The 72,089-nt window shown below is 39.0% G+C and overlaps 2 long non-coding RNA genes across 7 annotated transcripts; one reads left to right on the top strand and one right to left on the bottom strand.

Annotated features, from left to right (window-relative positions):
* Positions 1-15,095: 15,095 nt before the first annotated feature.
* On the bottom strand, positions 15,096-20,775 carry LOC145504286 (uncharacterized). The gene is made up of 2 exons (XR_014052152.1): positions 20,665-20,775; positions 15,096-16,322 (listed from the first exon to the last, which is right to left on the bottom strand). It is a non-coding gene; the product is annotated as an uncharacterized LOC145504286 (long non-coding RNA).
* An 11,648-nt stretch (positions 20,776-32,423) lies between these two features.
* LOC145504083 (uncharacterized) lies at positions 32,424-65,090 on the top strand. 6 transcript variants are annotated; one of them, XR_014052095.1, is made up of 10 exons: positions 33,041-33,166; positions 33,260-33,383; positions 38,776-38,960; positions 40,499-40,572; positions 52,434-52,519; positions 58,712-58,843; positions 58,968-59,212; positions 60,715-60,942; positions 63,456-63,601; positions 64,392-65,090. It is a non-coding gene; the product is annotated as an uncharacterized LOC145504083 (long non-coding RNA). The 6 variants fall into 6 exon arrangements; XR_014052101.1 differs by lacking the exon at positions 40,499-40,572; XR_014052089.1 differs by lacking the exon at positions 58,712-58,843.
* Positions 65,091-72,089: the final 6,999 nt, after the last annotated feature.

Genomic DNA, 72,089 nt, shown 5'->3' with positions numbered 1-72,089 from the left:
TCAAGGTAGACTCTCATTAATACTGCTAAGTTACAAATAAGAAATGTCACTGTCATGAACAGACCTCAAGAAAGTGTCAAGATAAACTGTCAACAACAAAACTGTAACAAGGGAATTGCAGGATGATATAATCACAAATGGAAAAGGTGAAATGAAAAGAAGTCAGGGATTGACTTTAAAACACTATAGCCACAAAAATAAAGGAAAGGAGGAAAGAAAAAAATTGGGTTTAGATTAAGTAAGAGCAAAAATTAATAACTGTTGAGTCAGAGTGATGTTATAGAGAGGATTATTAAACTATTCTCTCTACTACTCTACAGGATTGAACATTTTCATAAAAAGAAGAGTAATTTTAAAAATCAGAAAAGCAAAAGAAGTACACAACTCTTAAAATGACAATATAATTACTATTATTTATTGTTGAACATACTGAGAGCTTAAAGGGTTTTCATCAACTCAGTTTTATATTTGTTGGCTTGCTCTTTGGTCCTACTGCCGTTAATAATCATGGCCTTTAAATCAAGTTCCTAAACAAATCAAAACTGAACTTCAGGGTCAAGGGAAGTCAAGTTTCTCCTATGCTTTCCTCATGTGCAATCTGTCCATACACTGGAATCTAAGGTTTTTAGAAGAATGATGTGTCTGTGTGACGTGGTGAGGAAGGTACCGTCACCTGGGATCGCGGCCTCCATCTATCAACAACCAGCTCTGTGGCTCACCTCTCGGAACCCAATCTCAGTTCAGTTCAGTTGCTCAGTCGTCTCCGACTCTTTGCGAACCCATGAATCGCAGCACGCCAGGCCTCCCTGTCCATCACCAACTCCCTGAGTTTACCCAAACTCCTGTCCATCGAGTTGGTGATGCCATCCAGCCATCTCATCCTCTGTCGTCCTTCTCCTCCTGCCCTCAATCCTTCCCAGCATCAGGGTCTTTTCCAATGAGTCAGCTCTTCTCATCAGGTGGCCAAAATATTGGAGTTTCAGCTTCAACATCAGTCCTTCCAATGAACACCCAGGACTGATCTCCTTTAGGATGGACTGGTTGGATCTCCTTGCCAATCTACTCACTTCTAAATGAGGGATCTGAACTCCATCTCTTAGGTTCCTCCCAGATATAAAATATTTTCACTTCTAATTGCAAGAAGAGTGGCTTCCTTTTAAAAACTACATGCAGAGGGGAACAAAACAGAAAAGCATCTATCAACATGTCAATGATGACCATTTTCAGGTGAAAAATCAGGGATTTTTAGTTTTGTCTTTTTGCTTATATGCTTTCTTATTTTTACTTTTCTACATCTATAAGATATCACTAAAACTATTCTAATTACTACATTCAAATATTTTAAGATTCAAAGTATCCTTCCCCTCAACTAACATAATTTCCTATCCTCAAAGAGAACAAATAATATTACTGTTTTGAAAATTCTACAAAGCATAGTCTCTATTTACAATACTTGGACATTGCTTTGTAATATGGAAAAAGAGTGTTTTAAAGCAATAAATATATAAACCACCAATGCTTGCTGTCTATTCTAGCCCCTTTTTGCACTGACCTAACTGGGCCAAGGTTTTTTTGGCTATACTTCTTGGCTTTGGGGATCTTACTTCCCAGACCAGGGATCAGACCCATTCCTCCTGCAGTGAAACACACAGCCCTAACCACTGGACGGCCAGGGAATTCCCCGGATCCTATTTTTCACTTGCTGAAGGCTCTAGTATCCAGAAGTCAATCTTGCATTCCTGCTGCCCTCCCAGCAAGCAAGTGAAAGTGAAAGACGCTCAGTCATGTCCGACTCTTTGAGACCGCATGGACTGTACAGCCCATGGAATTCTCCAGGCCAGAATACTGGAGTGGGTAGCCTTTCCCTTCTCCAGGGGATCTTCCCAACCCAGAGATTGAACCCAGGTCTCCTGCATTGTAGGCAGATTCTTTACCAGCTTAGCCAAAAGGGAAGCCCAAGAATACTGGAGTGGGTAGCCTGTCCCTTCTCCAGGGGATCTTCCCGACCCAAGAATCAAACCGGGGTCTCCCGCATTGCAGGCGGATTCTTTACCAACTGAGCTATCAGGGAAGCACCCCCAGCAAGGAAGACCCTTTGTTAAAGGAACTGAGGAGTCTTTCTAGTCAAAAAACATTTTCCACGCACAGTTATTAAGGAATACAGGCTATTTTCTTCCCTTTTCAAAAACTATTCAGAAACTTAGTGACTTACTTTAATAATAATTTCTAATATTGAAGACTTCTTACATAGATAAATAATGTAGAAAACTTATGACCACTAGTTAGAAAATAATAATAAAATCATTACCCTATTTAAAAGGATTAGCAAGATTAGCCAAGATTGCAAAGCAAATTAGGGGGGAAAACAATGATAATTAAGTGCCTTCTGAGTAATTATCATTTCACTTGGTATGCTCCCAGTCTTTTTGAATAGCAACACCACCACCTGTTTTTTTTTGTTTTTTTTTTTCCGGCTGCACCACAGGGGAACTAAACCTAAGCCCTGGGCAGAAAAAGCTCAGAGATCTTCAGGGAGTTCACTGCAATATCTTTACTTCTGTCTTCATTGTCTTGATTTACTATGGCCAGCCCCTCTCCCTGTCACACTGCCTCTTCCCTACCTCCCCAGTCTGTCAGCAGTTAGGGGTAAGAGGCTCCTTACACATCTGTTGCCTTCTCATCCACAGTAAGAACTGAATGTCATTAATTAAGCTATATCAAATAACGTCTAAGATATATCAGAGAGAACCTTTTAGAGTCTCAGATTGTTTTCCTATAAACTGTACAAATTTCTCTATCTGATAGGGACAGGAAATCTATCAGTTTCATATTCTCTCTTAGCAATCTGATTTTATGAAGGCTAGCGCTATATTAAGCTTTTTCCAACAAAACTCAATACAAAGGCAACAGTGTACTTTAGTTCAAAATTAAAAGAGATATTTGTCTAAAAATTAGAAAAGGCAGATCAGCAGATCTACATTTTCCTGACAAAAATCTTAAATGGTGCATTTGATTTGCATATTTTTTGATCTGAGATTTAAGAGTGGATGTTTTAAGTTTTAAACAAGGTTGGGAACTATAGACAGACCTGAACAGAGCTTGCAGGTTTAGATTATTTAATTTCTTGAACCAGAAGTATAGTTATTTTAAAGATAAGGCTCTGGTTTCCTCCACTCTTTTCTGTAGCAGTTACATCTCTAAATAATAGTGTGGTTAAGCTAACAATGGAAGGACCACAGTCTTCTACTGAACAAGTATTTATGAAGGACTTTCCACCTGGCCTTAAAGAATCTAGTCTTGACTTTTTAAACTGTAGAAACCAAGCCCACGTTGTTTACAGGGCAGAATCGAAGTCAGATGACATACTGACATGTTGGAACCCATGGACCCAGCCTGGGATCAAATGAGTAAACATCTGCCAGTGAATAGTCAGACTAGATGCTGACAGATTCATGGTCAGATACACTGGAACCATTATCCGAACAGGTTCAAATCACATCTATAAATCTCAGCTAGCCAAAGAATAGCCCAAAGGATTTCAGGAATCAACTTTGAGAAATACTGAAATATATTTAATAATCTTAAGATTATTAGTTCTCTTATTTCAACTCAATAAATATTTATTCTGCACCCATATCACTCTGTAGTGCTTACTGAGTAGTTAAAAGAATGAACAGGAATTGTTCCTGCCACAAGGTCTATACATCTGGTCTACTATCAGACTTAAAATCTCGACAGAGTAAATATCAGCTACTTTTAAGTTGCTGATGTGCCTTAAAGTTTTCATCTTGGATTTTTCCCACTTGTAGATTGTTAGGACACAGAATTTAAGCTAGAAAGTAAAAGTCTTCTCTCCATCCCTCCTCCTCTGTCTCAATTTATAGGGGTGACCACTGTTACGTTAGAATTATTCATTCAGTATTTCATCCCCCTCAATCTCCACTCCCAGTTTTTCTTTACAGGACTCCCCTCTCTCTCACTTCTACCACCTTCCTTTCTAGCAAGTTGTCCTCAGCAGCTTTAGGGAAGGGACTCAGATACAGTACATAGAATGGTTAGCAAATGACAACAACAACAAAAAGGTAAAATAGGCTTGTAGACCTGAGGAATGGTAAACTTTATCAAGTCCACAGATAGTCACCATAAGAAAGTGACTCCAACCAATATCTATCAGAAGGAAACCACTTTTTTTTTTCAAGAGAAGCTAAAATCTGCACTTTCATGTGAAGCCTTTTAACCACTGGATACTAAAAATTTTTGCCATACTTTAGCCCCCAAAACACATGCAAGAAAAAATGTAACATGGACCCAACTCAGCTCACAGGTTGACAGCTACCTATACTTTTAATTTACAAGAAGTTTTAGATTAGTTACAGAAATTTAGAACTGAAAGGGGTTTTAGAAATCATTAAGTGCAAAAACTTTGCTTTATGGCAAAAAGGAAACCGGGGCCCAGGGACGGGCTACCCCTTCAGTGCAGGTGACCCGCTGTAAACGTGGACTGAATTCCAATGCCAGGCAGAGCACATGGACGCCCTCAAGAGCTAGCCTCAAACTGCTCAAATGTTCACATAGTTGAGAAAAGAATCTGTGAACACTTGGAAATCAGTTTTATGAAGGTCCAAGCCTTTAGAATGCCATGTACCACAATCAGATAACCTGTGCAAGAGAAGAAATACTTAGATTTTAATTTTTAAAATCTGGTGGGCCTTCCCAGGTGGCTCAAGTGGTAAAAGAATCCACCTGTCAATGCAGGAGACACAGGTTTGATCCCTGATCAGGGAGGATCCCACAGGCCACAGAGAAACTAAGCCCATGTGCCACAACTATTGAGCCTGTGCTTGAGAGCCTACGAGCCACAGCTACTGAGACCCCGTGGTGCAACTGCTTAAGTCTGAGTGCCCAGGAGCCTGTGCTCCACAGTAAGAAATGCCGCCAGGATGAGAAACCACTAGTGAAAGGCCCGCACAGCCAGGTAGCCTCAGTATAGCCAAAAATAAACAAATACAATTATTTTTAAAAATATAATAACAAAACATAGTGGCGCAGCTAACACAGCCCTGGGAATGAAAAAAAAACAGAGGTCTAGACATGGCTCGGCCATTAACCAGCTAAGCAAATACCTAAACCTATAGAGTGAGACTGGGAGGTGACTTAAGGAGCTGTCAGTTCAGTCATCTTAAGATTTTTTATGACAGACTTCATCAAAATTCAAACATTAAAGATATTATTATGGGTAGGAAATGTGGGCAGTGAAAACTCTGCGGAGGAGTTATGCATTAGATTAGGTCCTAAAGGATGAGAAGGATTAAGTAGAAGGGGGGAAGGGATGGAATTAGAAGCAGGGGGTGGGCACTGAAGGAAACAACTTTTGCAAAACTGTAGGGGCTGGAATGCATCCTGAGATATGCTAAAGTGGGGAGGGAGTTTACACCAGATGGCAGAGATCTTATCTCTAAAGTAGGAAGTAAGGTCTATCTGCATAAGGAATCCAAGGGAGTTGTTAACAACTTAAGAAGTGAGGCAAATTTTTTAGACCTTATCTTGTGGGGGGATGTGCTGAGGTTTAAAGAAAGGGTGTTGAAGCCAAGCTAGGAAGCCAGCTTAATGAAGGCTGGGACATTTTAGGAAGTTGCTTGCACTGCAAGTACAGTGAAGAGGGGGAACATAGTTTGGAGTATGCTCTGGTTGACGTTTTTGTTACAATTCTTAGGACTTGCTACCTGAGGATAAATGACAACTGAAGGAACTATAGTTTCTTTGGGAGACAGAAAAATCAAGGGGAAAAAAAATCAATCCTTTATTCACTCATCAGTCATCTACTGAGTCCTTGTCCTCACGAGATTATTGCCATCATTTTCTGCTCTTCATCTGTTTCAACCCCACCAACCCTCCTTGAGTGACAACATAGATGCATGCAGGGTGAGCACCCCTCTCACACCCAGAACAGAAGGATGAAGCAGGAGAGATGCTTACTCCCTTGGTTGTTAAAGTTTGGGGCAATAGGTGCCTCTTGTTTCCTTCTAGGCCAGGTCTTAGAGGATACAAGGAGCATTTCCTTCCCTCTCTTGTAAGTAAGTTTCCTGGCCGGGTCTGACTCTTTCCTTCACGACCCCCTCTTCACAGCAATGCTGTTCTCAGTAACTTTCCCACATCCCTCAGTTTCCTCAAGCCTCTGTTGCAGGTTCTCTTCTCCAGCCCTAGACCCCTTCCTTCACAGAGTACCTCTGACTCTCTGGCCTCACCTGGGGGCTTCTCCTGATCTCAGTACTGGTCTTGCTTCATCTGTTGATATTTGAAGGACTGTGCTTACAGGTAGAAGAGCTCTGGAGAAATCCCAGCCCAGAGATATATACAATAGATACAAATAGTTATATTAGTAGCCAACAGTAATATTAGATAGCAAGCAATGCATCTGGTCAAAATGCTCGTTTGAAGTTATAACTCATCTGTACCTAAATACATAAAAGTCTGAAGGGTGATTTTTTTCTAAAACAGAAGTAGGTATTTCCTACTGAGTGAGCTTCTGTCTGAATGGCTTCCATTTTCCTTTGCCTTTCCTTGATGTGCTCAATCACAAACACGTTTTTCAAAGGATGTCCTTGGGGCTTTCTATAAACACTGATTCCTTGTGTTAATTACTCTTCAGTTAACTGAGCACTGTTGTTGTTCTTTAGACGCTTAGTCTCGTCTGACTCTTTGCGACCCCATGGACTGCAGCACAGGTCTGCAGCACGCCAGGCTTCCCTCTCCTGCACCATCTCCCAGAGATTGCTCAAACTCATGTCCATCGAGTTGGTGATGCCATCCAACCATTTCATCCTCTGACGACCCCTTCTCCTCCTGCCTTCAATCTTTCCCAGCATCAGGGTCTTTTCCAATGAGTCAGTACTTCACATCAGGTGGCGAAAGTAATACTGGAGCTTCAGCATCAGTGCTTCCACTGAATATTAAGGGTTGATTTCCTTTAGGATTCACTGGTTTGATCTCTGTGCAGTCCCAGGGACTCTCAAGAGTCTTCTCTAACACCACAGATCAAAAGCATCAATTCTTCGGTGCTCACCTTCTTTATGATCCAACTCCCACATCCATGCAGACTACTAGAAAAACCATAGCTTTGACTAGATGAACCTTTGTTGGCAAAGTAATGTCTCTGCTTTTTAATATGCTGTCTAGGTTTGCCATAGCTTTTCTTCCAAGGAACAAGCGTCTTTTAATTTCACAGCTCCAGTTACCATCTGCAATGGTTTTGGAGCCCAAGAAAATAAAGTCTATGGCTGTTTCCATTGTTTCCCATCTATTCGTCAGGAAGTGATAGGAATGATCTTTGTTTTTTGAATGTTGAGATTTAAGCCAGCTTTTTCACTCTCCTCTTTCACTTTCATAAAGAGGCTCTTTAGTTCCTCTTCCCTTTCTGCCATAAGGGTGGTGTCATCTGCATATCTGAGGTTATTTATATTTCTCCTAGCAAATTTGATTCCACCTTGTGCTTCATCCAGCCTGGCATTTCTCATGATACACTCTGCATATAAGTTAAATAAGCAGAGTGACAATATACAGCCTTGACTTACTCCTTTCTCAATTTTGAACCAGTCCATCTATTTCTGCTTTATTGACTATGCCAAAGCCTTTGACTGTGTGGATCACAATAAACTGTGGACAATTCTGAAAGAGATGGGAATACCAGACCATCTGACCTGTCTCTTCAGAAACCTGTATGCAGGTCAGGAAGCAACAGTTAGAACTGGACATGGAACAACAGACTGGTTCCAAATAGGAAAAGGAGTACGTCAAGGCTGTATATTGTCACCCTGCTTATTTAACTTATATGCAGAGTACATCATGAGAAACGCTGGGCTGGAAGAAACACAAGCTGGAATCAAGATTGCCGGGAGAAATATCAATAACCTCAGATACGTGGATGACACCACCCTTATGGCAGAAAGTGAAGAAGGACTAAAGAGCCTCTTGATGAAGGTGAAGGAGGAGAGTGAAAAAGTTGGCTTAAAGCTCAACGTTCAGAAAACTAAGATCATGGCATCTGGTCCCATCACTCCATGGGAAATAGATGGGGAAACAGTGGAAACAGTGTCAGACTTTACTTTTTTGGGCTCCAGAATCACTGCTGATGGTGACTGCAGCCATGAAATTAAAAGATGCTTACTCCTTGGAAGGAAGGTTATGGACAACCTAGATAGCATGTTTAAAAGCAGAGACATTACTTTGCCAACAAAAGTCCGTCTAGTCAAGACTATGGTTTTTCCAGTGGTCATGTATGGATGTGAGAGTTGGACGGTGAAGAAAGCTGAGTGCCGCAGAATTGATGCTTTTGAACTGTGGTGTTGGAGAAGACTCTTGAGAGTCCCTTGGACTGCAAGGAGATCCAATCAATCCATCCTAAAGGAGATCAATCCTGGGTGTTCATTGGAAGGTCTGATTTGAAGCTGAAGCTCCAATACTTTGGCCACCTCATGCGAAGGGTTGACTCATTGGAAAAGACCCTAATGCTGGGTAGGATTGGGGGCGGGAGGAGAAGGGGACGACAGAGGATGAGATGGTTGGCTGGCATCACCGACTCGATGAACATGGGTTTGGGTAGACTCCGGGAGTTGGTGATGGACAGAGAGGCCTGGCGTGCTGCAAGTCATGGGGTCGCAGAGAGTCAGACACGACTGAGAGACTGAACTGAACTGAACTGATTGTTCCATGTCCAATTTTAACTCTTGCTTCTTGACCTGCATACAGGTATCACAGGAGACAGGTAAAGTAATCTGGTTTTTCCATCTCTTTAAGAATTTCACAGTTTGTTGTGACTCACAGTCAAAGGCTTTAGCATAGTCAGTGAAGGAGAAGTAGATGTTTTTCTGGAATTCTGAGCATTATCTTTTGAATATCTGTCTTTCTTTAAGACAAAGGGAATGTCCTTAATAAATAAAGCCTAATAATATCCATGCTCTCCAGCATGGAAACAAAGAGATGCTTATTCGCGATTGATTTGTTTAAATGCTTCTCTTTGATGAATATCCAAGTAAAAAATGATGGAAGTAAGAGAATAATGTGTTGGAAGGTAACCAGAGTTGAACAATAGTGAAAGGAACCCTCTTTATGTTCTATGATAAACCTCTATGCCTAAAAATTTGCTCCTTTATTATCCAGCACAATCCAGAACATCATGGTGCAATCCTAAAAAATATTACTGTGATTGTTTTCAACCAGTGATTCCATTCAGTAGCAAAATATCTAGCTCACAAGCACTGCAGTGTTGGAAAAGATGACTTCAGGAAGTTTTTAAGTAAACAGCCTATGCTTTTTTGTACATTATCTGAATGAAATATTTTCTCCTAAATTTCAAATTATTTATTTAGGTTCCTAAGCAAATGTTTCCCATTAATATCTATGGATCTAGTTTTATACCTAAGTGCACAGTCAACCAAGACATAGTCCCACAAGAAATTTGAAATCTTCACATGGACGTTACCCATAATAACATTTTACAGATGGTGATAAATGCTGAAATGTACAATAGACACAAAAGAGTCAATTAAAAGTGACTTGGAATCTTGAATCAATCCAATGCCTTTATTTTAAAGAACCACCCCTGCTTTCAATTGTTATTCAGTAAGTTGATTATCTGTAATTCTTGTTTCCAATAATTCCAAGCATTTAAAAAGTATGATTGGATCTCAAAATGTTCTCATATTAAGTGGTTTTTAACTGCCTTGCTTCAGGGTAGATAAGAATCTTATGTTCATTCACTCTCAGAACACATGCAGGGCAGAATCACAGTGGGAGATTCGGCCAACAGCCAAATTCTGCCAACAAGCCAACAGCAGCAGGTAAGAAAACAAGGGTAAACAGGAATGTGTTTTCTGTATATGAAATTACCAAATACTCACAGGTTAACCATAAGACAAAGATACAGCCAACTTAAAAAAAAAAAATCAGATTTAAAGAAAGAGTTTATCATTATGAACTCTCTCTCCAGGAACTAGCCCTCTCCAGGAATTAAAGACCCTAGGTCACTCACTTTCCTAAAAGTAAGTGCTTCAGATTTGTTATTAAGATGTTTTCTATCTTTCCAGTGGCAGTTTGGTTGAAGCAAACCTGAATTAGATATTAGCATATTTGGGGACCTTGAATTTTATTTGATGGTGCCTTGACATATGCTTTATGAAATCCACAAACATCAATTTAATTTGCAGCCTAAAAATTAATACATGAGAATTAAACATGGGAAACATGTTTGTATAAAAAAGGCAAATGTGATGATTTAGCTCCATATTTAATAGGGATTTTTGCCTCAGATATCCTTTGTAAATTGGAACAGAAGTTCAGGAACAAGTGAGTGTTGCAGAAGGGCTTTTAGTGTTCCACGTCATACAATATTAATCACTACATTTTCTTGATGTACGGAAGATATTTAATCACTTAGAGGATGCCATACCAAAAAATGTATGTATGAAAACAGCTTTTACTGTATCTCAATAGCAAATGTAGACCTCATTAAGTTCCAGGATGATAGCCAGATCTTTTCATCAATGAGAAGAAAAATAAATATACATATGATGACATCTTTGGGAATCTTACAATAACAAACTATTAACGCATTGTGCAAGGGTTACTCTTGGGTTACAGTTATGCTAGATTTAGAAATATTTACCAACTTATGCCTTTTATCTCATAATTTCTCAAAAACGACAGAATGATCTCTTTTCGTTTCCAAGGCAAACAATTCAATATCACAGTAATCCAAGTCTATCCCCCGACCAGTAATGCTGAAGAAGCTGAAGTTGAATGGTTCTATGAACACCTACAAGATCTTTTAGAACTAACACCCAAAAAAGATGTCTTTTTCATTACAGGGGACTGGAATGCAAAAGTAGGAAGTAAGAAACACCTGGAGTAACAGGCAAATTTGGCCTTGGAGTACAGAATGAAACAGGGCAAAGGCTAATAGAGTTTTGCCAAGAGAATGGACTGGTCGTATCAAACACCCTCTTCGAACAACACAAGAGAAGACTCTACACATGGACATCACCAGATGGTCGACACCGAAATCAGATTGATTATATTATTTGCAGCCAAACATGGAGAAGCTCTATACAGTCAGCAAAAACAAGACTGGGAGCTGACTGTGGCTCAGATCATGAACTTCTTATTGCTAAATTCAGACTTAAATTGAAGAAAGTGGGGAAAACCACTAGACCATTCAGGTATGACCTAAATCAAATACCTTACAATTATACAGTTGAAGTGAGAAATAGATTTAAGATCCTAGATCTGATAGAGTGCCTGATGAGCAGTGGACCGAGGTTCGTGACATGGTAGAGGAGACAGGAATCAAGACCACCAGCAAGAAAAAGAAACGCAAAAAAGCAAAATGGCTGTCTGAGGAGGCCTTACAAATAGCTGGAAAAAGAAGAGAAGCAAAAAGCAAAGGAGAAAAGGAAAGATAAACCCACTTGAATGCAGAGTTCCGAATAGCAAGGAGAGATAAGGAAGCCTTCCACAGTGATCAGTGTAAAGAAATAGAAGAAAACAAAAGAATGGGAAAGACTAGAGATCTCTTCAAGAAAATCAGAGATACCAAGGGAACATTTCACGCAAAGATGGGCTCAATAAAGGACAGAAATGGTATGGACCTAACAGAAGCAGAAGATAATAAGAAGAGATGAAAAGAATACACAGAAGAACTGTACAAAAAAGATCTTCCCGACCCAGACAATCACGATAGTGTGATCACTCACCTAGAGCCAGACAACCTGGAATGTGAAGTTAAGTGGGCCTTAGGAAGCATCACTACGAACAATGCTAGTGGAGGTGATGGAATTCCAGTTGAGCTGTTTCAAATCCTGAAAGATGATGCTGTGAAGGTGCTTCACTCAATATGCCAGCAAATTTGGAAAACTCAGCAGTGGCCACAGGACTGGAAAAGGTCAGTTTTCATTCCAATTCCAAAGAAAGGCAATGCCAAAGAATGCTCAAACTACCCCACAATTGCACTCATCTCACACGCTAGTAAAGTAATGCTCAAAATTCTCCAATCCAGTCTTCAGCAATACGTGAACCATGAACTTCCAGATGTTCAAGCTGGTTTTAGAAAAGGCAGAGAAAGCAGAGATCAAATTGCCAACATCCGTTGGATCATTGAAAAGACAAGAGAGTTTGAGGAAAACATCTATTTCTGCTTTATTGACTATGCCAAAGCCTTTGACTGTGTGGATCACAACAAACTGGAAAATTACCGGACCACCTGACCTACCTCTTGAGAAATTTGTATGCAGGTCAGGAAGCAATGGTTAGAACTGGACATGGACTAACAGACTGGTTCCAAATAGGAAAAGCAGTACGTCAAGGCTGTATATTGTCACCCTGTTTATTTAACTTATATGCAGTGTACATCATGAGAAAACTGGGCTGGATGAAGCACAAGCTGAAATCAAGATTGCCAGGAGAAATATCAATAACCTCAGATACTCAGATGACACCACCCTTATGGCAGAAAGTGAAGAAGAACTAAAGAACCTCCTGATGAAAGTGAAAGAGGGAGTGAAAAAGTTGGCTTAAAACTCAACATTCAGAAAACTAAGATCATGGCATCTGGTCCCATCACTCCATAGCAAATAGATGGGGAAACAGTGGAAATGGTGAGAGACCTTATTTTGGGGGGCTCCAAAATCACTGCATATGGTGACTGCAGCCATGAAATTAAAAGACACTTACTTCTTGGAAGGAAAGTTATGACCAACGTAGAGAGCATATTAAAGCAGAGACATTACTTTGCCAACAAAGGTCCATCTAGTCAAAGCTATGGTTTTTCCAGTAGTCATGTATGCATGTGAGAGACTATAAAAATAGTTGAGCACCGAAGAATTGATGCTTTTCAACTGTGGTGTTAGAGAAGACTCTTGAGAGTCCTTTGGACTGCAAGGAGATCCAACCAGTCCATCGTAAAGGAGGTCAGCCCTGAGTGTTCATTGGAAAGACTGATGTTGAAGCTGAAACTCCAATACTTTGGCCACCTGATGAGAGGTACTGACTCACTGCAAAAGACCCTGATTCTGGGAAAGATTGAGGGCAGGAGGAGAAGGGGATGACAGAGGATGAGATGGTTGGATGGCATCACCAACTCAATGGACAGGAGTTTGGGTAAACTCAGGGAGTTCTTGATGGACAAGGAAGCCTGGCGTGCTGTAGTCCATGGGGTAGCAAAGGGTCGGACACAATTGAGCGACTGAACTGACTGAACTGAACTGAACTGATCTCTAATTAATATTTTTCCTTTCCAACCCTAGGATACTGAAGGGTTAAAGTCTATTACTAGAGTCGATATTGTTCAGTCTGTCCTATCACTCTCCATACTTCTCCCACCTTCTTCTAGTTCTCAATATTAAGAGGGCAACTGAGGGATTTCCTCGGTGGTCCATTGGCTAAGACTCTGTATTCCCCCCAGGTTCAATTCCTGATCTGGGAACTAGATCCTAGATGTTGCAACAAAGATCAAAGATCCTGCATGTGGAAACTAAGACTCAGCACGGTCAAATAAATAAATAAATATTTTAAGAATATATTAAAGGCAGGGAGGGCAACTGACGGACTTCTCTGGTGATCCAGTGGCTAAGACTCCATGCTCCCAATGCCGGGGGCCCAGGTTCCTTCCCTAGTTGAGGAACTAGGTCCTACAAGACACAACTAAGACTTCACTTGCTTCAACTAAAGGTCTCATATGCCTCAACTAACTAAGACCGGTGCAGCCAAATAAATAAATAAAATTTTAAAATAATTACTAAAAAAGAAGAGGGCAGCTGAATTCCAGTAAACAGAACCAGGAATTAGAGAATCACTATTAAATCACTTAAGAGCAAAGTCAATTTGTTTAACTGTCAGGACTTGACATTTAACTATTAATTTCCAGATAAGTCTACTTTTAAACTTAATGCTTTCCAGTAAAACTCTGCCTCCCCCATGCCCTACACCCCAAGAGAACAGCCACCTTCCATCTCTCCTACAAAAGGTATTCAGCTAGTCAATTTGTGCTCAAACCACTCATTTTCACATGCAAATATCATTGTACATTACCATTTAGGACCTTTAAATGTAATTTTTCTATTTAAAGTCCAGTGGTGAGGCTTTAGAGATCCCAGCCTGTGGTCTCTGGATTAAGATTTCATTTCTAATTATCATTTCCTTTTGGTGCTAATGTGTTTGTTCCTTATTAGTGCCGCTCACTGGCCTGGATGTAAACCAGATTAAAAGAAATTCCTTTGATTTTCCTGTTTTCAAAGATACAAAAGAATTTCTCACTTTGAGAATCCCCACAGAGTTCTGGGTGAAGAATGTATCACCTCAGGATGTTGATACCCTTCATTATAACTTTCATTCTTAGAAATTCCTCAATCTCAAAAGACCTGGTTACTGTTACTCCTTTCTGTGGGGGAATATGCATCTGATACTGTTAATTGCACTCAATTCCTGAAATAATATAATACATACTGAAGTTCATTTTAGGCTTCTCGGAAATAAGTGAATACAGCTATAGACCTAGCTACCGCTTAAAACTGGATATTTGAATACATTTGAAGTCTCTGCAGAAACATAAAATAACCAAAGTATATGGTCACCAAATAATAGGAATAACTTTAAAAAAAAAAACTTTATCAGGCTTTCCCTGCTGGCCAGAATTAACGTTTAAAATAATAGATGAAAAAATAATAATAAATCATTTAAACCAATTCTAAAATAATAAAAATTAATAAAGTTAGTAAGAGTTAGTCCTATTCTACAAATCTTCAGATTAAAAACCGAATATAATTTAACAGTAAAGCACGTGTAAAAGGTAAGAACCTCATCATCTGCATCTTTCCAATACAAGACATATAATGATGTTTTCCTTTATCCAGATAATTTTGCACAGTAGAAAGAGGTAGGTGTGTAAAGGCATTTCTGGCGCCTAAATTAACTTTGCTACCTCCACAATCCAAAAAGCGTTTTATTTGGACTCTCCATTTATTTGCATCATACGTAAGAAATTTTTTAAAAAGCATCTTCAACTAATGTAAAACACACAAAAAAAGTGCTCTTTACGATTAATATAATTTTTCAATTTTCTTAATTCTTGTACATTTTAATGATTAACAAAACTTGGTCATAAATGCTAACTTAATTGTCATCACAAATATGTGTAATCTTATCTAATAACTTCCAAATTATCCTAGTAACTATAGCACTGAAAAATTCAGTAGATTTCTTTCAAGGGATGAAGTGGAGAGCAGCAGTGGGCAAGTTTACAGGATAAGATCTATACTGTATTGCAAAAAAAAAAGAAAACAATGTTATTAGAGTTCTTATGTATGAATTTATATTTGATGCTTATGTTTCAGTACCTGTACAGTAGGTGTATATGGAATTTTTCTTTTTTAACTATTAGTCAAAGGAAAAAAAATTAGAGAAGTATATAATGAAAGGAAAAGAAGTGGTAAATATGACCACCTATTTACGAACAAGATAAAGAAAAGCTATGATAAATGGAATTCAAGAATTCCAATCAAATGCAAAAAAAATGTGTTGATCACATGTACCATATACAAAAAGTCCTCATAATTAAAAAGAGACCAAAGCACCAGTTGGAAAGGACAAAGACTGTAAGCAAATATTCACAAATAGGACAAGCTTATAAAAATATGTCTAACCTAATGACAAATCAAGAAGTAAGTACATGTTAATCCAATGAAATGTGTTTTGACTGTCAGATTGGCAAAGATAAAAAATGAGAGGAAATATTTATCATTGGCAAACATTTGCTGAAACACACACTCTCATATTCTTTAAGCAGGAATGTAAATTTGTGCTGCAACTGTAGAGGATAATTTGGCAACACATACTAAAATTCAAAATACACATAATCTGACCCAGAAATTCAATTCTAGGATTTAATCCTAAGGAAATATCAAAGTAACATGAAAATTTAAAACAATGCAAATGTCCCCAAAGAGTAGAATTACCCATTAAATGTAATACTCCGTAGCCATTAAGTAAAGGTACTTGTGTTATTTTACCTAAAATGTTCAGCAAAAATTTAAACTACAGAATAATATACACCTACAGGCTGGCTTTAAACAACAGACATGTGAAAAAGTTGAAAGACTGCATACTAAGAAAGTTATCGTTAGTTATCTTCCTCTTGTATTTTCCATTAATATATTTCCATAGTGTTTTAAGTTTTTATAAGCACGTACTATGCTGTAACTTCCCTGGTGGCTCAGATGGTAAAGCATCCTGCAATGCAGGAGACCTGGGTTCGATCCCTGGGTCAGGAAGATCCCCTGGAGAAAGAAATGGCAACCCACTCCAGTATTCTTGTCTGGAAAATCCCATGGACAGAGGAGCCTGGCGGGCTATAGTCCATGGGGTCACAAAGAGTTGGATACGACTGAGCCACAAGTACACAAAACATGCTGTAACCAGAAAAATACATACTTTAAAATAAAATTCAATGTGTACACTTAAAACAAACAAAATATGTCAATAATAATTTAGTAACTAAGCAAAGTGACTCTTATAGGAGTCTATTGTAATGCACTTGTCAGTTATCAACCATGGACTGCCTGTATTTTCATGTTTCTGTTCCAAATGGAAAGGAAAGAATCTAGAAACCATTAAAATGGTGAGACTGGGAAAGAAGCCAGTTCTCTAATGACTGTGTTATTGACCAAGCAATGCAGTGAGCTGATGTGGGAAAAGATTTGCTTTTACAGCCTAAGGAAGATTAAAGTTCCATACTCTGCAAAAGAGCAGAGTCAACATTTGGGCTTTGACTTGATTTGCGGGCCCCAGCAGATCTCAGAAGGACATATGTAATGAAGATGGAAATCTCCAAAATATGTGTGTGAATTGTTGGAATGGAATTTTTGGATCACCCGGCATTTCATTTAGGGAGACTTTTACCTCATTTTAGTATTCCTTTGTTTTAAGAAGAAACAAAGTAAATCTGTTCATGTTACTTCCCTACTTACAAATCTATTACCGGTAACCATTGTTCAAAGGATAATGCCCAAACTCTTCCTTATCAAGGCAAACAGGCGCTTAACATTGTGGTCCCAACCTACCTTAACTGGCCTTATCTAGCATCTCAGTTCATCCAATTCCACACCCAACCTACACACACACACAACTTAGTGAAAAGTTTGATAAGGACACAGTGGAAACATAGTGTGGACTTCATATTCTCTGTGGAGCATTCCCTGAGTCTGTGTGGTATTTATCTCACTTTATTTTATTTATTTACATGCTTATTCTATGCTCTAAATAGTAAATAACTTATTGTTCTCTGCCCTAAATAGTAAATAACTTATTCAAGTAAAGTGTAAGGAAAATGGAATCCAATACCAACTTTAAAGATTTACAAACCAACCATTTCACAGGAAGCATAATGAAATTCAAATGGCACAAGAAACAAAAAATAAATGTATCATGATAAAATTACATCCAGAGCAAAATACGACTATGAGTATTTATCCTAGGCAAGTCTACAGACCTCAACCCTAAGCTGGCGGTGGCGGGGGACAGCCCACACTTCCCACACTTCTCTTCCCTAAGAGAGCATGGGCAGGGGGGTTTGCTATGTCCAGGTGAACTTGTAAGGAAAAGGAAACCCTCTACCTGTGTAAAGCCAAGTATAGAGCTCACAGACCTGTTGGAAAGAAGAGGCCTTACTGGAAAATGCTTTTGGAAGGATCAAAGTCTACTGCTCAGGGAAAAGCTCAGTGGGAACCATTAGATCACTGAACAAAGGGAGTCACGCTCATCTTGGTCTCCTGGGAGCTTATGTCTGGGTGAGAAAGGCAAGCTGAATCTCTGGGTACTGAAGCACACAGTAAATGGTTGCTGCGAGGGAGGGAATGGTTGTCATACGTGATAATAATCCTTCAGAGAATATGCTTTTCTCCCTTTGGTAATAACCATTTGTTTCTTTTTCCTCTTTTTCTCCACTCTCTCAAACAGAACCTGGGCTACAAATACTGACCCCCAAGCACATTTAAAAGGAGCTGGTTGGTAGTAAGAATTTGGAAAATAAAACAGCCGAGCTAGAAAACAGAGCCTGCACACATGAGTTTACTTCTTAAGATTGGTTTTTCCCAAGAAAAGCATTACTATTCATTTAAGAAGTCAGATAACATATATTTTGTGTCTTCTCTGCACCATGCATCATACTAGACACTGGGGATAAAATAAGATACAGTCCATCCCCTTGAGGATGTTACGGATGTTACAGATGTTAAAACAAAGAAGTGCATTAAACTGGGACTTTCCTGGCGGTCCAGTGGTTAAGACTCCGCCCTTCCACTGCAGGGGGCATGTTCCATCCCAGGGCCAGAACTAAGATCCCACATGCCTAGCAGTATGGCCAAACACAAAGAGCAAAAGAAAAGAAGTGTATTAAACTATTAGAGGTGGCAACAATGAAAGCTTATAAAGGTAGAGGCCGAGCACCAAGAAAGACTGATCAATTCAACCTGGGAGACTCAGAAAAGGCTCCCCTAAAGGAATGACTCTTAAGATGAGTCTAGAGAAAGAAGCAGACTGCCTGGGTGGCATGGAGGGAGGAAGGCTTGGAATCCAAACAAAGGAATTTGTATGAGAAGCAAAATTTGCATGGCTCATTCAGAGATGTGGGGCCCTGCTCTGAAGGGCCAAGTCAGATGGTGGAGGATCTTAGAAGCCTTATTGAGAATCTGACCTTTATCTTAAAGGCAATAAAGAATCATTAAATAGTTTCAGGCAAGGAAATAACAGGATCAAATTTGAATTTTAAAAAGATTTTGCTGGTGGCAAAGTAAAGGATACAATAGAGAACACAGGCAGGATAAAATAGAGAGGCAGGATAAAAGAGAGGAGAATCAGAAAAATGCAAAAGAGCAAAGGTACATGTAAGAAATGTTACTTCATCATCCTAGCTGGGGTAGGGGTGGGGAATATACTGACAAAGATTAAATTTTAATCTATTGTTTTAATATCAAAATGTTTGTATTGTACACATCTTACCAGCCCTGAAACTCCAATCATACTTTCCTGATAAATCCAGAAGCATATAGGTTGTTTTATAGCTCTACAGGAGCGTTAATGCTAACTGTGCACTGGCATCTAAAGAAGACCTTCTAGTTCAGGGCAAACTGTTAAGTTTCATGGAAATAGGTAGAGGAACCATTCACTAGAAAACTAACCTGACATTTACCTGGGCTTCCTTAGAGCTAGAAAGAATCTCCTAGGATGAACAGTGATGCAATCTATTCAGACAAATTTCCCACATCCTTCTGAAGAAAATATGGTAACACAAGGTCATACTGATGGGATTGAAGATTGGTCTCCTCAAGTATCTGTCACTCAGTAAATTAGTCAAAATGTTTATTATAAACAAAATATTTTAGATATAAACTTAGAAAGCATATGTAAGATTATATATATTATGTGTATGTATATAAATAATATATGCATATATATAATTTACCAATATTTATTTAATTCCAATTGGGTTTCATGGGAAGTGAAAAATGAAACATAATCCCTGCCCTTGTGGAATTTACACTTGAAAAAATAAAGGTTTATATATATATATCCTATTTTCTGAATATAAAATATCATGTCATAAAAAGTAAATTTGAAAATGTATTTCATAGCATACTTTCTCTCTCTCTTCTTCTTTGACCCAGTTTGTGGTAATTTCAGTTCCCTGAACAGGGATGGAACCGCAGTTCTTGCAGTGAGAGCTCAGAGTCCTAAACACTGGACTGCCAGGAAATTGCAGCATACTTTTGTTTTGATTGTATAAAGCACTCAAATATTTCAGAAGTTACTTTCACCCTGTGTCTACATTTCTTTTTAAATGGTTTAGACTCATTTTTAACATTATTAATTCAAGGTGACAATTTGGGTAATATAGAAAATATTTTAGATGGAAATTTTAAATTATTGCAACTACTATTTTTTTAATGACAAACTTTACATCCTATTGTTTCCTTCCTTTCCTTCACCCATCACAGGCAATTCATCAGGAAGTCTGCATCTTTATCTCCTAAATACCTTCAATACCATCCACTTTTCTCTATCTTCATCGATACTACTCTAATCCAGGTTATCATTATCTCTTCATGGATTACTACATTATCTTAACTAGTTTTGCTAATACTCTTGTCCCCCTTTCACCTAATCTCCATCAGTAGTGAGTGAATTTTTTAAAAAGTAATTCAGATGATGTCACTCACCTACATATTATCAATCAGTGTTTGGCGACTCATAAGCAACTACTAATAAGCAGCTCTCCAGAAGTTCTTCATCATGACAGTGATCTGTCATGATGGAATAACTGTTGCATCTTTTTATCTACTTAATTTTTCCATGGATGCAAAACACCCTCCTCCCCAGCCCTTGCATCTTGAGTATTATTCTGTCTCGCTTCAATTCCTGTCTCATTATTCTACATTAAATGAAGTCTGAAAATGATTCATCTACACAGGATCTCAAAGGTCCTAACCTCCATTAGTTTTGTTTTTATCTGTATAACTCAATGAACAACTTCACAGAAACCCAATATATAAAGTGATATGAGCTCTATTTTATTGGAATAAATGTGTATCTATATTTCTTGTAAAGATACTTGGTAAGACTTACCTAAGATAGTAACTTGGAGCTGGTTATGTGCTTGACTCTACTTGGTGGACAAGCATGGTGGTGCTGATGGGAGCTTACGGCAAGTTCTGATGGGAAGTTCTCTTCTGATGGCTGTAATTTTTCTCAGTGAATCCAGAAGCAAGGTTAGAGTGTGAAGGATGAGGTGTTAGAGGTTTAAGAGAATGGAGAAATGAAATTATAACATAGAGTGATAAAGTGAATGGTCTAAGGCACTAGTTTGCCAAGTGTGGTGCCCAGATGAGCAGGACTAATAAAACATGGGAAGTTATACGAAATTACAAATCTCAAGGCCCACCACACTTACTGAATCAGAAACTTTAGAGGTGAGGTACTCCTGGATGTCTTCTAACTAGCACCTGCCCCAGTGAGAGTAATAATACACTGAAATATGTATACATGGCATGAGGGAACTGCTGTAACATTTCTGGACAGCTTTAAGAGCCCCTGGAGGTTCAGGATTATGAGTATAAAAGGAAACCAGGTAATATTGTTGCACATTTTTCTTTGACCAGATTTAACGGTGGGGTGCCAGGCTTGAAGTAAATGGAGATTTTAATTTAACTCAAGTTTGTGGATTCCTGTTATTGTATTTTTTTTTATTGTACTTTTTTTTTTTAATTTCAATGTATGCTTTTATCAATGTTAAAAATAAAACAAAAATATATTTGAAAAATAAAACCTGGGGACTTCCCTGGTGGTCCAATGGTTGAGAATTTGCCTACCAATGCAGGGGATGCAGGTTCAATCCCTGATGGGGGAACTAAGAGCTCACATGATGGAGCCAAAAACAATAAAAAATAAAACCTGAACCACATGGTTTTCATCTCTAAAGCAGAAACACAGTATGAAGCCTAAGTCACTAGACTGAATCCAGCTTCCTCATTACACATGTGAGTATACCTCAATTGATTAAACTGGCCTCCTTTTAATTCTAACTGATAAGAATTCCTACTTTGAATAGGAAATTGGACACTGGTTATGTTCAACAATGACAATTATATTTTTAAGAACTATTTTTCTGGAAACTTTTTAGTGTACTTGAGTTAAATCAATGATTCTCTAATATTTTCCTCTGCCAACAACAGAGAAGGCAACAACACAGATTTATCAGAAAGAGTAGGGGGAGGTAGGAGGAAACTACTCCTCCTCTCAGAAGGGAATATCAGGAAGTTGGTAATTTAGCATAAGAGGGTGTGGACAGAGGTAGCTTTTAAAAGCTTCCATCCTATGCATATTATTTACTTACTAGGGAGAGGAAGTATAGTTGATTTACAATATTGTTAGTTTCAGGTGTAGAGCAAAGTGATTCCATATATGTATATGTACCCCAGGTATACTTGCCTCTCCACTTCTGGAATCACTTGGGAATTTTACTGATAACCTCAAGGTCGAAGGGTCAATCCCTAGATTCCTGAGTATCAAATGCAGTCCTCTCTGCTTGCTGTTTCTAAGCACAGGCCCATGACTCTAGGTTAGAGAACAGTAAACCAACAGCACAACCTGAGCAGTCCTACTGCAGAAAGGAACGTCAATCACACACATAATCCTAAAGGAAATTAACCCTGAATATCATAGGAAGGACTGATGCTGAAGCTGAAGCTCCAATACTTTGGCCACTTGATGCAAAGAGCCGACTCAATGGAAAAGACCCTGATACTGGGGAAGATTGAGGGCAGGAGGAAAAGGGGGCGAAAGAGGACGAGATGGTTGGATGGCATCACCAACTCAATGGACATGAGTTTGAGCAAATTCCAGGAGATGATGGAGGATGGGGAAGCCTGGTGTGCTACAGTCCATGGGGTTGCAAAAGAGTCAGACATGACTGAGCAACTGAACAACAACATCACACACACACTTGCTTCCAGTTTTAGCAATCAGTTTTTACATCTAGAAGGCTTCCTCCCCTACACCTTACCATATTAAGTATTTCACATCGTTTAGTATTTAGGCAAAAGAGACTTTTCCTTACCTACTTTAACTCTGCTTCTCTTCTTTCATTGAACTCATACTGAATATGTTGTTTTTAACATCAGAACCCACAATTTTCCTGAACCCACAGACTAGGTTAATGTTTAGTCACTAAGTCACATCCAACTCTTTCCAACCCTAGGGACTATAGCTCACCAGGCTCCTCAGTCCATGGGATTCTCCAGGGAAGGATACTGGAGTGGGTTGCCATGCCGTCCTCCAGAGGATCTTGCCGACCCAGGGACTGAACCCATGTCTCCTGTGTCTTCTGCACTGCAGGCTAATTCTTTACAGCTGAGCCACTGAGGAAGCCCCCAGACTACGTTAAGATGCCTGCTAAACCCTGCCAACAAATAGCTCTTACCATTCTCAGAGCACCCATCAAATCACAAGTTAATGAAATCATTTGTTTAATTGCCTGATGTACGCTCTATCAAGGCAAGGATCTTGTGCATTTTGTTCAATTGTGTATCCCCAGTGCCTACTACAAGCCCTGGCACAGGACAGATGCTCGGTAAATAACAGTAGAAATAATAAGTGAATATCCTCTTAAACACTAAGGGTAGTCAAATATTTACATTAGATGAAAAGTGTGGCAGTCTGTTAGATTAATGGGCCCTCCTGCTGTTCACATCCTGTGCAGTCCCCTCTTCTCAAATCTGACACACTGTTCCCAATAAAATACAGCAGAAGACACTCTGTGCTGATATCAGGCCCAAACCTTAAGAAAGTTTAGCAGCATCCTCTTTTGGCGATTTGGAAGCTAATCCATGTACATAGGGGCTTCCCTGGTGGATCAGTGGTAAAGAATCTGCATGCCAATGCGGGAGATGTGGATTCGATCCCTGGGTCAGGAAGATCCCTGGAGAAGGAAAGAAATGGCAACCTACTCCAGTATTTCTTGCCTGGGAAATCCCATGGACAGACAAGCCTGGCAGGCTATAGTCCATGGGGTCACAACAGAGTTGGACATGACTTAGCGACTAAACAACCTCCACCATGTACATAATCCAACTACCCTGAGACCGCTAAGATAGAAGGAAGCCCAAATTATCTATATGCTGGGGCCCCATGGACGAGCACTGAGAATGCAGCTGACAGCAAGAACTGAATCTCTTCCCCAAGCCAGCACCAACTTCCCAGGCCTGTAAATGGGCCATCTGAGATGTGGACCATCCAACCTCAGTCAAGCAGTCACATATTTTCTAGACATAAAAGAGTCTGATGTGTTATTAAATCAAGCATTATGAAGGGTCTGCACATTGTAGGCATCACTTAATCCTCACAATGGTTCTATGCTACTCACGGTGGTAGTAGTTAGTTGCTAAGTCATGGCCAACTCATTGTGACTCCATGGACTATAGCCCACCAGGCTCCTCTGTCCATGAAATTTCTCAAGCAAGAATACGGATGGGTTGCTATTTCCTTCTGCAGGAGATCTTCCTGACTCAGGGATCAAACCCGGGTCTCCTCCATTGTCGGCAGATTCTTTACTGACTGAGCGACCAGGGAAGCCCCATGCTACACATATTAGTCTCAGTGTACAGATGAGTAAACTGAGGGTTAAAGAGATGAAGCAACCAGCTGAAGGTCACACAGCAAGCAAGATTCAGTGCCAGGATTTGAACTCAGCAATGTACTTTCAGAGCCCAAGATCTTAAAAACACTACAGTGATTCTCAGAAAAGCACCACCACCACCATCCATTCATCAGAGCCATTTCATTGTGCTTCTTAAAGGAAGCAGACAGCGTATCTGTCACACTAACCACTTCCCTTTCTAGTCTCAGCAGAGCTTCTCCAGGGCCACTGGTCAAGTGGGAGAATCTGCAATATTTCACCTCTAAAAGCAGTTGGCAGAAAGAGAGTTAGCCTTGCCAACATCAGCACCTATGATAATGATATGACTGTGCCAAGAAAATCTGTCTGACCAAAAATCTCCTCCCCAACTGGTAGATGCCTGAAATGTGCCATCTCAGAGGGGAAGTGACAATGCTCTTTACATATGCCTGTAAACCCAATTCTCTGGACTTAACTTCTTCATGTGTAAAATTAGAGAATTCTATTTTTTTTTAATTCTATGGTTCTATTTTTTAATTTCTTTAAGATAAATTCAGCAGCAATGTCATTAGGTTAGGTAAATTAGATAATTTGGCTGCTTAAGTCATTAAGTTTATTATTGACTTAATGACTTAAGTCATTAAGTCATTATTTTATAGCTGTATAAAATACCATGACTTAGTTGAACAGTACTAGTAATACATGGAATTTATTTCTATTCTGAAACCTACAAGAAAAGGAAGAATTTAGGAAACACTTAGTACAAATGACTCCCAGACAAATTATCTACATTAAATCTGCCAACGAAATTAAAACTTGTTGAGGAAAAAAAATGTTTAAACCCAAGAATAAGAAATGCTACAGAAGTAGCCCTCATGGTCTCCACCAGCATGCACAGCATGTAGCTAAAGCTATAGATGGATTAAATTTGAAAATCTCCATTTATTCATTCCATACAAGTTTACTGAAAGTATTTAATGAAAACATTTATGTTCTAATCAATATAAACAATCAGAAATGTACATTAAAAGAAGGAAATGTACATGACAGTATCTTTCTGGTAGCTTAAAATCTAGTAGGAAAGAAAAGACACATATGTGAATAATTACAATCAAGAAAAATGTAATATATGAAATACTTTATGATTCTACTTACATGAGGGGCCTCCCTTAGTCACAGGGGTGACCAAGTGGTAAAGAATCCACTTTACCAAACAATGCAGGAGAGGAGAGTTTGATACCTGGTTCGGGAAGACCCCCTGGAGGAGGGAATGGCAACCCACTCCAGTATTCTTGCCTGGGAAATCCCATGAACAGAGGACCGTGGCTACGTCCATGGGTCACAAAGAGTCGGACATGACTGAAGCTACTGAGCACGACTCGCATGAGGTATCTGGAGTAGCTACATTCATAGAAACAAAAAGTAGAATGGTGGTTACCAGGGGCTACTGAAGTGATGAAATGTGGCACTGCTGTTTAATGCGTACAGAAGTTAAGTTTTGCAAGTTGAGAAAGTTGTAGAGATCAGTTGCACAATAATGTAACATATTTAACATTACTGAACTGCACACTTAGAAATGCTTAAGATAGTCAATTTTATGTTAGACGTTTTTACCACAATAAAATAGAAAGGCAACAGAATACAAATACCACATGAATTGTACAGAAAGTAAGTAGTATAGGGGTTCAAGGAAATGAGAGATCCATTAGTTTGGTGTGAATGTTACTGTGATAAGGAAAGCTTTCTTGTAGGAAGTAAAATTAGTGTCAGTCCTTGAAGATGACTTGAGCCTTGACAGGTAGAGATACGGAAGATTGAAGTGATGAGGAAGAAAAGGCCAGGGTATTGGGAGATCAGAAGACAGCCACTTTGATCTTGCACTAAACAATGAGCACAGAGAAGAAATGCTTAAAGAACCACAATCCAGGGAATTTCAACTTCAAGGTAGTTACAGTTATATTTCCACTGTACAGTATTTCAGAACTGAGACAACATACAAGACTGCCCTAGGGAAGGAAGTTTTTATTGCTTCAAACTTAGATTGATAAGAACATGTTATGATGTATCATTAGCAACAGCTAATAACAGTAATGATTTAATAAGTGTAATGCAATCTAAGACACTTCACAAATAAACAAAAATTAAACCAAACTGGGCAAAATGCCCAGATTACTTCCTACACACACCAGAAAGTACTATACAAAGTAAAAATGGAAACAAATGTTTCACAATAATGCTGGTTATATTTTGGATGGTAAAACAATGGAAGACTTTTTTTTTTAATCGTCCCTGTATTACTTTTAATTTGTTTTAAAAATAAGCATGAACACCTTGTCTAATAGACAATCATTCCATGAAATAAATTTTCATTATAATAAATGACACTGGAAAATGAAAGTACTCCTTGAAAGATGGGGTTCCTTTGATAAAATAAAAGGACATATTCTCTTGGTCAGATTTCCTCAAAGCCTTCTCCGATCACTCTCCACATCCATGTATCGACCAAGCAAAATGAGGATTACAGCCTCATGGTGGCAGGTAACTTGTCTTTCATTGATTTTACATACCCCTAACAAGGCCCTTCCCAGCACTCTTTCTCAGTAAATAGTTCCTGACAATTAATGACTCTGAACACAGAAAACAGAAGGGACTAAGTCGTCCCTGGGGTGCATTTTGGCCCTGAACTTAACTAGCAAGTGGGAACAGCAGGAATGCTCCCATCACTTATCACACTAAGGAGAATGTTTTATACAATTGTCAAGCCACATCAGCAAGCTAATTTGGGGAGTTAGTTCCCTCACCCAGAAAGGAGAAAACACAGCATTTTCTTGTAAGGAGAGACTCTGAGACGGCTTACAACTGAACTCTCACTCTTCACCCCTAAAAAGAAAGGAATGTTACTAGTTTCTCCCATTTTCTTCCATATTTTGTGTATATAGACACAAATATGTATGTTAACACACACATTATCACATCACATTACATGATAAACCTGGTCTGTGTCCAATCTGTGTCCAAATTTTCCAACTTCTTTCCACCTCCAATATATTCAACCTCTATTCACAGTATTAATCCTTGTTGAAGTTGACTTGTTCAATTCAGTCAGAGAAAATTTCATTTATTCATTCAACAAATGCCTAATTTGAACTAGACGCTGAGCCTACACCAATGAATCAAACAGAGTTTCTGCCATCACAAAGTTTAAAGTCTAACTTGCAAAATCACAACAGGCTATTAGTTTAAAACCCACCTAATTTGTGCAAAAGATATACTTCTATGAAACAACTAGAGAAAAATTACCAGTGGACTCAAATGCTTAATTTGAGCTATGGGCTACACATGGAGCGGACACCAAGTCTCCAAACATCAGGGCTAAGAGGCAGAACTAGGTAGGTTTTGCTTAAGCAAGAATTTTATTCCTGGAAGATGTTTTAGACATAATAAAATTCAAATTCTTTACTTTTTTTGGTAAGGAATCTGAGTCTCAGGAAGAACAGTGAATGTTATTTAGATGCAGAAAGAGACCCAAGCCCTTTACAATCCAGAGCAGACCCGATATAATGTCTAGTGTTGATGAAGACCCACATGGATGACTTTTAAGAGTACCTTACAACCTTCAATGTGAGGCTGCATTTTTTTTTGAGGAAAGCACTGTAAGGAGAGAACACTTCTTTGGGGGTAATCATTGTAGCAATGCAAAGAGTTCAAGGCCATGAACTCTACAGTCTGACTGCTGCAACTAAAATTTCTACTCTGCTACTTATTACCTGAGTGACCATGGGCCATGGACCTTAACTTTCCTTGCCTCTGTTCCTTAATCTGCAAAATGGGAATGATAATGGTACTCATTCTGTGGAGTCATTTTGAGATTAAAATGAGTTGATATACATACAGTGGTGTGATGGGAAATGTTTAACAACTGGTCTGTGAGATACGGTTGCATCGCAGAGATTGCTTATTTCCTTCCATGACTAATTTCAAGTTATCAACATAAAGCCAATCAGCTTGCAAAATTCCACATATTTTACAAATCAGCTCTCTCAAGCTGGCCATGGCATACCACTGCATATAAAGCATTATAAAAGTGTCTGGCACTTGGTTACCACTATCTATCTATCTATCTATATCTATACATATATATATATATATATATATATATACACATACACACAATATACAGATATTAGTTACTAAATATACTAATATAATATATATGACAGCATTTTCTCTGATTTTGAATCATTAAAATACTCTATAATATTCAGAATAACTAAATTTATAATGGTGCTCAGGGAATCCTACTTCCAAGGAAGCCTCCCAAAACATACCGTATAACTAAAATACTATGTTTACTATGGAATACAGCTCAAGACAGATTCCCCCAATGTTTCTGCCACTTCTAGTAGGATTTCCACCCTTATTCCCTCCTAGATAGAGTAGAGGTGAAGAAGTGAAGTCGCTCAGTCGTGTCCGACTCTTTGTGACCCCATGGCTGTAGTCTACCAGGCTTCTCCGTCCATGGGATTCTCCAGGCAAGAATACTGGAGTGGGTTGCCATTTCCTTCTCCAGGGGATCTTCCTGGCCCAGGGATCGAACCCAGCTCTCCCGCATTGCAGGCAGACGCTTTACCCTCTGAGCCACCAGGGAAGCCAGAGTAGAGCCACTGCAAATGCATGACTGATTTCTATTTGAGTGATATTATTTATGATATATCATTTTGGGCTCCAAAGTCACTGCAGATGGTTATTGCAGCCATGAAATTTAAAGACGCTTACTCCTTGGAAGGAAAGTTATGACCAACCTAGACAGCATATTAAAAAGCAGAGACATTACTTTGCCAACAAAGGTCCGTCTACTCAAGGCTATGGTTCTTCCAGTGGTCATGTATGGATGTGAGAGTTGGATGGTGAAGAAAGCTGAGTGCCAAAGAATTGATGCTTTTGAACTGTGGTGTTGGAGAAGACTCTTGAGAGTCCCTTGGACTGCAAGGAGATCCAACCAGTCCATCTTAAAGGAGATCAGTCCTGGGTGTTCATTGGAAGGACTGATGTTGAAGCTGAAACTCCCAATACTTTGGCTACCTCATGCGAAGAGTTGACTCATTGGAAAAGACCCTGATTCTGGGAAGGACTGGGGGCAGAAGGAGAAGGAGGATGAGATGGCTGGATGGCATCACCAACTCGATGGACATGAGTTTGGGTAAACTCCAGGAGTTGGTGATGGACAGGAAGGCCTGGCGTGCTGCGATTCATGGGGTTGCAAAGAGTCGGACATGACTGAGCAACTGAACTAAACTGAACTGATTTATGATATATGATTTATAACTTCATAACAATTAATCATATATCCCACACGCTTCACTTACAATGTCTCAGCGAATCTTTACAGCAACCGTGTGAATGGATATTATTCCCAAGTGAAGAAACTGAGGCTCAGAGGGGACTCGTAACTTTCCAAAGGGTATACATCTAGGAAATAACATAACATATACACTTAACCTCCCTCATCTTTTGAGGCTAAACCTTAGGTTTGCTCCATTATCACAAATCACTTCATAATTATCTGAGTTTTTTGGTTTGGTTTTCATTTTTTTCAGTTCCATGTAAAAATTTGGGTTAGCTTATATAATGGTATTTTGACAATAATTCACCCTACAACAACTACTATATACTGAGCCATGTATGTATTATTTAATTTCATATATAGAATCCATAGTAAGCTCTAGCTAGATATTTATAAACACTGAGAAAACCCACCTTAGTATATATTGCCCAGTGAATGACTCATAATACTGAAATCAGTAAGGCTGATACTTTGATTTTCGTTATTTTTACTTTCACAATAATAGAATTCTCAAAATAAGCTTAATTTATGACTCTGAAGAAATTCTAGCATGGGGGGTTTGAAGGGATGAGAAAGAATCATACGAATTTAGTTCAGGGAGTATGTGAGCCAATACGAATGTTTATCTGTTAACCGCAGAGGTGTAGAGAGGGGAAACATACGATTTCGATCAATACAATCATCTGCTTTTAAAAAAACCAACACTATGCCTGCAATCACAGAGAAATATAATACCCATATTTTATTCATACAAGGATGCATTTATACATACTCAGTGTCATAACCTGAAACATGATCTATTCAACCCCACCCCTCTGAGATTTCATTCTACCACTCTACTCCTCACCTACTTTGCTTGAGCTATACTGCCAAGCTCCCTGTTCCCGAAACAAAAACTGGCCCTACCTTTGACCATTCCCATTTGCTTTAACATCTGCCTAAAATGCTCTTCTCCCAGATGTATGTTCCCTCCTTCAGATATTCCATACCTCTGCCTGATAGTCACTCATTAGGGTGGTCTTCTCTGACCACCAAATGTACAATAACAGTTCACACCTTCCCAACCTCCCTTGTGCTCCCACAATCATCTCGTTTTATCTTTTCAATAGCCCTTATCACCACCTGATACTTTATTTTTTTTAACTGTAGTAAACTACACATAAAATGTACCATTTTAACTATTATTTACATTGTTGTGCAACCGATCTCCAAAATTCTTTTCATCTTCCCAAACTGAAACTTTATATTCAATAAACAATATTCCCACTTCCCCTCCCTACAGGTCCTGGAAAACACCACTCTACTTTCTGTCTCTGAATCTGACGATACCTCATATAAGCAGAATCAGAGGGTACTTGTCTTCTTGTGGATGGCTCATTTCACTTAACAGTGTCTTCAAGGTTCATCCATATTGCAGCACATGTCAGAGTCCTTTCTGCTAAGGCTGAATAATATTCCATTTCACGTACAGTTGGCCCTCCATATCCAAGGTTCTAAGTCCATGATTCACTCAACCAGATTGAAAATATTCAAAAAAATTTTCCAGAAACTTCTAAAAACCAAACTGTGAATTTGACACAGGGCAGGCAACTATTTAAATACATAGCATTTACACTATATTGGGTGTTACCAGTATTCTAGAGATGATATAAAGAATACGGAAGGATGTGCATATTATATGCAAATACTACACCATTTTATACAAAGGACATGAGCATCCGCGGATTTTGATATCTGAGGGGGTTCTGAAACTGATACCCTATGGATACTACGAGATGGCTCTATACATAAACACATATATACATGTAGCATGGTGCATGCTAAGTCGCTTCAGTCATGTCTCACTATTTGCGACCCTATGGACTGTAGCCTGACAGGCTTCTCTGTCCATGGGATTCTCCAAGCAAGAATACTAGAGAGGGTTGCCATGCTCTCCTCCAGGGGATCTTCCTGACCTAGGCATCGAACCTGAGTCTCTTATGTCCCCTGCATTGGCAGACAGGTTCTTTACCACTAGCCCCACCTGAGAAGCCCTATATATATGTGTATAGATTTTTTTATTTATCCATTATTCCACTGATGGACACTTGAGTTGCTTTCACTTTTTTGGCTAACGCTACTTTGAACCCAAGTGTGCAGATACCTGTTCAAGTTCCCACTTTCAATTCTTTTGGTTACATACCTGGAAGTGGGATTGCTGGATCATATGATAATTCTATTTTTAACTTTTTGAGAACTGCCATACTGTTTCATATAGCAGCTGCACCATTTTACATTCCCATCAGCAGTGCACAGGGTTTCAATTTCTGTACATCCTCACCAACACTATTTTCTGCTTTTTGATGTCAGTCATCCTAATGCCAGTGAGATCATACATATTTATTTTTATGTCTTTATCTCCTACCTTTTTTACCTATTATTATATAAACTCTGTGAGAGCAAGGACCTCATTTTTGTCAGTGTTATATTCCCAAAACCTATAATACTGTCTGATACACATTAGGCATCCAAAAAATTTGTTGAATAAGCTAATGATAGCCCACCTAAGAAATTTCATTTATCTCAGTATAACTTTGAAATTGAAAAGATAAGAGTATATTTAATATAAGAATTATTAGATAGACCATCTCTAACAGATTCTCTCAGAAGTTTGAATATAAAATTGAGACTCTTATTACTGTTGATGACATTTTAAAATTTAAAAGTAGATATAACTTCAGTAACGTAATTCATACATCACATCCAACTGAAGAATAAACTCTTTCAAAACACATACTAAGCAGTTGTCAAGAACCATATTCATTGTTCCTGTGATCATCATCTAAACTGTGTCTTTTGTGGTTAAGTTCTAAAGAAATGCTCTTAGATGACAATGTTTTTGATCACCATGGAAACACCAACCACAAAAGTCCTTATAGCAATAGCTAAACAGAAAAAAGAATTTAAAAACAACTTTTCCTTCCATTGAGGTAGATATATATATATGAGATAGATGGATAGATATAGATAGATATAGATATATAGATATACATATCTATGAGATAGATAGATATACAGATATATATTGATATAAGATAACACCCTTTAAATCTAAGGATGGTAAATATCCAGTAAGTTAACTGCAGATTTATGAGGTTTAAAATTCAATGGAATTCTATCTATGTATATGTGGCAGATTTGTTGGTTGACTACCAAACACATTTCTCTAATTTTTCCCAGCCATTTTGGTTGGATGACAATGTACCCAATCAAATGCCATCCTGTTCATTTTTAGGGATTTTTTCAAAGGGTAGGCAGGCACATGATCCAGTTATACCAATGAAATGAAAGGAGGCTTTTGCAGGATGGCTCCTAGGAAAGATTTCCCTCCCTTATAAGAAGGAGGCACAGCCAGAGGAAGACCAGGCTACCACCTTCCCCCACCCTTGCTTTTGGCTTTAGCTATTACACAAAGACATGATGCTTGGAATTGTGGCAACCATCTTGTAATCAAGAGAGATGACATAACACTTGAGGACTGAAAAACAGAGGGCCTAGAGAAGCTTCAATCACTGATCACCTTATTGACCCACTGAACCAACCATCTTGGGATGGATAACTTCAGCCTCCTAGTGAGCTAAACAGTAGATATCTGTATGGCTTAGGGCACAATTAGGTGAAATACCTTAAATGATGTGTATGTATTTGTCTTGTGTGTGTTTTAGGTAAATTCTTCCATTAAATGGCTATGAATGTAGACCATAACTTCATCATTTGCAAAGAAAGAGAGAGAGAGAGAGAGACTATTAGGCGATTCAAATTTATAAGCTTTGGGAACCAGAAGTAAGGGTGAGTTAAAACAGAGTTGAAACCTAGAGCGGTGGAATGGGGTGGAGGGTGGGAGGGTGGCTCAAGAGGGAGGGGATATATGTATACTAATAGCTGATTAACATTGGTGTGTAGCAGAAACCAACACAAGATTGTAAAGCAATCATCCTCCAATTCAAAATAAATTTTAAAAGATTTTTTAAAAAGAGAGAGAGTTGACCAAATAGAAGGTATACCGCAACTACATTATGTTTGCAGGAAATGTCCCCTGCCAGCTTTGAAGCAACTTAGAGCATACAGAATGGGGGTGCCTAGTTAAAAATCATTCAAACAATATGTGTGCAGATACAGGAAAGGGCGGACATAAAAGTTAATGAAACAAGGATTTCCCTGGTGGTCTAGTGGTTAAGAATCCACCTGCCACTGCAGGGGACACGGGTTTGATCCCTCATCTGGGAAGATTCCACATTGCTGTGAAGCAACTGAGCACCTACACTCTAGAGCCTGTGCTCCGCCATAAGGGAAGCCACCACAGTCAGAAGCCCATGTGCTACAACTAGAGAAAGCCCAGGGGAAACAATGAAGACGGAGTGCAGCCAACACAAATAAACTAAAAAAAAAAAAAAAAAATTAAAAAGTTAATAAAACAAAACCCTTTAAGAGATTACACTTCTTCCTAAGAAATTTGAGGACAACCAATGAAGTCCAATAATAATGCATGCAAGCGATGCATACTCCCTCTCTGACCCTTTTACTTCTCTTCTAGGAGAAACTCATTTAAATCACTCTAGATGCCCTGAGTTTAGATTAGTGTGACCCCAGGTGATTCACTTACTCAAACAATGACACTGCCTTCCTCAGAGCAGCCAAACTCCTAATCTGCTCCAAGATGATACAGGAATCTCTGCTACCTTCATCACAACAGCAAACTCAGTCTGAAGAGGCACAAGGGAACTCTTCATCTTCTGTCCTACCCTCTCCTCAGCATCCTTCTCCTACCATACCTTCCATGTACCTAACCTTCAGAGTGGCCTGGGAGCATGGGCTTTTGAACTGAAAAAAAGAGAGTAAAAGGAAGCCACAAAGTTGATACAGGTACAGTAGAGGATTTTTTAAAATAGGAGACAACCCCATATAACTTCTCAGAAAAACAACAGGGAAGCAAAACTTCTTAATCATGGACTTGTTACATCCTTCATCTCTCACAAATAGTCATAGCCAAATGTAAGTCCTTTTCCAGAACATAATGGTTTTTCCATTTGCCAACATAATCTCTAGACAACACCTATATGAGTTATTCATTACATAGTAAAGTGCTCTGATATACCTTAATTATTAAAAATACATTATAAAACCAACCTCTAGTTTTTCCCTTAAATCTAGTCCATATATGTGAGACTTTTTGTGAGGTGGGGAGCAAACAGTGATATCTTTTTAGACATATTAAGTTTGAAGGCCATCTCAAATCCTTAAAGATGATCCTGTGAAAGTGCTGCACTCAATATGCCAGCAAATTTGGAAAACTCAGCAGTGGCCACAGACTGGAAAAGGTCCGTTTTCATTCCAATCCCAAAGAAAGGCAATGCCAAAGAATGCTCAAACTACCACACAATTGCACTCATCTCACACACTAGCAAAGTAATGCTCAAAATTCTCCAAGCCAGGCTTCAACAGTATGTGAACTATGTACTTCCAGGTGTTTAAGCTGGATTTAGAAAAGGCAGAGGAACCAGAGACCAAATTGCCAACATCCATCCGCTGGATCATCAAAAAAGCAAGAGAATTTCAGAAAAACATCTATTTTTGCTTTACTGACTATGCCAAAGCCTTTGTCTGTGTGGATCACAACAAACTGTGGAAAATTCTGAAAGAGATGGGAATACCAGACCACCTGACCTGCCTCCTGAGAAATCTGTATGCAGGTCAGGAAGATTAAAGTGTCTGCCTGCAATGCGGGAGACCCAGGTTCAATCCCTGGGTTGGGAAGATCCCTTGGAGAAGGAAATGGCAACCCACTCCAGTATTCTTGCCTAGAGAATCCCATGGAGAGAGGAGCCTGGTAGGCTACAGTCCATGGGGTCACAAAGAGTCAGACACGACTGAGCGACTTCACATTCACTTTCACTTTCAGGAAGCAACAGTTAGAACTGGACATGGAACAACAGTCCATGGGGTTGCAAAGAGTCGGACACAACTGAGCGACTGAACTGAACTGAACTGAATTTTGAAGGATCTGAAGAATAAAAAGGAGAAAGTTTACAAAGGTCAGATGAAAATATTAACTCAAGAGTGGGTGGAAGATAGAGATAAAAGAAAGATGAGAATTTCAGTGGAGGCTATAGGGCTGGATGATTGGATCTGGGAAGAAGTATAAATACATAAAAGAAGAAACTCAAAGATAGAAAGCAGAACTCTGAGAGACACGAATATCTAGATAACAAGGGAAGGAAGAGGAAGTGATAGAGGAGAATGATAAAGAAGTGCCTGGGGAAACACTAGGCACAAAACAACAAATCAGTCATGATAATAAGTAAAGCTTTTTATGATCTGGCTCCAGACTGACTCACCAGTCTCATCTCCTGTGACCTCCCCCAAACACTGTTCCAGCCATTCAGGACTGCTGATAACTTCCTAAAATGCAATATGCTTGCTACCTTCATGCCTTTGCATCTGCTTTTCCTCTGCCTGGAATTCCCTATCTTAGTCATGTCTCTGTACCATCACTTCATGGCAAATAGATAGGGAAAAAGTGGAAACAGTAACAGACTTTCTTGGGCTCCAAAATCTCTGCGGGCAGTGACTCCAGCCATGAAATTAAATGACGCTCCTTGGAAGAAAAACTATGACAAACCTAGATAACATTTTGAAAAGCAGAGACATCACTTTGCCAACAAAGGTCCATCTAGTCAAAGCTATGGTTTTTCCAGTAGTCATGTATGGATGTAAAATTTGGACCATAAAGAAGGTTGAGCACCAAAGAATTGATGTTTTTTTTTAATTATGTTGTTGGAGAAGACTCTTGAGAGTCCCATGGACAGCAAGGAGATCACACCAATCAATCATAAAGGAAACCACTCCTGAATATTCATTGAAAGGACTGATGCTGAAGCTCCAATACTTTGGCCACCTGACGCAAAGGACTGACTCATTGGAAAAGACCCTGGCGCTGGGAAAGACTGAGGGCAGGAGGAGAAGGGATCGACAGAGGATGAGATGGTTGGATGGCATCATCGACTCAATGGACATGCGTTTGAACAAATTCTGGGAGACAGTGAAGGACAGGGAAGCCTCGCATGCTACAGTCCATGGGGTCACAAAGAGTCAGACACAACTGAGTGACTGAACAACAACAACTGTTTAGTTTGTTTTCCCTTTAACATGTTTCCCACAGAACTACGGAGTAAGTTCCGTGAGTACTTAATGTTTTCACCTCTGTGTCTGAGGTGTTTTCACCTCTGTATTTCCGGTCACTACTAAGGCATCTGGCATGAAGAGGTGGTATCACAGGCTCTGTTTAAAGACAAGCATTCTGCTTAACACATGTTGAGTATGAATCCCTCACTCTGCCACTTACTTAGTGTGTGATCTTGAGCAAACTATTAATACTAAGCCTCAGTTTAATCGGCATGATTACTGGGATAATTTAAATTGGGATAATTATTGTACCTACCTTATACAATGGATGGGAGAGTGAAACGAGATAATACATGTAGAGCACTTGTCACAGAGCTTAGCACACACTCAGGCTGAGTTAAGTGTGAACACCATTACTTCAGAGGAGTTAATCTAAACATATGAATGGGGCTCTACAGTCGTATCAGGAAGAGTTTCAGGAAGGAGAGAAAGTTCAACAGAATCAGTACTTCTAAGAAGTCTAGGATTATGGCGGTCAGTTTGCTCAATTCTCAACCGAAGCATCCTTCTATCCACAGCAGTTGGGTTTCCTTAACCTCACCATCAGGCTCATCCCTGCCCCAGTCTCTATAACAATGAAGATGAAAAAAACTGGGAAAAAAAGAAAAGCACCTCCTGGACATAGTCAAGTCCTAGGATAAGCAAAAGGAGTGTGACTGAAGTCAGGATAACTCTTCTGAAATAAGAAAAAAGCAAGAATATGTCAAAATATGATGTTCAGAAGTAGAGGTGTGTTCTTGGTTTTCTTTTATAACTGAAGAAGATAGCTATAAAAGAGGCATTCATGAATAAAACATTTTGTACTCAGATGAAAGAATTAATTCAGTGAAACAACAATCTAAGCTTTTATCAAAAATAGAGATAGGACTTTCTAAGTTGACATGCAAGGTCTTTTATCCAAATAGTAGTCTGATTTAGTCAACAGACTCTTACTCTTGTACATTTTAGCTATTTATATTTATAAATTCATGTTTTCTTAAGGCATTCATTGGTATCTAAATACAATCTATGAGAACTAACAAAGTTATACAAATACTTGATAACTATCATGGATAATGAATAATACTAAATATACTGATTTACTGAGTATTATTTTTTAGCTCAATAGTGCAAATGTATAAAATAAATATTTTTCTTTTTAAACTGGCATTATGAAAGTGATTAGCCCATAAAATTTACATTAACTATATCTGTTACTCTTAAATTTATAAGCTTACACAATTTAAGCAATATCACAAAATCATGCATCTAATATTCCTGCTTGTGTTTATGACTATCAGTCATTACATGGGGCAGCAAATTGGTTAAACCAGGTTAAACCCAGTTCCAGAAAAGGTTTATTTGACTTGCCTGATCCCAAAATAAACTAGGGTGAAATAACCCTATGATATTAAAGCAAAGACGGACATCAAAAGAGAAACACAGTATTCACAAAATCTGTGGGAAGATTTCTTTTAGTTTTATAAGCCTATCCTTAGGACAGTCAGAAAAAAGGTCAGATAAATGCAATATATTAGCTCATACACTGCAGAAAAATGACATGATCCTTCTACACTTATTACCATAAGAGTTGAATACAAGTTAATGGATTTGAAAAATTGCATTTCCTGGAGTTTGATTTTTAATACTAAGTGGCTGGCAAGTCACCATCTATTATAAAGGAAAAGTGTTGAGATATAACTTATATATAAAGATAGTGTACGATGCCACTGCAGGGCATGCGGGTTCAATCCTGTTCAGGCGACCAAGATTCCACATGCGATGCAGCATAGCCAAAAAAATTACAATAAATAATAAACAAATATAGTGTAGAAGATTTGAGGAGATTTGTTACTACTTCAGCCTATGTGAAACAAAGCATTTAAAAGAACAAAACTGTTTTCAGACCTTCTCCGGTAAAATAAAAGAATGTTTAATTTCCATTAAAAGAAAAAAATTAAACCCAGATGAAGCACTTGCCAAGAACTCAGATCTTGATATTTCCTCTAATTTTTTTCAGCTGTGAGATACCATTCTCACTGAGCATGATCACACCTTTGACTGACTGCTGGGCTTCCATTCCCTAAACTTGAGCACATCCCCACAGACTCTGCTCCTGGTCACATGTGATATTGGAAGGACCATCATTCTGCCCAATGAGGTCTGTTTTGAGCTTGAATTCTCATCCAGAAATGACCTAGTAAGGTAAGCTGTAACTTAAAATAAACTTCCCATCACCTACAGCTCCCCAAATGGTGATCATGGCCAAATACACATTCTCAAGACAGAAGACATTGATTGGAGACCTATCATCAACAGGATAACAGATATATAACAGTAGAAGATTTATAAAGTGACAGTGGCAAAATGGTCCACAAATCAGAGGATAAAACTTAGTACTTTGAGTAACGTTTAAATTAATTTTTAACAAAATTAATTAACAATTTCCAAATTAAAAACACAGCATCAAATAACATTAACATACAGATAATGACAATGACCTTAAAGAATTTATCAACAACAGCACAAACACTACTGGGAAAGATATGGGATTCAGAATGTGATCAGGCTCTATCTGGAAGAAAGGAAATCCAGACAGGACTGAGAGATACTGAAGAAGCACAGAACTTCATATAAAACCCGACTGAAGAGTATTAATAATTGCAAGGATATGCTTAACTTACTGTAGCTTTAAATACAGGTAATTTTCTTTCTCTCTTGCGAGTTCCATTATTCCCTATGTATTCTTTTATTACCTTTGTAAAGTCCTGAACTAAAGAACTTTTTGCAAGCATTGTTACAAAAAAAATCTAGTCTAATTCTCAGACATCAGTCAAGATTCTGGTGCTCAAATGAGACAAACCAGATAAGCAATAACTACTAAAATGCTCATTTTTTTTTCCTGAGTGTTCTACAAGTTACATTTGCACAAAAGCATCTCAGTGACAGCTATAATTTTAAATTCATTATTGTTTAGTCTTTGAAATAAATTAGTCTCTCAACTAAAATCCCAACATGCAGCAAAAGCTCCAAAATTTTTTATTCAAGAAAAGGCAATCTGATCAAAAGACACAGAGAATCTAAGGGAGCTTGGCATGAAGTTATCTGTGCAGAGAGTAAACATATTGTTTTCCTTAGATTTTATGTTACAAAATAGATGAAAATAGCAATGCTTCCTAAAGTAACTTTTATTCACAAGATTGTGAAAATATGGCATATCCATGATTAGGTGATGATGAAGATGATGATTTTATTTGAAGGTAGCTTTTATCTGGGGATGAGAGAGAGGTGGACAATAAAGCCAAACCCTAGCAGGAGTATTCATATGCTAAAGAATAAAGTCCAAACTCAGGTAAATTGAAGACTCTCCATGATATCATACCAATTTTCTTTCAAGTTTTGTCTTTCACTAAACACTCCTTGTCTCCTACTCTGTAGCCAATTGGGATTGATTACTAACCATTCTGCCTACCCTCTAATATTTTTCCATCTCTATGTGTCTCTTCTTGCTGTTTATTCTGGATCTGAAATGCTTTTTATCTAATCTCTACCTGTCAAAATGAAATCCATTCTTCACTATTCAACTCAAATTTCAACTGTTTCACCAAACCTAATATGATTTCCTCCAACCAAAATAAACTTCTTTTATCTTCCTCCCATAGTATTTTGTACTCTATTATTATACTTACCATATTCTATCTGTATTATAGCAAGCTATGTAACTGCTTGATATCTTCTTCCAGAGGACTGTAAGATTTTGGAGAGCAGGGATAGACCTAACATCCTTTTTAGGAAGAATTTTCCAAATGAACTACAGGTAATTTTATAGAACAATGGCTTTTCTTTTGGAAAATCTGAGGAAGTTATCTCTTTAAATGGCCACTAAGGTATATCCTACAGGTGACAATTGAAAATAAATTTGATTTCTCATTTTGAGAGCTACTTTTTATATATCCAAGTATATACTTTTTATATCCAAGTGAAAATGTAATGGAGAGTTACATTATTAGTAACCTTCCACCAAATGATAGTTAAAATTGAAAATGTGATTGATTGATCTCTTGTTTAAAATACAATATCTTTTCACTGGATAAAGAGCAAATAATTAACTAATCAGGGCTCTGTTCAGACTGCCTTCATTTGCCAGGTAATCCTGAAATAACTATTTGTAGTCTTTGTGCATCCACTTAACTAATCTGAAATCTAAAATACGGATTATCTGCTTTCCAAGTTGCTACACATATTGGTCGTTAAGTGATTTCTTTTTTGGCTGTGCTGGGTCTTTGTTGCTGCAAGTGGGCTTTCTCTAGTTGCAGCAAGCCAGAGCTCCTCTTCTTGTGATGTATGGGATTCCATTTCAGTGGCTTCTCTCATGGTGGCAGAACTCCGGGCTCTAGGTGTGTGGGCTTCAGTAGCTGCAGCACACAGGCTCCAGAGCAAGGGCTCAGTAGTTGTGGCACATGGTCTTAGCTGCTCTATGGCAGGTGGAACCTTCCCAGACCAGGGATCCAACCTGTGTGTCCTGCATTGGCAGGTGGCTTCTTAACCACTGGACTGCCAGGGAAGTCTGGTCATTTAAGTGATTTTAAGAATTACTGGGTCAAGTATTCTTGCCTGGAAAATCCCATGGACAGAGGAACCTGGCGGGCTACAGTCCATGGATCACAAAGATTCAGATAAGACTTAATGACTAAACAACAAAATAACAAAATCTCTTAGTCCATAATAAAAACTTAATCTGTAATGAAAATAAAAAAAGAAAAAGAATTATTAGGAGACATCACTGGAGGTCCAGTGGTTCTCCCAATGCAGGGGGTACAACTTCAAGTCCTGATCAGGAAAGTAAGATTCCAAGTGCCACATGGCATGACCAAAAAAAAAGAACCCTTGAATGACACTTTGCAAAAATCAGCTCAAAGTGACTGACAAACAAATGTTAAAATGATAGGAATTTTTAAAAATAAGAGAAAATCTTTGTGACTTTGGGTTAGAGAAAGAGTTCTTAGATACAACAAAAGGACAACTCATTAAAGGAAAAACTGATAATAGGACTTGATCAAAATAAAAAAAAAACTTGCTAGAGAAAGAGAATTAAAAGAGGAGAAATAGACAAAGAGAAAATATCAAGTCATATATCTAACAAAGAACTTGTCTCCAGAATATATAAAAAACTCAACTCAACAAAAGGAAAACAACAACTCAATTTAAAAGATGGCCAAAATATATGGACACCTCAGCAAAGAAAATGTTGGCAAAAGCATTGAACATCATTTGTTATTAGAGAAATACAAATTAAAATCACAATGAAATACCTCAGTGGATCTATTAGAATGACTAAAACAAGAAGGGAAAAGGCCTTACCAGATGTGGAGCAATAGGAACTCTCATTCATCGCTGGAAGGAGTGCAAAAGCAGTATAGCCACTTTGGAAAATAGTCTGGCAGTTTCTTATAAAGTTATACATATATTTACTATATGATCCAGCAATCCTATTCCTAGGTATACATCCAAGAGAAATGAAAAATCTATGTTTACAACCTCTACACAAATATTTAATAGCTACTTTATTCAAAATTGCCCCAACCTGGAAAGAACCCAAATGTCCTTCTTCTGAAAGGCTAAACACTCATATGATGAAATACTACTGCATAATAAAAAAGGAACAAAATATTGACAGATGCAAGAAGTTAGATAGCTATTAAGGACATTATGCTGAGTGGGAAAAAAAAAAAAAACAGTTTCAAAAGGTAATGTTCTGAATGGACCCATTTATATAACAGTCTGAGAAAGGCAAAAATATAGGGATACAGGACAGCTCACTGGCTGCCAGAGGCTGAAGGTAGGAGGATTTGTTTGACTACAATGGCACAAGCACAAGGGAATGTTTCCAGGAGCTAGAACTGTACTATACTTAGATTGTGCTGATAAGATACATAACTCTAAGATTCTGTCAAAATTTATCAAACTAGATAAAAAGTGAATTTTATTGTATGTAAACTAAAAAAATTAAAGATTGAAACCAATTATATCAATGAATCCCTATATTCACTTATTGCTTTTCTCTCTCTCTCATCCTTTCATCGTCTAAAGGAACAAATCCTCTTTTTGTAACTCAAATACTTTGCATAACATGAAAATTCAAAAATATAACTTGCTTTGACAAGCATAAACAAAGAATAGAATCAATACTGGAAGAAACTGAAAAACTTGAAAATGAAAGCCTACTATTTATTTATTCCTGAATAAGAAGATTCTCCATTAATCCAACTCATTCTCAAAATCAATTATTATCTCAACTCATACTCAGGAGCAACACGGAAAGAGCAGGAATAATTGAGGAGCACTCAGAGAAAACCAGGGCTTTCCTGGTGGCTCAGATGGTCAAAAATCTGCCTGCAATGCAGAAGACCTGGGTTTGATCCCTGGGTCAGGAAGATCTGCTGGAGAAGGGAATGGCAACCCATTCCAGTATTCTTGCCTGGAGAATCCCATGGACAGAAGAGCCTGGCAGGCTACAGTCCATGCAGGTCACAAAGAGTTGGACACAACTGAGTGACTAACACTTTACATCAGGGAAAACGAGAGCTAAATGAGCACCTTAGTTTCTCCTCTCAGCAGCCATGAAACTGGAGAAACGCTGTCTTAAAGAATACAGAAGTAGAAATGGAATTCAAATCATTCTCATTTGATGAATTGATATAATGAAAATTGTTTCAGTTCTGTTGTAAATCCTACAGTTAATCAAGGCAAACTAAAGGAGAATTCCTGAGAATGGTTACACATGGCTCAAAGGTACTAAGAAGATCTCCCCCAATAGTCACAAATAGAAGAGGAAGACCAAAAAACAATAGTGAGGGTGAAATGAGGCATCAAGATCAAGTTTTAAATCCCCACATTGCATAGTTGCAACTTACTAGCTAAGACCTTGAGGATGTAGGTTAGTTTCTCTAAACCCACACTTCTCATCTGGAAAATGGGAATAATAATAATAATATCTCCTTCACAGGACTGTTGGGAAAATTGTGCTTTGCTTAGCATCACATCTGCCCATTGTAAATATTTTATTGTTACCATCTGAGATGTCTCTGAGTTTCTACAGCAAAGAAAGAACGAACACTGATTTGCTGCCAGAAATGAAATAACACTAATACTCACAGATCTTGGAGGACTGATCAAGAAACAAGAAAAGGACACTAAATTTTACTGGCACCAATTAAAAAGGATGTCTTACAGCTCTCCAATTCTCAAAGTAATCGATGCTTTGGAAACTCCTATCATAGCTCATTGGGCTTCCCTTGTGGCTCAACTGGTAAAGAATCTGCCTGCAGTGCAGGAGACCTGGGTTTGATCCCTGGGTTGGGAAGATCCCCTGGAGAAGGAAAAGGCTCCCCACTCCAGTATTCTGGCCTGGAGAATTCCATGGGCTATACAGTCCATGGGGTCACAAAGACTCGGACTCGACTGAGTGACTTTCACTTTCACTTTTCATCATAGCTCATCAGAAAGATGATAAGGCCCAGAAAGATGTTAGCTAAGTATCTTAATTCAAGATCTTAATCAATACTCATTTAATTAACTGATTTAAATTTTCGGGCAATAGCCATAGAAATCATATGGATCTCTTGATGTATGTATGATGTATGTAGACAAACTATTTCAAAACTTAGTTGCAAGATCTTAATCAATACTCATTTAATTAACTGATTTAAATTTTCAGGCAATAGCCATAGAAATCATATGGATCTCTTGATGTATGTATGATGTATGTAGACAAACTATTTCAAAACTTAGTTGCAAAGTTATCATTTCTTAATCTTTTCTTTTATGTTCAGAAAATGAATAACGAATAAATACAAAATGAAATCCAGGAAATTTGTAGTTTGGTAGCTAATTTGACTTAAATGTTTTAAAAAACTAGTGAAACTTCTGTACTATAGTTATCTTGTATAGAAAATAAACAAAATATAACTTCTTTCTTAAAAGAGGAAAAAATAAATATCTATTATCTTAGGAGCCTGAGAAGACAGAGCATATTAATAAATTTTTCTTTGCCTTAACACGATAGTTATGGATAGAATGAAGCTGAAGGTCATTTTCCCTTGATTGTCTCATTTTTGGAAACCTCGATTTTAACTGCACTATGCAAAGGCACTGGACTATTTCAGCTATTTCATGCTACAACAGCATTTTCCAAAAGCTAAAAAAAAAACAAAAACTTTGTCTAAAAGATCAAGTTGTAAAAATAATATATACTGTTCAATATGTCATTCTAATAACAGATTAAGTAATTAAAAGAGAATGAAATACATATCAAATGTATGTAAACATTAATTCAGTCATACAATGACTTTTTAGGTATATGCAAGTTTATGAATTAGACTCACTATTAGAAGAATGATCAAAACAAAAAGCTGAGAAATACATTTTTAAATAATGTGGAAAGGCTCCCATAGGCAATTCAAATTTCAATTACTTTAATGCTTGTCCTCATTAAAAACACCTACAACTCCTAATGGATAAGATTTTTATCTTTTTCATTTCTTTATCTTTAGGGTATGAAACATTACATTGTACTGAATAACTGTTTGTTGAATAAATGAGTCTTCACATAGCAATTTTCATTGAAATTAGCAGTTAAATAATACGAATTTACAAGATATATATATTTACGGAAAGACTTTCTAAAATATATTTCTAGGGGCTTCCCTGCTGGCTCGGTGGTAAAGAATCCACCTGCCAATTCAGGAGACACAGGTTCAATCCCTAGTCCAGGAAGATCCCACATGCCGCAGGCCAACTACACCCTTGTGCAACAACTATTGAGCCTGTGCTCCGCAGCCAGGGAGCCGCAACTACTGAAGCCCACGGGCACTAAAGCCCAAGCTCCACAAGAGAAGCCACTGCACTGAGACGCCTGCACACCACACCAAGAGAGCAGCCCCTGCTCACTGCAAATAGAAAAAAGCCTGCACAGCAATAAAGACCCAGCATAGCCAAAAATAATAACATAAATTAATAAAATTATTAAAAATAAAAAATATTTCTATTATATAATTAAAATGATGACCAATAAGTTTATCTGTTGCTAAGACCCATGCTATGTATTTCATTAAAATCCTTCAACCTTTGGACTTTTCTGTTCTTTCAGTAACACTTTTTCTGTCAATTATGGTTTAAAAAGAGGAAAAGAATTCAGGTTTTATTTTAATTCTGATTCAGTCCAGAATTGATTTGGAAAAAGAATTACTAAAGAACAAGGAGAAATTTGTCAGGGAAACAGTGACATAGTTAAAATACACTAGGATTGGAAACTAAAAGATTTCACTGCTTCGCAGGAAAACACTGTTATTCCTTCTGTTTTTTTTAATTTCTGATTTGCTCAAAATCACTTGCAGGAAAGTGGTGATGCTGCAGTCAGATGTTGTCAGTACTTCCATTCCACTTGCCTGAATGAATCAGGTAGCTCAAGATGGCCAATAATTCCAGCAACCCATTTCTACATCCTATGCAAATTAATGCACAAATCACTAAAAAGGTGCTTCTGTAAGGTCATATAAATGAAGGCTGAACAGATGATATCAATTACTTGTATGTTGCAGCATGATGTCATTTACACAGCTTCTAATTAGGAAGTCCTCTAAGTAAAGTATCTACTCTGCAAAACAGCAATGACCTTTCATGCAAATTTTTTCTAGTAGCTATTTTCATAATACTATTTCTTAAATCAGAATTATCCTAAATATAGAATGAGACTTCAGAGGGATTCCTATGAGTATTTACATTCTACTAAAATTAACATATTTTACTTCCTCAATGCTTATATAACTATGTACACATGCGTACATACATAGTGAGCCAAATAGGAATAAAAATTATTTTTCATGTAGGATATGATTTTTTTATATTGCAAATAGTAATTTCGCCTTCATTTTTAGATGTCTAAATATCACAAATATAGGTGTAATGATGCCAGCTACCACAGTTTTTCAGGGGAAAAAAAACAGCTCCAAGTGCAATTAAAAATGTATTGTCATAAAATTAGAGTCTTGGATTCTATAAGCATTTAAAACCCTAACAAGTTCATTGAGACATAGAGGGCCATTAAAAAAAAGGACACATTGATTTGTTTTAGTCATTGTATTAAAAATGCACATAAACAAAGGTTATCCCTAAAATAACATAATCGATACACATTACAATTCAAATGTGGCAAAGACCTTGTTAAGTGTCAACCAAATTTTACTGTCACGTCATAAATTCTAAAGCTTCTGGGTTCTTCAAAATTTCCCCACAGCTTGGAGAAATACCATTCTGTTTGACATGATCTTCCTGCTCCATTATCCAATTTTATCCTATTTCTAAACAGGAGTTCAATTATCTTTGGTAAAGAGGTTGCCTATGGCAGTCAGGGGATCATATTCTCACACCCATACACTACTCTGCGCAGGGTACACTGACACTTGCGTTACTACTGCGATAACCCAAAGTGCTAATGCTATAGCTCCTGACAATGAAATGGTAGCACAAAAAGGAGGAAAAAGAGCTCTTTTAGATACCGAATCACAGATCACAACCAGATGGAGTACTCTCATGTTTTAATATTACCATATAAACAAAACAGGGCTTATTCAGACAGCCAAAGAAATGTGCATCCCCGCCCGCCCTCCCCTTGCACTGTTGGGGACAACAGTGTCTCTGCAGACGTCGGGAGAACAGGAACACATGTTTTCTTTCTAGTACTAAGGTCTAATACAGGGCTGCAATTGTTGGGTGTAGCTCTGTCTGAAAGTTGAGAACTGGTAAGCAACCTCCAGACACGGTTACTTCTCTCCCGAGGGCGGGAGGTGAATGCTGCCAGCAGTCCCTCTCAAGGTCGTCAAGAGGATGGGGGTCTACGGTAGATGTCCCCCATGAGGGCACCACGAGCTCCTTTTTAATGGTGTAGCACCGCAGTGGGTCATGTGATAGCTGGGCGTGTGCCCCTGTGCGCGACGGGGGGATGAGTTTGCGGGGTGTGTTTGAGCCTGCGTGGGTATGTATGTGTGCGCAGAAGTTACACGTCTGGTTTTGGAGAACATGTTTTTCTAAGAGTGCGTGTGTGTGTTTCTGTGCGTGTTTCTATGCTCCTGTGAGAGGCGAGACTGAGGAAAGGCGATTCAGAGAAAGGTCCTGGGCCAGGACCGCCAGTGTCCGTCCCACTCGTCAGCCTCTGCACCGGGGGCGAGGACCTCGTCCTCGGGGGAGGCGAGGACAATGGGGTGCCGGCGCCCCTCCCCGCACTCCGTGCACCCACCTGACGAATCCGCGGCGGGTTCGGCGGGGTGGAGGCCCCGCCTTCCGGGGCCGGGGAGGTGGGAGAAGCCATCTTCCCGGTGCTCCGCTTTCTTCCTGCTGTCACGCCCGGGTCTCTCGGGTCTCTCGAGGCTTCTCAGCGCCGGGCCTGCAGCCCGCGGCCCCAGACGGGCCAGGAGGCTCCTCCGCCGCGCCCGCCGCCCCGCCCGGCTGCTCCGCCGCAGAGCGCGAGGGGCGGTCGCCCCCTGGGCTTGTCCGGCCCGGCCGGGAGTCCTGGCCGGAGCCTCTCGCCCCCTTCCCGCGCCCACCTACCTCCCGGAGGGGAGATTCGGGGCCATGGCGGGCGGGGTCGGGCGCGACCTCGGCCGCGGGGCTGGGTCGGCGGCTGCTCCTTCCCGGCGCCGCTCGCCGCGCGTGTGTCTGGATGTGCGAGCGGCGGGGCTTATTCTAGCGGCGCCGGGAGAAATGCGGCTGCTTCCCTCGCTGCTGCTGCTGCTGCTATCGCCGGGAAAGCGATGAGCTCATGGACAGCTCCCAGAAATATGTCTATATGCACCACTGACTGCCGGCGTTCGGGAGGTGGGTGGGGATAAGGAGGCTCCTCGGCGGGCGCTCCCGCATCACAAGCAGACGTTCCCTCGGGAGGCCCCCGGCCTCTGGGGCGCGTCCGGCTCTTCCCTGCGCGTCGCCACACTCGCTCGGCTCTTTTCCATTCATACCGTGCACACACGTCCTATTCAAACGTGTTCGCCCGTTTCGCGTGCTAGCTTCCGCAGGCACGCATTCTTTGTTCTGCCAATCACTCCCTCTTGATAAGGAGGAATTAATTTCTGGAGTGAAAGCAGTGTGAAATGCCACTGCGACTTCAACCTATGTCACATGTGAGCTGGCTGAGTGAAGTGACTTCAGCCGTGTGTCTTTCACGCTTTGTGCGTTTCCAACTTCCCCAAGATCCAGCTTCTCCCTTCCCACCTTCTTCACTATGAGAAAGCATCTTCCAGCTACTATACAGGGTAGGGACGGCCCCCATCCTCACTAAGACAGATGGCACGCCTTCTGCAGCACTGTGAAGAACTGAAAGGGCAGGACCAGGTTTTGCAGACCTTCGTCTGCGCCAGGCCTCGTGGCAGGAGAGGTCAATTCCCGCACAGGGGCCAGCCTTGTGTGCATCACTATTTCTCAAGAATGCAGTTGGCACTGTCATTGACAGGGCAAACCGCTTTCCAACACCTGATCATTATCTCCCTCAGCTGCCTCCTGGAAGTGGGAATTATTATGACTCTTTATGATAAGAAGATGACTCTCAAGAGATTGCTTTGTTGCCTCTTAATTTTTCGACTGCCACAGACACCCTCCTCTGCCTCCTTTCTCTCTCCCGCAAGCTAGTATTCAATTTCTATACTGCTTTCCAGCAAGATCCTCTATAAAGTTTTAGCATAGCCAGTTCCTCTCTTCACATTCTTCATTGAACCCACTCCAGGCAGGCTTTCTTCCACCTTCTTCACCAAACTTTCTCTTGACAAGCTTCCCAGTGATCCCCATAGTACTATGTCTAATGGTCAATTCTTGGTCCTCATTTGGCTTGTCCTCTAAACAAGAGTTTTTTAAATCACCCCTTCCTTCTTGAAAATGTCTTCCCTTAGCCTCTGGACACCATTCCCTTTTGATCATCTTACCTCACTGGTTGGTTGTTCTCAGTCTCCTTTACTTGTTCTTCCTCATCTTTCAGACCTCTAAACTTTGAAATGTCAAAGACTTCAGTTCTGGTCCTCCTTTTCTTCTCTATCTCAGTTGTTAATCGACAACTCTGGTGTGGATCTCACAGTTTCATTGTTTTGAATAGAATCTGTATTTGGATATGTATTTCCAAATGTATGTCTCCATCTCTAATCTTCTCCATTAAGTTCAAACCCCTATTGCCAACTGTCTTCACCTCTACCTGATTGATATCTAAGAGTTTCAAACTGATCATGTGCAAAACTGAGCTCCTTTTTATTTTTAATTGGAAAAACTAGGCTCTTTTTTTATCTTTCACTGCCAAATTAACTGCTCTAGTATAGCTTTCCCACCTTTCAGATGCTCAGGACAAAACCTCAGAGATATTTTTAATTCCTTATTGTTCTCACAATCCCCATTTGCTCTAAAAGCAATTCATACACAATCCAACCACTTCTGTGTTCCCACCACAATCTGTCTAATCCAAATCACCATTATCTTTCATGTGCCTGATAGCAAAAGTCTTAAACAGTCTGTATTTCTCCACCTTTTCTCCTCACATGTGGCTTACACAGAGCACCTAGAAGGGCTCAAAGTCCTCCTGTGTCTTCCCTTCTCACTCAGAGTAAGAACCAAGGCCTTTGGTTCTTCTGATGTAAGATGAGATCTATGTAACCCATCCTCCATTCCTGCCCACCATCCCTGGAACTTTATTTCCAGCCATCCCCTCACTCACTCACCATGGCCACACTGACCTTGTTTCTATGTTTTGGTTTTGAGCATGCTACTCAGTTTACTCAGGCCTACTCAGGTCTCAGGTCCTTTGTACCTGGACCACTCCTCCCCTAGATATCAGCATGGATCATTCTTTTACTTCCTTCAAGCCTCTGTGCCACTATCTCCTTATCAGTGAGGTCTTCCTGATTACCCTGTTATGGGGTAAATTGTCAGTTTAGTAGCTTAGTCTTGTCTGACTCTTTGCGACCCCATGGACTGCAGCATGCCAGGCTTCCCTGTCCATCAGGAACTCCCGGAGCTTACTCAAACTCATGTCCATCGAGTCAGTGATGTCATCCAAGCATCTCATTCTCTGTCATCCCCTTCTCCTCCCGCCTTCAGTCTTTCCCAACATCAGGGTCTTTTCAAATGAGTCAGTTCTTCGCATCAGCTGGCCAAAGTATTGGAGCTTCAGCTTCAGCATCAGTCCTTCCAATGAATAGTCAGGACTGATTTTCTTTAAGATGGACTGGTTGGATCTCCTTGCAGTCCAAGGGACTCTCAAGAGTCTTCTCCAACACCACAGTTCAAAAGCATCAATTCTTCAGCACTCAGCTTTTTTTTATAGTCCAACTCTCACATCCATACATGAATACTGGAAAAACCATAGCTTTGACTAGATGGACCTTTGTTGACAAAGTGATGTTTCTGCTTTTTAATATGCTGTCTAGGTTGGTCATAACTTTTCTTCCAAGGAGTAAGCGTCTTTTAATTTCATGACTGCAATCACCATCTGCAGTGATTTTGGAGCCCAAAAAAGTAAAGTCTGTCACTGTTTCCATTGTTTACCCGTCTATTTGCTATGAAGTGATGGGACCGGATGCCACGATCTTAGTTTTCTGAATATTGAGCTTTAAGCCAACTTTTTCACTCTTCTCTTTCACTTTCATCAAGAGGCTCTTTAGTTCTTCTTCACTTTCTGCCATAAGGGTGATGTCATCTGCATATCTGAGGTTATTGATATTTGTCCTGGCAATCGTGATTCCAGCTTATGCTTCATCCAGCCCAGCATTTCTCATGATGTACTCTGCATATAAGTTAAATAAGCAGGGTGACAATATACAGCCTTGACAGACTCCTTTCCCGATTTGGAACCAGTCTGTTGTTCCATGTCTGGTTCTAACTGCTGCTTCTTCCTACCCCCTAAAATGCAGATATTGAAATCTGAATCCTTATTATATCAAAATGTGACCGTATTTGGAAACAGAGTTATTACAGATGTAATTAATAAGTTGAGGTCATATTAGAGTAGGGTGGGTACCCAGTCTGATATGACCAGTGCCCTTATTAAAAGGGAAAATTTGGACATAGACATATAGATAGGGAGAACACCTAGGATGTGAACATTAAGGGAAAGATTGAGATTATCTACCTAAAAACCAGCACACTACCAGACTCCAGGAAAGCAGCATGGAACAGAATCTCCATAGCCCTCATTAGGAACCAACCCTGTAGAGCTGTATCACAGACTTCTAGCCTCCAGCACTGTGAGACAATAGATTTCTGTGGTTTAAGCCACCTGCTTGGTGGTACTTTGTTATAGCTGCTGCTAAGTCGCTTCAGTCGTGTCCGACTCTGTGCGACCCCATAGACGGCAGCCCACCAGGCTCTGCCATCCCTGGGATTCTCCAGGCAAGAATACTGGAGTGGGTTGCCATTTCCTTCTCCAGTGCATGAAAGGGAAAAGAGAAAGTGAAGTAGCTCAGTCGTGTCCGACTCTTAGCGACCCCATGGACTGCAGCCTTCCAGGCTCCTCCATCCATGGGATTTTCCAGGCAAAAGAGTACTGGAGTGGGGTGCCATTGCCTTCTCCTTTGTTATAGCGCTCCTAGAAAATTAATATATACTATAAGATAATAACACTCTACCCTTCTTGTTTCTATTACTTTGCAGAGCATCTCTCCTGTACACTTATCACTGTTCTGACAGAGTTTATGTATTTACTAGTTGGTTTATTGACATTCACCTATCACTAGAAGGTAAGCATGAGGACAGGGAAGTGGTTTGTTCACAGTTTTTTTTTAATTTATTTACGGCTTTGCTGGATCTTCGTTGCTGTGTGCAGACTTTCTTTAGTTGTAGTGAGCAGGGGCTCCTCTTCATCGCAAGTGCGCAGGCTTATAGCAATGGCTTCTCTTGCTGCAGAGCACAGGCTTTAGTCACATGGGCTTCAGCAGTCGTGGCTCATGGGCCCTAGAGCTCGTGGACTCAATAGTCGTGGCACATGGGCTTGGTTGCTCTACCGTATATGAAATCTTCCTGGACCAGGGATCAAATCTGTGTCTCCTGCATTGGCAGGCAGGTGCTTAAGCACTGGACCATCAATGATGTCCTGCTCACTGTTAAAAGTACCTAGAACCTCCAGCACTTTGTACAGTGCCTGACACATTGATGTTCAATACTTATTCATTAAATGAATTAAATATTTTTGTCAAGTTTGTGTGTTTGAGTACAGAATCATTATTTGAATTCTAGTTCAAATCTTCAAGCCCAAACTCTATACTATAACTCAAACAGTATATTATGGCTTTTCAAATGTGTAGATAAGAATTACATTCATGTTCAAATATGAAGTTACATCATAGAAACTGTTTGTTTGTTTGTTTGTTTGTTTACCCCTTACAAGCATTTCCACTAGTCAACCAATGTGAAAACTTTTAGGATGTCAGTGTAGTATGCTGGTTAAGGTGGTGAACTGAAGTCAGTTACTACCTTGAAATTCTAGTTAATTAATGTTTCTGTACTTCCTTATCTGTGAAATGGAAACAATAGTAGTACTTACTTTACAGTTACTATGACTATTAAATGAGATAATGTACATAAATATTATAAACACATAATATAAAAACTCAATAATATAGTTACTACTATTTTAAAATTCTTATTGGTATATAGTTGATTTACAATGTTGTGTTAGTTTCTGTTTTACAGCGAAGTGACTCTGTTATACATATATCCACTCTTTAAAAAATATTTTCCCATGTTGACCATCACAGAGTATCAAGTAGAGTTCCCTGGGCTATACAGTAGGTCCTTATTAGTTATCTATTTATTTATAGCAGTGTGTATATGTCACTCTCAATTTCCCAATTTCTGCCTCTCCTCTTTACTGTTACTACCTATGTAATGATAGCTACCTAAAAAATAGGAGGCTGAGTCATAGGAGGGATAAATTAGGAGTATGGAATTAATAAATATACACTACTATACATAAAATAAGGACTTCCCTGGTGGTCCTGACTAATACTTCAGGCTCTCAATGCAGAGGGCCTGGGTTGTATCCCTCATCAGTGAACTAGATCCCACATGCACCAACTAACAGTTTGAATGCTGCAACTAAAAAGATCTCGCATGCTGCAAGGAAGAAGACCCGGGGCAGCCAAATAAATGAATACATTTTTAAAAAGAAGACTTAAAAAATAGATCTGCTGCTGCTGCTGCTAAGTCACTTCAGTCCTGTCCGACTCTGTGGGACCCCATAAACGGCAGTCTACCAGGCTCCCCCGTCCCTGGGATTCTCCAGGCAAGAACACTGGAGTGGGTTGCCATTTCCTTCTCCAATGCATCAAAGTGAAAAGTGAAAGTGAAGTCGCTCAGTCGTGTCCGACTCTTCGTGACCCCATGGACTGCAGCCTACCAGGCACCTCTGTCCATGGGATTCTCCAGGCAAGAGTACTGGAGTGGGGCGCCATCGCCTTCTCTGAAAAAAATAGATCAGCAGCAAGGATCTACTGCATAGAACTATATTCAACATCTTGTAATAACCTAATATAATGAAAAATAATCTGAAAAAAATGTATATCTGAATCACTTTGTTGTACACCTAAAACTAATACGATATTGTGAATCAGCTATATTTCAGCTTTAAAGAAAAGAAAAAATAATAGGAGGCTGAAAATAAAGATGGTTAAAAAGAAAAACTCTATTTCAGAGAATTGGGGGAAACTTGGTAAAGCAAGTAAATGACAGTAATTCAGCTATGACTTCCTGCTCTCCTGTGTCATGACTGGGCACATGGAAATCCAAGCAGAGTCTTCAGTCTCTAGTGGCTTGAGGCATTTAATTCAAATTAACAAAAAAGGAGCCTATCAATAAATAATGTTAAGGTTTGAAGTAGACAGGTAAGTAATAGATTCAAAAATAGAGGTAGAGATTGAGATTGATAGATATGGATAGGTAGATTTGTAACATAATCTTGTGACTGGGAAATATTTCCTTTTTACTTTCCTTTTTACTTTCACAAATCTTGGCATCACTTGTCACCTGCCACAACAGTGAAGAGTACTCAGGAAAGTGTTTGCTCCAGGGGGTTAACTAATGACATTATTCAATCCCTAGAATAGGCAATGTTTAAAGCACAACACATCCCTTTTTCCTTGTCCATCCCATCTATCCATCTATAACAAATACTCAAAACCTGCTCCATCCTCTTCACTCCTAACCTGGATAAAGATTCTCACCATCAGCTGAGTGGCTCAAACGAGAAACTGTACTGAAACGCTAGGCAGACCCTGGGAATTCTCATATGGTAACATCCTGCTTCTTTTTCTCCATATCCATGGCTTTAGTCCAGGCTTTCAGCTATGCCTCGTGTAGTTTCTTAATAATGATACCGCAGAGCTTTTTGTATCCTGGGGCATCTTACATAATTCAGCCAGAATTACCTTCCTTATTAAAAAAGATCACTGATTTCAAAAGCCCTGATGGCTTTCCATTGCCCTCAGGATAAAATCTATAATATCCCTTTACTTTGAAGTAAAAGCCCTTCTTAATATTAATATACCTTTTGTGTTGAAGGAGATGTTTTCAAGAATGATAGCTATATTGTTCATTCTCTAAGTCATGTCTGACTCTGCGACCCCACGGACTGCAGCACGCCAGGCTTCCTTGTCCTTCACTATCTCCCAGAGTTTGCTCAAACTCATGTTCATTGAGTTGGTGATGCCATCCAAACATCTCATCCTCTGTCGCCCCCTTCTCTTCTTGCTCTCAATGTTTCCCAGCATCAGGGTCTTTTCCAATGGGTCAGCTCTTCACATTAGGTGGCCAAAGTATTGGAGTTTCAGCTTCTGCTTCAGTCCTTCCAATGAATATTCAAGGTTGATTTCCTTTAGGATTCACTGGTTTGATCTTGCTGTCCAAGGGACTCTCAAGAGTCTTCTCCAGCACCATATTCCGAAAGCGTCAATTCTTCAGCGTTGTTCCATGTCCAGTTATAACTGTTGCTCCTTGACCTGCATACAGGTTTCTCAGGAGATAGGTAAGGTGGTCTGGTATTCACTTCTCTTTAAGAATTTTCCAGTTTGTGGTGACCCACACAGTCAAATGTTTTAGTGTAGTAAATGAAGCAGAAGTAGATGTTTTTCTGGAGTTCCCTTTTTCTATGACCCAACAGATGTTGGCAATTTGATTTCTGGTTCCTCTGCCTTTTCCTAAATCCAACTTGAACATCTGGAAGTTCTCAGTTCACATCCTGTTGAAGCCTAACTTGAAGGATTTTGAGCATTACCTTGCTAGCATGTGAAATGAGCGCAATTGTGTGATAGTTTAAATGTTCTTTGGCATTGCCTTTCTTTGAGATAGGAACGAAAACTGACCTTTTCCAATCTTGTGGCCATTGCTGAGTTTTCCAAATTTGTTGATATATTGAGTGCAACACTTTCATAGCATCATCTTTTAGTATTTTAAATAGCTCAGCTGGAATTTTATCACCTCCACTAGCTTTGTTTGTAGTAATGCTTCCTAAGGCCTACTTGACTTTACATTCCAGGATGTCTGGCTATAGGTGAGTGACCACACCATAGTGGTTATCCAGGTGATTAAGACCTTTTTTCTATAGTTTTATGGATAGCTATAAAATAATAAAAAAGAAAAAGATGGATTTTTTTCCATATGAGAGTGTAAGATTTCTTTATGTTAAAACTCATATTATTATAATTTGGGTATGAAAATGTGTAATATATTTATATGTATGAAGAGAAAAAAATGACACCAAGAAAAAGTACTTACACAATTTTTATGGACAGATGGAGTTAATATCCTTAGTATGTGGAGAAGACAAACACCTTATCAAAAGGGAGGAGGGATTTTGAGAAAACTCACGGAAGAATAGTGACTTCCAATGAACAGATGGAAAAAAAAAGTTTAGACTCATTAAAAATAAAAAAAATTCAAATGCAAAATACTATTTTCACTTATAAACTGTCAGAGAAGAGATTTCAAGTAATGAAAATTTGCCTAGAGCTTCAGAAAGAATACTCAGGCATTGTTGATAGAGATGTAAATTGGTTCACTTTGAAGTGTACTTTGTTACTCTGTGCAAAAAAAAAAGCCTTAAAAATATGCATAACTTTTGAATTGAGAAAATAATCATGAACAAGAGCAAACTTTTTTTAACCTGCAACACTCTTTATAATACTAAAAACATAAACAAATAAACAATAACAACCTGGAAATCACCTAAATTGAGTACATCCATTATATAAACGCCATATATCAGGATGTACAATGGAATGATATTCATGCCATTCATGCCATTCACATACTATTTACTTTAGGCAACTATTTCAGGTATAGTTATTGTCCTAATAAAATTGTTTCAAGTTATTAGTTGGTTGGGACTTTTTCTCTTTAGTGCCTGCCTTTCCCAAGCTGCCTACAACTGACCTTTTGAGCCTGTTTCCTTCTGTTCCTCACTCAGGTTCTGTTCCTGCCGCTCCTCAGTTTTGTTTTGTTTTTTCCTTTGGCTCAGCCACATGACATCTGGGATGTTATTTCCCAGACCAGAAATCAAACCCTCGCCCCTGTCTTGGAAGCTGGAAATCTGAACCATTGGACCAGCAGGGAAGTTCCACTTCTCAGTTCTTGAAAGCAAGCCTTGCCTGAGACTGAAGGCTCACATATGCCAGGTTCTCTCTGGCCAGAATACCCTCATCTCTCTTCTTCATCTGATAATCTCCATGTACCTTGCAACACCTGCATCAGGAGAGAGCCTTCCTGACTCCCTCAGACACACTAGAGTTTTGTTCTCTCTGTCCCATAAGCAATTTTTCCTAGTTCTATTTTAATATTTGCACTTTTGTAATTTGTCTGTCTACACAGTTATCTCCCCAAACAGACTATGAGTGCCTAACAGTTAAGGCTGGATTTTATTTTTTTCCAAATTCCCAGTGCCTAGCATATTTCTTCACATTTAAAAAGTACTTAGTAAAGCTTATGATTTAAAGAACCACAGCTTGAAACAATATTGAATCATAACCTATAAGCAGAGATAGCTGACTGCATTGAAGTTCCACCAAACTGTGTGTGTAAAAGTGTGCGTGTGTGTGTGTGTAAGGTAGGTATGTGTCTTTGTATAAATAATTTTGAGAGACCATTATATCAAACATGAAGCAAAGAACCAAGCACAGGACTTCCCAGGTGGTCCAGTGGTTCTGACTCTGAACTCCCAGCGCAGGTAGCACGGGTTCTGTCCCTGGTTGGGGAACTAAGACCCTGCATGCTGTACAGCAGTACTTTAAAAAAGAAAAAAAAAGAAACATGACCACATAATTCTTAATTTACAATTCTCAGAAAACAGCCAACACTTCTCAAAGGTGAATGTGTTGTTTCCTCTAAGAGATTATAACTTCTTACAGACTAATAGAAATTTACACAGAAATTCATGATCTTGTGACTTTGTTAGAGTCACAAAACTCCCCCAATACTATTGTATGCATCATAAGTACATATATATGTTAATAATATATTTTATGGATGCATTAATTAGCATTTCAAATCAAGCTTCAAAAAGCACAGGGCCCCCAACCTCTCAAACGTTTCCAATTAGCTCCTGTTCTCTGTTTCATAACGGAGACTCATTACCATCTTGCCAAAATGCATGCATATTTGTGCGGGTCCAGAAAAATACAAGTATGTTTTTTGGTGTGACAAACTTGGCTTTGAGTTTGGATTCTGTCTCTTATAATCTGTTACATTAAGCAAGTTACTGCTCTAAACCTCATCAGTTGTTTTGTGTGTGTGTGTGTATGTGTCTAGTTGGAGAAGGAGGTCTAATTGGGGTATAAAACACTTAATTATTGTGTCTGGGAACTAAGTGAGCGTGAAACAATATTAGATATTATTTTTTCATTAATCTGAAGTTCCCATTAGAATTACTCTTTCATTTGCAGGCTTTCATACCTATCACAGATTTGGTCTTTGCAACTAGTACATGGGGGAGCAGAAGAGCATGACACTTATGTTATAATTTAGGAAAATAAGGCCCAGAGAAGTTCATTTCTATGACCCTAGTCACATAGCTAGTAAGTACTGTTTTCAGAACCCTTGTCAAATACTTTGTCAATTTTACTACTGTGGAATTTTATTAAAATTCCCAGGTGTTTTCTGATTCTGACTAAAAAGCATTCTTTTCTTTCCTTTTCTAAGTCTGGAGCTTGATTTCCCTCCACCTGCTTTTACTTGTTTGCTCAGATGAGCTGAAGACCATGAAGAACATGAAATAAATGCTTCGATGTGTAACCAGACGAGGTCACATAAAAAGCCGGATCAACTTCCTAAGAAGTTATGGGTCTGCCACTAATGTGCCATTACTCTACCCATTCTGATGTTTCTCATGGGGTGCACGCCCAAGGATGAAATACATGTGATGGCACACTGTACATGATAAGAGGGTATGCCATATGAATGTTGAGGATCTTTACCTGCAGCACTCCACCTGGCAAGAGCTTTGTAGTTAGCTTGCAGGCATTTTCTCCTCCTCTACTTCCATATATAACTGGAAACGAATCTAAGGACCCATCTTATTCATAAGAGAAAATAGTTCTAATACAGTATAGTTGGTATTTTAGCAGGGACTTGTAGTCTAAAACCCTAGTCCTTGCATTCCACAACATACCCTGTTGTTGTTGTTTAGTCCCTAAGTCATGTCTGACTCTTTGTGACCCCATGGACTGTAGCCTGCCAGGTTCCTCTGTCCATGGGATTTCCCAGACAAGAATACTGGAGTGGGTTGCCATTTCCTCCTCTAGGGCATCTTCCCTACACAGAGATCAAACCCACATCTCCTGTACTAGCAGGCTGATTCTTTATCACTGTGCCACCAGGGAAGCCTAGCAAAGGTTAAAAAAGTGTTTCTCCAGCTTCCAGACAAATTTGAAAAGGGTAATAAATCTCTAAAGATAATTGGGCCCATTCCCAAATAAAAATACTAAAACAATATTCACTTTTCAAACCAATATGCATAAGCTCCAAAACAATCTTAAAACTAATCAACTAAAAGGACAGGAGTTTCCATTACACAAAACAAACGAAGAGACTGAAATTCAGATATTCTAGCTTATATAGATTTCTTTTTTATACTTTAACTTTTTTTTTAATTTATTTTTAATTGAAGGATAATTGCTTTATCTTGATCCAAGTTTTATTTTCATATTAAATATAGACTGAATGTTAGCAAACTGACATTGAAGACTACATGTTAGAACTGACCTGCTTGTCTTCAATTTTATTTCCTATCTTTTCTCTACATAAATCTTTGTAGAGCTGAACCACTCATTCTTAGATAAATCCCCACATTTATTTTGGCCTGCTAGCAAAAGTATTATTGGATTTCCCTACACTTCTGTAACTGCCTCATCCTCTGATAATTTATTACCACTTACTGTCTGTAGCAATTGTATAATTCTTCCATATATATAATACTTATGTATAATGCTTATTGTACAGTATCTATATTTTATTTATATACTCTATTTCCCAGTAGCTACATCATGAACATCTTGAAGTCAGAGATTATGTCATATGCTTGCTTTTCTTCCCTCAAAACCCAGCACAAATACTACAAACAGACAGGAGATAAAAATGATGATTTTTTATTATTTGAGGGAGTTGCCAGAAATAGAGGGGAAAAAAAACAATAGAAATGAACTTTCTTTTACAAAGGAACTTTTTTAAAAAGTGTTATTTTTAGGCCGCCGGATCTGGCCCCGCAGCGGCGGCGCAGATGCGCAGTCCAGGCGCTGGTGCGCGGGACGCGGCCGCGCCGGGCGTGGAGGGGTTCTGGCTCACGAGGGAGTGGACCTAGAAACCCTGTTTGAATGTTAGTTTCATGACCTCAGGAACTTTCAGCTGGTTTCTCTTTCAGGAAGCCTGAACTCTTCATTCCTGTCTCCAGGACAGGTCTTCCTCTCAGACCCCACACTCTCCAGGGCCCTGCAGGACGCGCTCGGCCACCTTGGATGAACTTGAGGTGGGCGTGGGAACTTCTTGGGTCACGGTCACCGAGGAGAGGACGGAAATGGAGCGCTTCCAGCGAGGAGAGTCTGCAGGCTGGAGAAGCGTGAACGAAAGACCCAGAGAGAAGCCTTCAGCCGCTGCCCCGCCCACCTGCCTGTAGACCTTGGTGAGGGCAGACCCGCCACCTGGCCCACCCTCCTCAGTCGCTTGATCTTCACCATCAACCACAGATTAACGACCTTCCAGAAGGATACTCCCTTAGTGCTCTCTCCAATCCAACCTGTCTCCACACACTCTTCTTTCTAAGCAAATTGTATTTCAATATGTCAGTTAAAAATCCTTACATGGATTCCCAGTGCCTTCAGGATAAAGTCCGAGTTTAAGCATGAACTGGGCCCCATCTCCCTCTCTGAATTAGCATGTCTCCCATCCCAGTGACTTGCCATGCAAAGTCCTGCCCCTCCTTTCATCTTGCTCACCCCTTCACAGACTGTTACAATCTTCAACACCCAGCGCAGGTTGGATGTTCTCTGACTTTCCCAGGGCTTCCTTGTGGGCACCTCGCCGGTGCCGCTGTATGCTTTGTCTCCATCTGACCCAGCTGACCTTGATTTATTTTCCTTCATCTCCACTGCACAGAAGCTGCATGACTGCACAAGCTCCTGTTGACGCTCTCTGTCCTCATTGAGACTGTACTTAATAAGTGAATGATAGACTTATACACCCATATAATATTTCAACTTCATTAATTTAACAAATTCTTTTCAAGATTCCACCTTGTATTTAGTTGCATTGAGCAGCTCCAGCTGCATGAAACAAATTCTGGTAGATTCTCTTTTCATTTTTATTCTGTTAAAAATATTTGCTAATGAAATTATATTATATTATATACAAATTATGTAATTTATAAATAATTCCTTGTTATAGCTTCTTGGTCTTGTATGTGCTCAGTTGTGTCCAACTGTTTGTGGCACCATGGACTGTGGCCCGCCAGGCTCCTCTGTCCATGGGATTTCCTAGGGAAGGATACTGGAGTGGATTGCTGTTTTCCTCCTCCAGGAGATCTTCCCAAACCAGGGATCAAACCCGCATCTCCTGCATCTTCTGCATTGGCAGGCAGATTCTTTACCACTGTGACATCTGGGAAGCCCATGGCTTCTTAAATACACCCATCATTTAAAAGTGGACATTTAATTTCCAAATATATGGGGTTTTTAAAGTAAAAAAAAAAAGTATTATTTTTCTCATTTTCAAGTCTTTTTTGGTTTCATCAAAATAATAGGGAGTGTAGAGAGGCAACTTTTGAAGAACACATTGGTTTTTAGTTGACAACTTATTGATACCATACTACCTAAAGTTATTCCAGATATTTTTGACTCTCATATTTACAAATATATTTCAGTATTTCATAAATTTAATTAAGATTTAGAATAGTTATTAAGCTATAATCTTTTTTGTAAACTGTTAATTAAAAAGGTAAAGGTAATACCTGTTCATGGTAAACAACATGCAAACATTACAGGAGTATATAAAGTGAAAATTAAGAGTCCTCCACTCCCCATTATTCTAGTCCCATGTCTCAGCAGCAGGCTACCAAAAACTGTCTCTTATTGTCCTTCCTAAATTCTTAGCCCACATATTTGCAAAGAGATAATAAGAATAATTTGGGGATTCTGTTATACATCCTATTTCTTTTTCACTGTACAGTATGGCATGTTTCCATATCAGTACATATAAATCTCCTTTTTTTAAAATTTTAATATAGTACCTGATACCAACAAATCAAGTTTATAATAATTAAAAAATATGAGCCTATATTGATATAATCAAACTATGGATTCTTCACATTACTCATTAAATTGTAGTCTTTATTGAGGTAATTGTAGATTCACTTCCAGTTATGAAATAATATGCTAAAGTTCCTTGTACACATTGTCCAGTTACCTGCCATGGTAACATCTTATAAAATTATAATTTCACAACAAAGATATTGACTTTGATACAATCTACCAATCATATTCAGATTTCTTCAGTATTATTTGTGTGTGTGTGTGTGTGTGTGTGTGTATGAGGGTAGGTATACACTAAGTTCTATACAATTTTACCATCTATGTTGACTCAGATATCCACCACCAAAGGCAAGATATTAAAGAGTCTTACCACCACAAGGATCTTTCACATTGCCCTTTTATAGATACCTCTGTCCTTAACCCTGGTAAGCACTAATCTGTCCTTTCTATATAAAAATATTGTCATTTCAAAAATGTTATATTGAATATAAATGGAATCATATATTAGTGTGTCACCTTTTGAGATTAACTTTTTTGTTTAATTCCCAAATAAGTTGTTGCATCCACCAGTGAGTTTTTCATTCCTTTTTACTGCATAGTGGTATAACTTAGAATCTTAATACTATACACAGTGTGCTATTATCAGATGCCACAGGATCTCCTATCACAACTTATTTTAAGAAATCACATCGCAGTGACTCTAACCATCAAGAATTATGTTATGAGATTGATATAGGCCATGCCTGTTTTCAGGAGTGTAACTTCATGAATATCGTCCTGGGTGTGGCTCAGGACAGTCTTTCCAATAGAAAACATGTAATATTCAAAAAAACATTTCATTTGTTATGTGTTTTATCATTTGGTCAACATGATTTAATTTGAACTTAAGAGACAGAAACAGTCGCCTTAGGTTGAAGGAAGCGCAGAAGCCTCCTGACGTTCTTCTCCACTGGGATATCCTCCAGCTCAGCCAGGCAGAGTGCCTGGTGCATGAAGAGCCACGGTGAAGACCAGCTATCTGAGGAGGGCAACCAGGTAAGCGGTCTTTCATGGACTCACTCTTGTGTTTGGAAAAACTTCCTGTTGAAGAACAGGAGTATCTTAGTGTACTAAGATAATATCGCCCCTTCAGAGCAGTTAGCAAACTGTGAAGGAAAAGGAAGACTGAGGAAAAACTACAAATTTAGGACACGTTTAACCTCACAATTGCTGAAACAGCTAAAGTGTTTCAGAAAATGTGAAATAGTATGCTCTCAAAAAGCACTGTTCTAAAAAAGGAAAGTAGAAGAGAAAATAATTGTGCAAATTTATAAGAATTCTTGCATATAATAGAACTTGTTTCCTTAGCGATGTTAATTCTTGGTAAGGGAATAGGGGGAATACAAGCATAGGAAATCAAGTTAGACATAGATTTATAGATGGTAAAACGTACATTTGACTTTTTACGTATTTTTAATCAATTAAAATGTGACCTAAGAATCCGTAAATAGAAGTAGAATATTCATGGGCAACTAGGAAAATCTGAATAGCAAATTTCATTGGTTTGCAGATGGCACATAAATGTGACTTTGTAAAAATAGATCAGAAAGAACAGACAAGAAATAGAGAGTAGTTTATTTCTGTGGCAAAGAAAATAATGTCTAGATCCCCAAACTAAACAATTATTTTCCTATTTCTGCAGAAAATGCCTATATATTAGTTAGCTGTTAAGATAAATATCTCTATTTTTTTTCAATTTAACACGCAAGCAAATTTCAGTTTGTGTCCTTGGAATAGATTCCTCACTTTTATGCCTTCCTCTTCTTCTTTTTTTTTTTTTTTACAGTGCAAAAAGGAATATGGAGAATAACAATGAAGGACCTGAATGAGGATGAAACATTCTTTATAGGTCAACTATTCAGGCCCAGTCAGCATCTCTAACTCAGCATGTCCACAACCACTTCACCTGCTTCTTCTCCATGTTCTCACAGTGAAAATCAGAAATTCAGAGATTATCTCACTCTCCTTTCTCTCTTCGTCCAGTCATACCCACATCAGTTATTAAATTCTCTTCATACCAGTTTCTTTTTTCTCAGTCTCCTTCTCTTTTTTCACAGTTGCCACAATCTCATTTCAGGCTCTCACTGCTTTTTTTTCACCTGTTTTACTGCAGAAACTTCTTGACTGGCCTTTCCCACTCCAATCCTGTGATCTATCCTAGAATGATCTTTTTAAAGCAAATGTCTAATCAGGGGGCACTTCTGCTTCCACTCCTTCAAAGTTTCTGTATAGTACTCAGGAAAAAATCTAAACTGTAAAAAATCTAACTCTTTAGTTCAGTGCACAAAGCTCTTCACAATCTAACACTATCTACCATTCCTATACCTGCACACGTTTTCCACCATCTTGCCTTCAGACATTCTGCTCCTTATCACTCAAATGTTCTTCCAGTCTTTAAAACACAGCTTAAGATCCCTCTTCTAGGTTCTGCTACTCCTACCCCCATATCAGTCTCATTAAATTTATCTGTCTTCCATCCTTGTTTTACCTATCTTACTCATTCATTCATTCAACAAACATTTGAGTGCCTACATGTGCCAGGTATTACAGCGTCATAATGTGGTGATGATTTATATGTCTCTCTTTCCCACCTGAATGCAAACTCTGTGGATTCTGGGTTCAATTTAAATACAGTGTCTAGTGGATGAATGGATGGCAATATTTAAGGATAGCTGACAGCGTTTCTTATAAGCATCAAAAATTTTTTATATTAATCATTTTATGTAGAAAAATTTCTAAGATATATTCTAACCTCCTTGCATTCTTTTTTTTTTTCTTTCTTTCTTTCTTTTTTTTTTTTATAAATTTATTTATTTTAGTTGGGGGCTAATTACTTTACAATATTGTAATAGTTATTGCCATACATTGACATGAATCAGCCATGGGTTTACATGTGTTCCCCTTCCTGGACCCCCCCACCCACCTCCCTCCCCATCCCATCCCTCTGGGTCATCCCATTGCCCCGGCCCTGAGCCCTTGTCTCATGCATCGAACATGGAATGGTGTTCTGTTTCACATATGATAATATACATGTTTCAATGCTAGTCTCCCAGAACGTCCCACCCTCACCTTCTCCCTCAGAGTCTATAAAATACGGAGACTGCTTGACTCTTCTAAATGACTCCTTATTGCTCTTCTTTGAAGTATTTAAGTTTTCCCTCTACATTTTCTGTTTCCTTCCTTGCTGATATGAAATCATTTGTCACCTAGTACTGTTGTCAATATGCCACCTGAGGCAGCTGCTCTTCTAACACCATTCTGATCTGTTATAAGTTTGGAAGCCACATTGTGAAAATTGCTATAACTGTAACACAAACAAATTGCTATAACAAAACACAGACAGATTCAGAATGAGGTCCTGAAGACTCTTTTCTGAGAATGGTCATGAATTCTAGGGTAGTAGTCGTAATGACAATTATTTTTGCCTACTAAGATTGCTTTCCTTCATGATTCGTTGAGCTTTAGATAGAAATGGTGTTAATGTATGGTACTGTAAAAGACAAATCACAAGGTCAATTTAATTAAAAAATCTGACACAGTCTATGTATTCTTCAGTATATGAAAAGAGCATGAGCTTTGGAGACAGATAAATACAGGCCCAAATCTTTGTTCATTCTTTGGGTGACCTTTGGCTATCTCCCTTAATTTCACCTATAAGATCTATAGCCTGAAAAATAGAGATTAAGTCACCCTTCTTACTGACTTGTTTGCAAGTAGAATAAGTAATAATTTAAACAGTCAACAGTCATGTACATTTAAAAATTTGTTGAGAGTAATTCTCATGTTAAGTGGGCATACCACAGTAAAATAAAAAAATTTCAAAGAAAATAATTTAAGAGTGGTTGCCTATTTGGCATTTCCTCTTGCAAAAATGAGCACCTGCAAAATAAGATAGGGGTATACTTCAGTAATAGATAGAAAGTTGAAGTTTCAGCAAAATGATAGATCATTAAAGTTTCACTGGGCAAATCTTATAAACCCTTTAAATGTATGCTATCAGTGCCTCTTACAAGCAATCTTGTGACCTTTGCTAATTACAGCCTTACTCAGCCTCCTGTCAGGAGATCTCCCTTCTTCTACTCTGAGTGGCTCCTCTTCCCTGACAGACTACCAGGCCATTTTTGGAGAGGGTTTTGTTATTTGGACTCTAAAACTTTGCTAAGCATTCATATCTAACAACTCATTTAATCACACTAGACAGGGTTTTTTTTTATGTTATCTTAATTTTTAAGTGAGGTATAATTGACAAATAACATTATATTAGCTTGAGGTATACAACATGATTTCAATATTTGTATTATTGCAAAATGACCACCACAGTAAGTCTAGGTACCATCCATCACTATGCCTAGTTACAAAATTTATTTTTCTTGTGATAACTTTTAAGATTTACTCTCTTAGCAACTTTCAAATATGTAATACAGTATTATTAACTATAGTCACCATGGTATACATTACATCCCTATGATCTATTTATTTTAAAACTGCAAGTTTGCACCTTTTGACATTCTTCACCCATTTCACCCTCCTTCCTACCCTCCAGACTATCCTGTTCTTACACACAGCTTACAGATAGGAAAACGGAGGCAGAAGTTTAAGCTGAGTTGTTCAACATGATAGCCACTAGCCCATGTGGCATTTGAGCATTTAAAATGTAGCCTGTCTGAATTGAGATGTCAGGGTGAAGTACACATAAGATTTCAAACACTTAGCACAAATTAAAAGGATGGTGATTGCAGCCATGAAATTAAAAGACGCTTACTCCTTGGAAGGAAGGTTATGGCCAACCTAAATAGCATATTTAAAAGCAGAGACATTACTTTGCCAACAAAAGTCCGTCTAGTCAAGGCTATGGTTTTTCCAGTGGTCATGTATGGATGTGAGAGTTGGATGGTGAAGAAAGCTGAGCACCGCAGAATTGATGCTTTTGAACTGTGGTGTTGGAGAAGACTCTTGAGAGTCCCTTGGACTGCAAGGAGATCCAACCAGTCCATCCTAAAGGAAATCAGTTCTGAATATTCACTGGAAGGACTCATGCTAAAGCTGAAACTCCAATACTTTGGCCACCTCATGCGAAGAGCTGACTCATTGGAAAAGACCCTAATGCTGGGAAGGACTGGGGGCAGGAGGAGAAGGGGACGACAGAGGATGAGATGGTTGGATGGCATCACTGACTCAATGGACATGGGTTTGGGTAAACTCCGGGAGTTGGTGATGGACAGGGAGGCCTGGCGTGCTGCGATTCATGGGGTCGCAAAGAGTTGGACACGACTGAGCGACTGAACTGAACTGAACTGAAACTATCTCATTAATACTAGTTTACATTGATTGCATGATGAAATAACATTTTGTATATATTGGCATAAGTGAAATACATTATTAAAGTTGATTTCATTTGTTTCTTTTACTTTCTTTAACATGGTTACTAGAAAATTTTAAATCGCTTATGTGTCTCATATTATGCTTCCATAGGACAACTCTGGTTTAAGCAAATTACCCCAGATCACCCTGGTAGTGTCAGAGGCAGGTTTAGAAACAAGTCGTCTAGGGGACTTCCCTGGTGTTCCCATGGGTGGACCGCTGGGTGGTTAAGAAATCCACTTACAATGCAGGGGATGCAGGTTGGATCCCTGGTTGGGGAACTAGGATCCCACATACTGTGAGTAACTGAACCTGGCCTGCCGCAGCTACTGAGTCTGCATGAAGCAACCAAGATCCCTTGGCAGCAACTAAGACCCAACACAGCCAAATAAATAAATATCAAAAGGAAAAGAAAGAACCAGGTGCTCTGGTCTGGTCTCAGAGCATGAGCTCTGCACTACTGAATAAAGCACTTAGCTGGTCTGGGCACATAAAGTGAAAGTGAAGTCGCTCAGTCGTGTCCGACTCTTTGCGACCCCCATGGACTATAGCCTACCAGGCTCCTCAGTCCGTGGGATTTTCCAGGCAAGAGTACTGAAGTGGGTTGCCATTTCCTTCTCCAGAGGATCTTCCCCACCCAGGGATCGAACCTGGGTCTCCCGCAGTGTAGGCAGACACTTTACCGTCTGAGCCACCAGGGAAGTCTTAATAAGACTACTAATTGTCTACTATTATTATCCCCATACAGACAAGGATATTGCAGTCTAGAGAGGTTAAGTCCCTTGGCCAAGATCACAAAACCAGTGAGGAGTTAAATCATCTCAGAATGCATTCATTAGCAAGGATCATAACATTCAGTGCCTCTAAATTGCTTGAGACAACTCTACGGGCATGCTCTGTGGAACCAGTTTAGTTCAGTTCAGTTGCTCAGTTGTGTCCGAGTCTTTGTGATGCCATGGACTTCAGCATGCCAGGCTTCCCTGTCTATCACCAACTCCCAGAGCCTACCCAAACTCATGTCCATCGAATTGGTGATGCCATCCAACCATCTCATCCTCTGTCATCCCCTTCTTTTCCCACCTTCAATCTTTCCCATCAGGGTCTTTCCAATGAGTCAGTTCTTCGCATCGGGTGGCCAAAGTATTGGAGTTTCAGTTTCAACATCAGTCCTTCCAATGAATAGTCAGGACTGATTTCCTTTAGGATGGACTGGTTGGATCTCCTTGCAGTCCAAGGGACTCTCAAGAGTCTTCTCCAATACCACAGTTCAAAAGTATCAATTCTTCTGCACTCAGTTTCTTTATAGTTCAACTCTCACATCCATACATGACCACTGGAAAAACCATAGCTTTGACTACACGGACATTTGTTGGTAAAGTAATGTCTCTGCTTTTTAATGTGCTGTTTAGGTTGGTCATAGCTTTTCTTTCAAGGAGCAAGCGTCTTTTAATTTCGTGGCTGCAGTCACCATCTGCAGTGATTTTGGAGCCCAAAAAAGTAAAGTCTGTCACTGTTTCCATTGTTTCTCCATCTATTTGCCATGAAGTGATGGGAACAGGTGCCATGATCTTAGTTTTATGAATGTTGAGCTTTAAGCCAACATTTTCACTCTTCTCTTTCACTTTAATCAAGAGGCTTTTTAGTTCCTCTTCACTTTCTGCCATAAGGGTGGTGTCATCTGCACATCTGAGGTCATTGATATTTCTCCCAGCAATCTTGATTCCAGCTTGTGCTTCATCCAGTCCAGCGTTTCTCATGACGTACTCTGCATATAAATTAAATAAGCAGGGTGACAATATACAGCCTTGACGTACTCCTTTTCCTATTTGGAACCAGTCTGTTTTTCCATGTCCAGCTCTAGCTGTCGCTTCTTGACCTGCATCTAAATTGCTTGAGACAACTCTACAGGGCATGCTCTGTGGAACAAGTATTTCTAGGTAATTGTTAAGACAATCTGCAGTCAGGAGGTTGAAATCAAGTTTCAGATCCCCATAGTCACATAGAGACATAACCTCAGAAAAATATCAAGAAATAATTGCTGGCATATTTCTTCTGTCATAAGTTATACATCATTTCCAATATGAATTAATGCTAACCAATATATTTAAAATTTGTAATGCAATCAATCAAAATATTTCCAATTTGGTATACAAGTTACTTTGTAGTACCTTGTATGCCAGATACCTAGTACTTGTCATTGTACAGTCAGCTTAACACATTATTTTTTAGCAGTAGGATATTTTGGAACTTTTCAGCTTTCAAAATTGAAATTAAAGAAGAAATGAATTTAAGCTGCCCTTATTACAAATCTTTGAGATAATTCAGAGGGGAGAACATATCAATAATCTTTTAACAATTACTAATTGTCTTTTAATTTTCAAAAAGTTAATTCTGTGTGTAGTAGTGAAAAAGCAACAAGAAAATACCTTGCTTCAATGGAGCTTATGTTCTAGTCAGGGGAATGGTTGGGGTGATAGATACTACAAATGAATATGTATTATTCAGGTGGTTAAAGGGGCTATGAAGGAACACAAAGAAGAGTAAAGACACAGAGAATGACAGGAGAGTGGTGGATGGAAATGGGGCTATTTTTAATAAGAGAATCTGGGAAGTTCTCTTTGATGTGCTGACATTTACACAGGGACCTAAATGAAGTGATGAAGCAAGCTTTGCAGTTATTTTGGGGAAGAGAATTCCAGACAGAGGAGAAGGCAGGTGCAAAGGACCTAAGAAAGGAGCAAAAAGCTAATGTGGCCAAAATGGAATGAACACGGTAGACGATGAGGTCAGAGAGGTGTGAGGTGGGGGCAGATGCAGAGGGCTGGGTAGGCCTCAGTAAAGACTTCTAACTTCATTCTGATTGACATTTAAAGTCATTGGAGGTTTTAGAGCAGAAGAGTGAGAAATCCTGAGTCATGCTCTTACTGCTTTATGGAGAATAGATTGTATGCAGCAAGAATGAAAGTAGGGGCAGGGGCAGTTAAGAGCTTACTACAAATGCCCAGTTCTGCAAGTTTGGTACATTAGACTAGGATGGTACCAGTGTAGGTGATAAGAAAGGTCAGATTTGGGTTATTTTTGGAGCTAAGGCTGACAAAACCTGATTGGATATGAGATAAGGGGAAAAGATAGCAGTTAAACTGGCCTGAATGCATAGGACTTTGTCTTCATTCATTCATTCATTTGCTCATCCTCTCATAGGGTCTGAACTCCACCACTTGTCACCTGCACCCAAGCCAAAACTCATGTTCATACAAAGTAATCCCTCTTGTTCCCACATTGTTTTTTGTGATGTTGTTGTTGTTGTTTTTTAAGATAATTTTTCCCTTTAAAAAACAAGCTACATCTATAAAAAAATATTTTTTAAGGAAATAGAGGGAAAATCATCCTAGTTACATCTCCCTAACATCTACTATTAATGTTTTCTGTATTCATTTCCTAGTACTTTGCAAGATGCAAGCATATTTTTACATAATGACATTATTGAGCATAATCTATCATCTTATTGCATATTTAGCTTTGCCTTTTGTCTACACAGTATTCAAAAGTAGCATTTATTTATTTATTTTGTATTTTGTATTTGTTTTGCCATACATTGACATGAATCCACCATGGGTGTACATGTGTTCCCCTTCCAGAACCCCCCTCCCACATCCCTCCCTATCCTATCCCTCCAGGTCATCCCCGTGTACCACCCTGTATCATGCATCAAACCTGGGCTGGCGATTCGTATCACATATGATAATTTACATGCTTCAATGCCATTCTCCCACATCATCTCGCCCTCACCCTCTCCCATAGAGTCCATAATACTGTTCTATATATCTGTGACTCCTTTGCTGTCTAGCATACAGGGTTATCTTTACCAATTTACTAAATTCCATATATATGTGTTCGTATACTGTATTGGTGTTTTTCTTTCTAGGTTACTTCACTCTGTATAATAGGCTCCAGTTTCATCCACCTCATTAGAACTGATTTGAATGTATTCTTTTTAATGACTGAGTAGTATTCCATTATGTATATGTACCACAGCTTCCTTATCCATTCATCTGATGATGGGCATCTAGGTTGCTTCCATGTCCTAGCTATTGTAAACAGTGCTGCAATGAACATTGGGGTA

Source organism: Giraffa tippelskirchi, chromosome 1 (assembly GCF_054371585.1).
Source record: "Giraffa tippelskirchi isolate mGirTip1 chromosome 1, T2T-mGirTip1v1.2.pri, whole genome shotgun sequence".
NCBI lineage: Eukaryota > Metazoa > Chordata > Mammalia > Artiodactyla > Giraffidae > Giraffa > Giraffa tippelskirchi.
Note: the sequence above shows the minus strand (reverse complement) of the source record. Positions and strands in the feature narration are given on the sequence as shown.